Source organism: Phyllobates terribilis, unplaced genomic scaffold (assembly GCF_046119375.1).
Source record: "Phyllobates terribilis strain yellow unplaced genomic scaffold, ASM4611937v1 Scaffold_5__5_contigs__length_657084704, whole genome shotgun sequence".
Taxonomy (NCBI): domain Eukaryota; kingdom Metazoa; phylum Chordata; class Amphibia; order Anura; family Dendrobatidae; genus Phyllobates; species Phyllobates terribilis.
Window position 1 is genome coordinate 68,583,044 of NW_027362765.1, and position 60,948 is coordinate 68,643,991.

At 45.6% G+C, this 60,948-nt stretch overlaps 1 protein-coding gene across 3 annotated transcripts; it reads left to right on the forward strand.

The window, feature by feature from the left end:
- Positions 1-3,320: 3,320 nt before the first annotated feature.
- On the forward strand, positions 3,321-60,457 carry LOC141270717 (uncharacterized). Of its 3 annotated transcripts, none has more exons than XM_073680805.1 (8): positions 3,322-3,407; positions 5,571-5,795; positions 19,174-19,323; positions 19,453-19,632; positions 19,715-19,838; positions 19,922-20,019; positions 22,498-22,588; positions 57,560-60,457. In XM_073680805.1, exons 2-8 carry the CDS (start codon positions 5,664-5,666, stop codon positions 59,320-59,322), a joined length of 2,538 nt encoding a protein of 845 aa, XP_073536906.1. In that variant the 5' UTR covers positions 3,322-3,407; positions 5,571-5,663; the 3' UTR covers positions 59,323-60,457. The 3 variants fall into 3 exon arrangements, with proteins under 3 accessions (XP_073536908.1, XP_073536906.1, XP_073536907.1); XM_073680806.1 differs by having other exon boundaries at positions 57,563-60,457; XM_073680807.1 differs by lacking the exon at positions 5,571-5,795 and having other exon boundaries at positions 3,321-3,407; positions 57,560-60,456.
- The last annotated feature ends 491 nt before the right edge of the window (positions 60,458-60,948 follow it).

A 60,948-nucleotide genomic window follows, 5' to 3' on the forward strand; every position in this document is an offset into this window, starting at 1 on the left:
AATATATACCTGACAGGAGCCCATAGATTCTGCTGCCTCCAATAATATATACCTGACAGGAGCCCATAGATTCTGCTGCCTCCAATAATATATACCTGACAGGAGCCCATAGATTCTGCTGCCTCCAATAATATATACCTGACAGGAGCCCATAGATTCTGCTGCCTCCAATAATATATACCTGACAGGAGCCCATAGATTCTGCTGCCTCCAATAATATATACCTGACAGGAGCCCATAGATTCTCCTACCTCCAATAATATATACCTGAGAGGAGCCCATAGATTCTGCTGCCTCCAATAATATATACCTGACAGGAGCCCATATATTCTCCTACCTCCAATAATATATACCTGAGAGGAGCCCATAGATTCTGCTGCCTCCAATAATATATACCTGACAGGGGCCCATACATTATCCTACCTCCAATAATATATACCTGACAGGAGCCCATACATTATCCTACCTCCAATAATATATACCTGACAGGAGCCCATACATTCTCCTGCCTCCAATAATATATACCTGACAGGAGCCCATACATTCTGTTGCCTCCAATAATATATACCTGACAGGAGCCCATACATTCTGTTGCCTCCAATAATATATACCTGACAGGAGCCCATACATTCTCCTGCCTCCAATAATATATACCTGACAGGAGCCCATACATTCTCCTGCCTCTAATAATATATACCTGACAGGAGCCCATACATTCTGCTGCCTCCAATAATATATACCTGACAGGAGCCCATACATTCTGCTGCCTCCAATAATATATACCTGACAGGAGCCCATACATTCTCCTGCCTCCAATAATATATACCTGACAGGAGCCCATACATTCACTTGCCTCCAATAATATATACCTGACAGGAGCCCATACATTCTGCTGCCTCCAATAATATATACCTGACAGGAGCCCATACATTCTGCTGTCTCCAATAATATATACCTGACAGGAACCCATAGATTCTGCTGCCTCCAATAATATATACCTGACAGGAGCCCATACATTCTCCTGCCTCCAATAATATATACCTGACAGGAGCCCATACATTCTCCTGCCTCCAATAATATATACCTGACAGGAGCCCATACATTCTGCTGCCTCCAATAATATATACCTGACAGGAGCCCATACATTCTGCTGCCTCCAATAATATATACCTGACAGGAGCCCATACAGTCTGCTGCCTCCAATAATATATAGCTGACAGGAGCCCATACATTCTCCTGCCTCCAATAATATATACCTGACAGGAGCCCATAGATTCTGCTGTCTCCAATAATATATACCTGACAGGAGCCCATAGATTCTGCTGCCTCCAATAATATATACCTGACAGGAGCCCATAGATTCTGCTGCCTCCAATAATATATACCTGACAGGAGCCCATAGATTCTGCTGCCTCCAATAATATATACCTGACAGGAGCCCATAGATTCTGCTGCCTCCAATAATATATACCTGACAGGAGCCCATAGATTCTGCTGCCTCCAATAATATATACCTGACAGGAGCCCATAGATTCTCCTACCTCCAATAATATATACCTGAGAGGAGCCCATAGATTCTGCTGCCTCCAATAATATATACCTGACAGGAGCCCATATATTCTCCTACCTCCAATAATATATACCTGAGAGGAGCCCATAGATTCTGCTGCCTCCAATAATATATACCTGACAGGGGCCCATACATTATCCTACCTCCAATAATATATACCTGACAGGAGCCCATACATTCACTTGCCTCCAATAATATATACCTGACAGGAGCCCATACATTCTCCTACCTCCAATAATATATACCTGACAGGAGCCCATACATTCTGCTGCCTCCAATAATATATACCTGACAGGAGCCCATACATTCTGCTGTCTCCAATAATATATACCTGACAGGAACCCATAGATTCTGCTGCCTCCAATAATATATACCTGACAGGAGCCCATACATTCTCCTGCCTCCAATAATATATACCTGACAGGAGCCCATACATTCTCCTGCCTCTAATAATATATACCTGACAGGAGCCCATACATTCTGCTGCCTCCAATAATATATACCTGACAGGAGCCCATAGATTCTCCTGTCTCCAATAATATATACCTGACAGGAGCCCATACATTCTCCTGCCTCCAATAATATATACCTGACAGGAACCCATATATTCTCCTGGCTCCAGTAATATATACCTGACAGGAGCCCATAGATTCTGCTGCCTCCAATAATATATACCTGACAGGAGCCCATAGATTCTGCTGCCTCCAATAATATATACCTGACAGGAGCCCATACATTCTCCTGCCTCGAATAATATATACCTGACAGGAGCCCATACATTCTCCTGCCTCCAATAATATATACCTGACAGGAGCCCATACATTCTGCTGCCTCCAATAATATATACCTGACAGGAGCCCATACATTCTGCTGCCTCCAATAATATATACCTGACAGGAGCCCATACAGTCTGCTGCCTCCAATAATATATAGCTGACAGGAGCCCATACATTCTCCTGCCTCCAATAATATATACCTGACAGGAGCCCATAGATTCTGCTGTCTCCAATAATATATACCTGACAGGAGCCCATAGATTCTGCTGCCTCCAATAATATATACCTGACAGGAGCCCATAGATTCTGCTGCCTCCAATAATATATACCTGACAGGAGCCCATAGATTCTGCTGCCTCCAATAATATATACCTGACAGGAGCCCATAGATTCTGCTGCCTCCAATAATATATACCTGACAGGAGCCCATAGATTCTGCTGCCTCCAATAATATATACCTGACAGGAGCCCATAGATTCTCCTACCTCCAATAATATATACCTGAGAGGAGCCCATAGATTCTGCTGCCTCCAATAATATATACCTGACAGGAGCCCATATATTCTCCTACCTCCAATAATATATACCTGAGAGGAGCCCATAGATTCTGCTGCCTCCAATAATATATACCTGACAGGGGCCCATACATTATCCTACCTCCAATAATATATACCTGACAGGAGCCCATACATTATCCTACCTCCAATAATATATACCTGACAGGAGCCCATACATTCTCCTGCCTCCAATAATATATACCTGACAGGAGCCCATACATTCTGTTGCCTCCAATAATATATACCTGACAGGAGCCCATACATTCTGTTGCCTCCAATAATATATACCTGACAGGAGCCCATAGATTCTCCTGCCCCCAATAATATATACCTGACAGGAGCCCATACATTCTAGGCTCAACCCTCTTTCTATTCTGTGAACCTTTGCATTTCTGCTTCCAGGACCTGTGATGATGTCACAGTCATGTGATCAGTCACATGGGGGGAGGAGCAGGATGGGGCTTGTAGGAAGTAAAGGGTTTTCTGTGTAGGAAGCGGCCACAGGTAAGAGCTGAAGCTGAGGAGAAGTCTACACTGGGGACCGGTAATGAGGGAGCAGGGACTGTGTGATAGAGGGGACAGGACTCAGTTCTGGGGGAAGCACCGGGACTCTACACTGGGGACCGGTAATGAGGGAGCAGGGACTGTGTGATAGAGGGGACAGGACTCAGTCCTGGGGGAAGCACCGGGACTCTGCACTGGGGACCGGTAATGAGGAAGCAGGAACTGTGTGATAGAGGGGACAGGACTCAGTCCTGGGGGAAGCACCGGGACTCTACACTGGGGACCGGTAATGAGGGAGCAGGGACTGTGTGATAGAGGGGACAGGACTCAGTCCTGGGGGAAGCACCGGGACTCTGCACTGGGGAACGGTAATAAGGGAGCAGGGACTGTGTGATAGAGGGGACAGGACTCAGTCCTGGGGGAAGCACCGGTACTCTACACTGGGGACCGGTAATGAGGGAGCAGGGACTGTGTGATAGAGGGGACAGGACTCAGTCCTGGGGGAAGCACCGGGACTCTGCACTGGGGACCGGTAATGAGGGAGCAGGGACTGTGTGATAGAGAGGACAGGACTCAGTCCTGGGGGAAGCATCGGGACTCTACACTGGGGACCGGTAATGAGGGAGCAGGAACTGTGTGATAGAGGGGACAGGACTCAGTCCTGGAGGAAGCACCGGGACTCTACACTGGGGACTGGTAATGAGGGAGCAGGGACTGTGTGATAGAGGGGACAGGACTCAGTCCTGGAGGAAGCACCGGGACTCTACACTGGGGACCAGTAATGAGGAAGCAGGGACTGTGTGATAGAGGGGACAGGACTCAGTCCTGGGGGAAGCATCGGGACTCTACACTGGGGACCGGTAATGAGGGAGCAGGAACTGTGTGATAGAGGGGACAGGACTCAGTCCTGGAGGAAACACCGGGACTCTGCACTGGGGACCGGTAATGAGGGAGCAGGGACTGTGTGATAGAGGGGACAGGACTCAGTCCTGGGGGAAGCACCGGGACTCTGCACTGGGGACCGGTAATGAGGGAGCAGGGACTGTGTGATAGAGGGGACAGGACTCAGTCCTGGAGGAAGCACCGGGACTCTGCACTGGGGACCGGTAATGAGGGAGCAGGGACTGTGTGATAGAGGGGACAGGACTCAGTCCTGGAGGAAGCACCGGGACTCTACACTGGGGACCGGTAATGAGGGAGCAGGGACTGTGTGATAGAGGGGACAGGACTCAGTCCTGGAGGAAGCACCGGGACTCTGCACTGGGGACCGGTAATGAGGGAGCAGGGACTGTGTGATAGAGGGGACAGGACTCAGTCCTGGGGGAAGCATCGGGACTCTGCACTGGGGACCGGTAATGAGGGAGCAGGGACTGTGTGATAGAGGGGACAGGACTCAGTCCTGTGAGAAGCGCCGGGACTCTGCACTGGTGACCGGTAATGAGGGAGCAGGGACTGTGTGATAGAGGGGACAGGACTCAGTCCTGGAGGAAGCACCGGGACTCTGCACTGGGGACCGGTAATGAGGGAGCAGGGACTGTGTGATAGAGGCTCAACCCTCTTTCTGTTCTGACGCGTTAGCGATCCACTGCCTGCAGTATGTGACCATTCCCAGGAAAGCTTGGAGTTGTTTGACAGTTTTCGGGTACGGGATGTCACGGATGGCAGTTTTCTGCTCTTCAGTGAGATGCTTGGTACCTTGGGATATGCAATAACTCAAAAACACAACTTTGGTGCAACACCATTGTAGCTTTCGCAGAGTAACTTTGCATCCGATGGTGGCCAGAAATTGGAGCAAAGAATAGCTGAACCTTTGGACATATTGTATCAATGTGACTTCAGGGTTCTCACTCTTCCAGGGTTGGAGAAAGGTAGTTAAGGCCAGTGTGAAGTGATGAGGGGAGTTCTGAGCTCCTTGTGGCATAACGGTCCAGGTGTACTGTACTCCTCTGTGTGTAAAAGCAAAAAGATACTGACAGTCTGGATGCAGAGGCTCACTGAAGAAGGCGTTTGCCAAGTCGATTACTGTAGAATGTATTGCCTCAGGGGGAATTTCACTGAGTAATGTATATGGATTTGGCACCACTGGGGTCTCCAGGATTGTAACTACATTCACAGCTCTCAGATCTTGCACCATCCTGAATTTATCCGGTTCTCCTCTTGCAGTTTTCTTCTTCACTGGAAACTATGGAGTATTAGCAGGAGAAACACAGGGAATTAATGCTCCTTTCTTGAGTAATTCTTGGATCTGGGCATCTAATGACGCGTCCTGGGCTGCTTTCAGTGGGCTGTGTGGGAGTCTGGGAAACCGTGCACCTTCTTTCGGGAAAACTTGGACTGGTGGGACAGGCAGCCGGCCTATATCATCAGGACCTTGAGACCAGAGTTCAGGTGGTATGCCGTCAAGATAATGCTGTGATATGGCTGTTGTTGCAAATTGGATGACACACAATGGGAGGGCATGTACCTTTGTTTGTTCCTCTAATGATAACGGAGTAGAGACAACTAGATGCATTCCATTCTCATCATATCATAGCTGAGCATTTAACTTCTGGAGTAGATCTGCTCCCAACAAATTAAGCCGGCAGGTGTCTGAAATGAGCAATCTGGCCAGCAGCTTCTGTTCTTTCCCAATAGGCAATGGAAATGTGTGTTGTTTTCCATCCACTCCCACACATGAAAGGAAATCATCAGATATAAGCGATTCATAGGGTAAATCTCTTGACCGTATAACTGATCTGGCTGCATCCGTGTCTACTAGAAAAGGTAAAGTTCTGCCCTCTACTTCAATTTTGACAGTAGAAATCAGTCCAGATTTAGTGGGGACGTTTTCAGCTGGGGTCAAGGTGAGCACGGGTTTGCCACTGTCCTATGTGGGGTAATTCTGGTCTTCCCCCGCAAACCGGCGTGGTGGGTCCCTGTTATTTTGGTACATCTGTTGCGGTGGCCGGTCTCTGTAATTCTGCACATGTTCTCTTGGCATTGTCTCATACTCTCTCTGTGGTGGCTGCTGTGATTGCTTCCAATACTCTTGGCAGGAGTACCATGGATTCCCTTGGTAGCATGAAGAATCTCTTCTTTCAAATTGTGGGTTGTAGGAGAGTGGCATCGAGCCATAGAAAGGATCCCCTCTATTCTCTGGACATTCTCTTCTGAAATGACCTGGTTGGTTACAATGGTTCCCTTAGTCTTAAACTCTGTTCTCTGTACATTTGTTGAGGACCCATCCATCGTGGGGGTGAGCGGTATAGTACTTGTGGGTATCCTGGGGGATATGGCAACTGTTCTTGTTGATTATCTGCAGGTTGATAGACTGCTAGAGCAGCTGGAGCAGGAACAGGAGTCAGTGCAGGTACTGGAGTAGGCTCTGGAGCAGGCCTTGGTACAGCATTCAATTGTTTCTCTATAGCTTTAGCAATGAGGAGTACCTTTTGCGGGGGCACGTCCACATATACTGGTCTGGAGTCTGTAAGCTTTGCTAAGATTTCCTCTCTGAGTCCCCTAACAAATGAAGTGACTAGCAGATTCTGTTGGATCCTCTGACCTTCGTTGAACCCATGATCCTTGAACAGAGTATAGATTCTGGTGTAAAATTTTTTGACATTCTCCCGTGATTCTTGAGTACAGTCCCAATACACTGGTAGATGAGTCTGTGAGCCGCTCCTTGGCCCATTGCTGAAGTTGTTGACAAAAAGCTCCTCCTGATTGGTAAGTCTCCTTGTCTGTCACTTGGCTGTCATTCAGAGCTACTTGAATTATTGGCTAGAAGGCATCTCTCGCTTTAATGCTAGTGATTTCATGAAGATCTTTCCAAGAGGCTGAATAAGTTTGTTGAAATTGTCTGATTCTTCTGTAGAATGCCATAGGGTGTCTGTCTGGGTCAGGTAGTTGACTAATCACTTGATTAACTTGCGAGGGTGTGAATGCCACATATCTATTATGGTGATCTGGCACTGGAGATTCTGACTGAGAAGATGTTGAGGGAGATACCGGTAACAGGAAGTGGACTTGTTTGTCCAGGAAATAGTTCATTTGGGTTATCTTCTGAGGTCATCTGGCGGCTGAGTGGGTCTGATCTAGCTGTGGCACTTTCCACAGCTCGGGTGAGAATTTGAGATTTATGATAGTCATTGCTGATTAGTCTTATCTCCCCCAACATAGTTAATCCTTTATACTCCCGTATAGCTTGGACTATTGCTTTGGCACAGGCTTGCATAGGAAATCCATACATTCCAGAACTTATAGCTGGAAGAGCAATATAAGTAAGGTTCCTTGTTCCAACATAGTTCAGAATATTGTTGATTGTAGCTCTAAGTTGTGTCACACACTGATCATGATGATATTCATCATACACGTTCCGGGTGTAGTGTGTATTGCGGCCTGTATTCCGGGTGCACCAAGATGGCCGCCACCAAAGGGACATCTGGTCAGAGGTTGGAGGTGATGCAATGGGTGTAGCAAGGTTGGAACTTTGGGCGGACATAGGTATAACAGATGAGGTTGGGGCACTAGGAGTGGCTTGGGTAGTAACAAGGGGTGGGCCTCCTGGATGGGGCTCGTGACATGCAACACAATAATCTGTTGACAATGGATTCTGCTGGCCACAATTAGAACACACCCAACAGTTCATTGCGCCGCCATTATAGGGCGGTGGCGGAGGCATGGTGGGGAGAGGAGGAACAGTGTGAGGTCTGGCACGTGGTGCCCCACATGCAAGACAAGTATCTCTATTATGAGGATTCTGCTGACTGCAATTTGTACAGGTCCATCCCCCCCATCCACCATTATCGGGCGGTGGCTGGAGAGCGGTATCTTTGTAATACACATAACATGGCGTCTTTCCCTTATTGTCTGTATTTTCTTCCTCCACCCTCCCTTCTTTTGACATTCTCTGCTGTTCTATACCAAGCCAAAGCTGTTTGTAACAATCCTTTATCTTCTAGCTTGCCCTTTTTCTTCTTCATAATTTGTTGCCATTCTAGCGGTTGTAACCGGCCTTTATCTGGTGGCCTTTATCTGGTAGCTCGCATATTTTAGTTAACTGTTTGTTTCTGCACATACTTTTTCCCTTCTTTCGATAAACTCAGCGCAACCTTTTTCCACATGTATGCACTTTGGAAAAACCCATTATCTTCCAGTTTTCACAAATTGCTGCATTCAACATCTCGTACTGTAATCTACCCCCTGGGTACAACCCACACAATGACATTACTCTTTTGGTTTTCTCTATATATTTCCTTCCTTCTCTTCTAGCCACTATATCTTTGGGGTCCTGTCACTCCTGATCAAGCGACCCCTGCGACACAAACAATGTCTTTAGTTTTTCCATGATTTTGGCTCCAGGTGTCCCCTTAGTCTTATGATCAGACCAGGCAGCTGATACACAATTAGAATTGTAACATGTCCCTACACTCCCTACCAAGCACAGAATTGATTCTTTTACGACTTAATGAAGCACTGAACGCACCCACGTCCTAGTGACGTCTTAATATACGGCTTAACGATGCAGTTGGCTCCCCGCGTATCCCACGTCTTACTAGAGGATTGGTTAACCCTGCGTGCCCGTGTCCTAATAACGTCTTAATACATGACATCAGTAAGTTCACTCCCCGCGTGTCCCATGACTTATTACACGACTTAATAGAGGATTGGTTTGCCTTGCCCGCCCGCGTTCTAATGACGTCTTAATACACGGCTTATCAACAACAACGTCACTCCCCGCGTGCCCGCATTATAAACAAATTTTCCTAAATTCTCAAGTGTATACTTGTACACCCCTGCATACAAAGATCGTTCTAATGGGACGAAACACCTCAGAAACCGCAGAACAGCAGTTAGCCAGGAGCGACTACACACCAGAGTTCTTGGAATCACACAGTGGGGACCCGCCCAGTCGCACGGGGCTGTCCCTAAGGGCCAATCTAGACACCACAAACTCACCAGAGACCGCTCAAAATACGAGTAAGCACTACAAATTCATTAAATCTGCAGACTTACCGTATTCAGTGATGAGAGTTGATCAGGCTCTCGCTTTGAGCAGTCCCGGCTCGTCCGTAGCTTGTCCGGTGATGGGCACCCCAAGACCTAGACTCCCCTCGAGTGTGATCCGAGTCACGGCACCAGTTGTGGAGGTTTCACCAATTTAACATACACTAGGTAACTGCTCTCTTCCAAATTAAAGATGTCCGAGTGCATGCAGAGAAGCTAATTAACCAAATCTGCTAATCTGGTTGAAAAACTTCACTCAGAGACTGAACCACCAAAATGGCATACTTTATTATGTAGACATGGGGTTAAATAGTATTCTCCTTCTAGGTGGGATTAGTAAAATTCCTTGCTTTTTCTGATAACTCAGCACACTGCAATTTGTTCATCCATGTATCTTTTGGCCTTAGTAACGCCTTAGGAATTCTGATGGGAGGGGGTGAGTTTGTCTCTCAGCGCCATCTTTGCCAACTCGACATAAATCGCTCTGTTATCAGCCATGCACATGCATGCGTCATTCCCAGGAAATCATTTCTACAATAAGTATAGAAACTGTTAGTTATATATTCATTAACTATTAACATAATCCATGTGCATATACACAGTTGCATACATACATACACATAGATTATTCCATCATCCCTATATTAATTCACACTGATTAGGTAATCTATTAAAATAAACTAATTGATTTTCTATAATATATATACTTTACCTTGACCACACCACTTATCTAATCTAATTAAGGATTCAGTCTTGTTATGCCACCTCTTTACTCTTTTTGTGCATATACAGTTGTACTCAAAAGTTTACTTACCCCGGCAGAATTTTTGCTTTCTTGGCCTTGTTTCAGAGAATATGAATGATAACAAAAAAACTTTTTCTCCACTCATGATTATTGATTGGGTGAAGCCATTTATTGTCAAACTACTGTGTTTTCTCTTTTTGAATATTAATGACAACCAAAAACATCCAAATGACCCTGATCAAAAGTTCACATACCCCAGTTATTAATACTGTGCATTGCCCGCTCTAACATCAATGATAGCTTGAAGTCTTTTGTGGTAGTTGTGGATGAGGTTCTTTATTTTCTGTGATGGTAAAGCTGCCCAATCTTCTTGCCAAAAAAGGCTCCAGTTCCTGTAAATTCCTGGGCTGTCTAGCATGAACTGTGCTCTTGAGATCTCCCCAGAGTGGCTTAATGATATTGAGGTCAGGAGACAGAGATGGCCATTCCAGAACCTTCACTTTGTTCTGCTGTAGCCAATGACAGGTCGACTTGGCCTTGTGTTTTGGATCGTTGTCATGTTGGAACGTCCAAGCACCTCCCATGCGCAGCTTCCGGGCTGATGAGTGCAAATTTGCCTCCAGTATTTGCTGATAACGTGCTGCATTCATCTTTCCTTCAACTTTTACCAAGTTTCCTGTGCCTTTGTAGCTCACACATCCCCAAAACATCAGCCATCCACCTCTGTGCTTTACTGTAGGAATGGTGTTCCTTTCATCATAGGCCTTGTTGACCTCTCTCCAAATGTAACGTTTATGGTTGTGGCCAAAAAGTTCAATTTTGGTCTCATGACTCCACATTACCTTGTTCCAGAAGTTTTGAGGCTTGTCTCTGTGCTGTTTGGCATATTGTAGGCGAGATACTTTGTGGCATTTGCGCAGTAATGGCTTCCTTCTGGCGACTCGACCATGCAGCCCATTTCTCTTCAAGTGCCTCCTTATTGTGCATCTTGAAACAGCCACACTGCTAGTTTTTAGGGAGTCCTGAATTTCAGCTGATGTTATTTGTGGGTTTTTCTTTGCGTCCCGAACAATTTTTCTGGCAGTTGCGGTCCAAATTTTTGTTGGTCTACCTGACCGTGGTTTGGTTTTTATAGAGCGCCTGATTTTCCATTTGTTAATCACCGTTTGAAAGCTGCTGACTGGCATTATCAATTCCTTGGATATCTTTTTGTATTCCTTTCCTGTGTTATACAGTTCAACTACCTTTTCCCGTAGATCTGTTCGGTTGACAATTCTTTTGCTTTCCCCATGACTCACAATCCAGAAACGTCAGTGGCTGGATGAAAGATGCAAGAGTCTGTCTGGATCCCAGAAACTCACTCAGCTTTTATGCACACAAACTGATTACAAGCAAACAGGTCACAGGTGAGACGCGCTATCCTTTAATCCACAGCAGCTCCTTCACACTCCTGACTAATATGTCCCAAGGTAATGTCTTTCAGGATCAGATCTGTACACATTGAACTATGTTAAAATTTCTTGTACATACTCTGAAAGATCGTTTCTGAATGCCCTTGCGGCTTTTGAGCTTTATGCATATAGCTCTGGTGTCTCTCTTATAAGCAGGACACAGGTTATATTGTGCATGTCCGAATATATATCCGGGCATATCTAGTGTGGATCACTCTGCAGTTGGTGAAATGGTCACTTTTTCCTTTGGGTTATTCCATCTCATCCCTAGCTTGGCCCCTCACCTCAGTCGCTAACAATACGTTTTTACTTCTTGTTCATTACATAAAATAACATGCATAATAAAATTTATTTATTCTTCTCATTAATAGCTATATCTCTGGCTGTTTTTGTTTGAGAGTGGTGTCCTCCAGATATATCTTAATATATTAGTGGATCTTGGTTACAGTCCTCTTTCCTTTTTTGGTGTAGATTATGGTATGAAGCTATTGTTATAGGTTTAAAAGAGGATGTTACCTTTAGTAGCCATTCAAACCCATTTGTGTCAAATTCTGTGCATGTTATCAGGCAAAAATCACCAGGGTATGTGAACTTTTGATCAGGGTCATTTGGATGTTTTTGGTTGTCATTAAGATTTAAAAAGAGAAAACACCGTAGTTTGACAATAAATGGCTTCACCCAACCGATAACCATGAGTGGAGAAAAAGTTTTTTTGTTATCATTCATATTCTCTGAAACAAGGCCAAGAAAGCAAAAATTCTGCCGGGTTATGTAAACTTTGAGCACAACTGTATTTGTGTTTCTTCAAATATAGGGAACTTTGGTGCTGTAAAATGGTCGTAGTAAGGGTTAGGGGGCTGCAAAAGGAAGCAAAATGGAAGTGAGAGTATGACCATTGCTCTGCAAATAAATGGATAGGAAAAAATTCATGAAATAACAAAAGAGTAATTAAAAAATAATAATCTTAAACAAGGCGGTAAAGTCCAAGTGGAGGAGGAGGTGAAGATGGACATGGCGTTGCAGGTGGAAGAGGAGGAGGTAGCTAATACTGTTTTTGTTTTCTTTTTATAAATTTGGGGAGGTCCCAAAACATTTAGAATGGCAAATAGATCGATCAAACTGCGGTGGAATATAACAATGGATGGTTGCAGATGGTCTACTTCTCTAGTCAGCCAAAAGTACAGACAAGTGCTGTGGGATCCACGCCTGGTTCATTTTATTGAATGTGAGCTTGCCCACATTGGATGTGGACAGGTGGATGCACCTGTCTGTGAGAACACCTCCTACCGCGCTAAACACGCGTTCCTACAGTACACTTGCTACAGGGCAGGCCAGCATCTCCAAGGCGTTCAGGGCAAGCTCAGGCCATGTGTCCAATTTGGAGACCCAGAAGTTAAATGGGGCAGATCCATCACATGTTGTAGAAATGCTGCCTCCTACTAATATAGACTGTATCAAATGATGGTGCCGGATGTTGTGGCGGGCTAATGAAGGTTTTCCACATTCGGGCCATGTTAACCCTCCCTTACAAGGTTTTGCCGGTGCACCAGCTGTATTGATGACTTCCTTCTCTTCCTCTGCCTTGTTTTTCCACTGATCCCCCGCTGTCAGGTGGGATCGCCGTCAGTAGTGCGTCTACCAGCAGGCACTTGTAATCCCGCATTTTCCGATCCTGCTCCAGTGATGGAAGTTAAGATGGTGCATTCTCCCTATAGTTGGGATCTAGCAGGGTGGCCACCCAGTAATCAGCACTTTTAATGATCCGGGCAACTTGGCGGTCATTGTGCAGGCACAGTAACATGTATTGACTAGTGATCATAATATTATCGACTTCAAAATGCCCTTCAGTAGGGTTATCAATAAGGGAACAACAAAAACATTAAACTTTAGGAGGGCGAAGTTTGATCAGCTGATAGAAAACCTTCAACTTATTGACTGGGACAAAGTTCTTAATCAAAGGAATACGAATAGTAAATGGGAAACCTTCAAAAGAATTCTGAATACTCAGTGCGAGAGGTATATACCGTATGGGAATAAAAGGGCCAGAAATAAGAGGAAACCAATATGGTTGAACAAGAACGTAAAAGGGGCGTTAAATAGCAAAAAAGAGGCATTCAAGAGATTAAAACAGGAAAACAGTAAGGAGGCACTAATGTGTTACAAGGAAAAAACGAGAACCTGTAAAAAACAAATAAAAATAGCGAAGGAGGAAATAGAGAAACGTATTGCTAGGGAAAGTAGATCAAATCCCAAACTGTTCTTTACGTATATAAATAGTGAAAGGATTAAATCGGATAATATTGGACCGATAAAAAGTGAGGAAGGCAAAATCATAGAGAAAGATGAGGATAAAGCTAATCTATTAAATAATTTTTTTTCGACAACTTTCACAAAGGAAATAGAACTAACAGGAGAAATGAGAAGTGACAAGCTTAATCCTCCACTAAGTATGACTAATCTAACCCAAGCTGGGGTACAGAAACGCCTCAGTAACATTAAAATAAACAAATCACCAGGACCTGATGGCATACACCCACGGGTACTAAGGGAACTAAGTAATGTGATAGACAGACCGTTATATCTTATATTTAAGGACTCTGTTGAGACTGGGTCTGTACCACTTGATTGGCGACAGGCGAATGTAGTGCCAATATTCAAAAAGGGAGCAAAAAGTGACGCCGGAAACTATCGGCCGGTGAGTCTGACGTCCGTTGTGGGCAAAATTTTTGAAAGCTTCATTAAAGAGGCAATTACGGAGCATCTTGATGCTAATAATCTTTTAATCCCGAACCAACATGGATTGATGAGGAATCGCTCCTGCCAAACAAACCTGATTGACTTCTACGAGGAGGTTAGCTCTCGAGTAGATCAGGGGGAACCAGTGGATGTCGTGTATCTCGACTTCTCAAAAGCGTTCGATAGCGTGCCACATAATAGGTTGGTATACAAAATGAGAATGATGGGGCTGGGGGAAAATGTTTGCAAGTGGGTAGCAAACTGGCTAAGGGATAGAAGGCAGAGGGTGGTTATAAATGGAATATACTCAGATTGGGTAAGCGTCACTAGTGGGGTACCACAGGGGTCTGTACTAGGCCCAATGTTATTTAATATCTTTAGCATTCACTAAGACTGGAAGAGAAAAGGTTTCAGCACCAGCATAGGAAGGGGTTCTTTACGGTAAGAGCAGTGAGAATATGGAATTCACTGAGTGAGGAGACGGTAACGTCGGATTCACTACACCAGTTCAAGCGGGGACTGGATGCATTTCTAGATACCAGGCAGATTTCAGCGTATACTTAAAAATAAAATAGTAGGTTGATACAGGGATTTATTCTGACTGCTGGTTTCAGAGTCGGGAGGGAGTTTTTCCTCAGGTGAAGATTGGCCAAATCATTTGGGGTTTTTGCCCTCCTCTGGATCAACTTTAGCAATTACAGAACTAACAGGTCGAACTTGATGGACGCAAGTCTTTATTCGGCTTTACAAACTATGTTAGTGTTGAGCGATTATGTTCTGTTAACCCTTTCGCCGAGTACGCTTGGGCCGAGCTCCGAGTATTTATAGCTGCTCGGTGATATGGTTGAATGGCTCCCGTGTGCATAATTTGCAACTGTTTGACAGTTTTATTACATTTGAGGAATGTCTATTTCTTACACATTCCTCACATGTAATAAAGCTGTCAAACAGTTGCAAATCATGCACACGGGAGCGATTTAACCTCATCACCGAGCAGCTGTAAATACTCGGAGCTCGGCCCGAGCATACTCGGGCAGAACATACTCGCTCAACCCTAGTATTGACACATGTGTGCCAGGCTGCCCAGAGGCAACGACAAGCTGTCCTCAGTTGGAGTTGTATAGTCTGGGTCCTCTGTATCCTCACAACCAAGCTACAGTGATGCATATGAGCTTCTTTCAGTGCCACCCTGCTGTGAACCCGGTTTCTCCTCCTCACCATCCTCCAAAACTGACTCTGGCTCGACATTTGTGTACCTTGCCTCTGTTGGTACAGGAACCCACCTTCCGAGCCATGTGTAGACGACTTGCCAGATAATGGTTTGAATGTTCTCTGTCTTTCCTCTTCCAATTGTGCTACCACCTCATCAATCATTGTCTGAAGCATTTTTTCAAGCAGGTATAGAAGTGGGAGAATAACGCTGATGATGGCGTCATCAGCGCTGGCTATGTTGGTGGAGTACTTGAAACAGTGCAACATGGTACACACGTCCCATGTGGAGGCCCATTCGTTGGTGATGAAGTGGTGTTCAGCAGTGCGACTCACCCGTGCATGCTGTAGCCGAAACTCCACTACTGCCAGCTGTTGCTCGTGCAGTCTCTCCAGCATATGCAAAGTGGAGTTCCAGCTTGTGGGTACGTCGCATACAGGCAAACAGCAGCAGGGTGGGAATGCCAAAAGTGACCCCCTGAACTAAACTACCGCAATCCAGACTGTTTAATATTTCTGGCCCTGAGAGACAAGCCATGAAGGATTTCATTGCGGAAAGTCTGGAGAAGGGACATATCAGACCCTCATCTTCGCCTGTGGCGGCAGGGTTTTTCTTTATGAAGAAAAAAGATGGCGATCTACGTCCCTGTTTAGATTTCCAGGAATTAAATCAAATTACCATCCGTGATCCATACCCTCTTCCTCTGATTCCTGATTTGTTCAGCCAGGTTGTAGGAGCTAAGGTATTCTCCAAATTGGATTTAAGGGGAGCCTACAATCTGGTTAGAATCAGAGAAGGGGGCGAATGACAAACAGCGTTGAATATCCCGAAGGACTTTTTCGAGAGTCTAGTTATGCCTCTTTGTTTGACCAATGCACCGGTGGTATTCCAGCATTTCATAAATGACATCTTCTTAGAGGCTGTCTCTAGAACCCAGCGGCTACCTCCCTCTGGCTAATTAACACCCTGCCTGGGTGTATAAATAACTGCTGTGTTTCAGAGGGAGGTGCCGGTGATATTCATTACTACCTGCGAAAGCTTTAGCAAGAGCAGTACTTCGTCCTCTCTGGAGCTTGAGGACGTGTGCGCATTTGTCTGGAGTTTGTCTAAAGCTAAGCAATTTTACCCTGTTTGTCCACCCCTGTTGTCTATAGTGTTTAGGGGAGATCTACACTCGGTGCAGTGATGCGGTGCAATGACACATGATGCCCGGCGCCCAATCAGTTCTGGTGTCACTGTCCTTGCCTTCGGACAAACTGAACATGAAGAGGAAGCCAGGGCTGTAGCTGATCCCGGAACCGCGAGTGCCGACACCGCTTGAACGGAGAAGGAGTTATCCTAGTAATGGACAACCACTTTAATTAAAAGCACCAATGTTGAGCATTTAACAGAAAATAATAGTTGGCTATGGAACACCTGATATACAAAGAACCTACAAGAATTGGTACAAAATTACTATGTTTGATTAAATAAAAATAGTACATAAAAAAAGAAATAGTTTAATAAATAGGGGAAAACTTTTACAAGTACATAGAAGTGAAGGAAAAGCAGCACTCACCAACTTCCTAAAACCAGTCCTATATTGCAAATTGCGGGACATGTGAGCAGTGTGCGGGGGAATCAGTGGACGACGGCCATTTCGCGTCTTCACTGGTGTTTCCACAGGTCCCGGACTGTTCTTAGGAAGTTGGTTAGTGCTGCTTTATTTTCACTTCTATTTACTTGGACAAGTTTATTTCTTATTATGCTCTGCACCGCGTGAATCCACTTTTTGTTACTGCAGTTGCTCAAATTAGAGGTTTTTTTTTTCTCAAGCTATGGTTGAGGGCCCGAGGACAATTTTCAACTTCATGAAAAAAAGGGGAAACACCAGAGGCCAACAAACACAGTAGGAGGGGAAGCTAGTACATTATAATGATGTATAAGAACAATGTATACAAATAAGTATATAATGGGAGAAAGATGTCATTCAAACAATAACATAAAATTCAAGTAATAGTGGTATATAGCGAGGTAAAGCTGGAGTTTGTGAATAAGGGCTGCATAGCTGACGAGAAAAAGTAAAGGACTAATATTTACCCATATGTTCCTCCTGCTGGGATAGTGCCAGGCCCAACGTGCATTTCGACGTCAAACCAGTGGAGAGAACTATTTAACCTCCTGTGAGCCAATGAGAACTGCTCTGTCAAAAAGTATCATCTCCGTAAGCGGCACAGTCACTGTTCACCATCAGAAGGTGGGTACACCCAGCACTGTATCATCGGAGGTGGGGCGGGTCACATGACGGCAAACCCGGTTTCATCAATGACGAGGGCAGGAAGGGCGAGACACGAGCCTTACTATGCCCGGATATAGATGTGGCAGAAAATGTGCTGGCCATGAAAAATGCCCAAGCAAGAGGAATGCGGCAAGAAAGCAGATTGAAACCCGAGATGAAGAATCAGGGCTGGGAAAGGATAACTAAAAACATCTTATATACATGTGACAGATTGTGTGAATGTGTGCACTGATGATGATCACATGTTTGGATTACTTTTTACATAGAGACCAAATTGTCTCTTCAGAGAGGAAAAGGATTAGAACTCTAGTGCCATCTATAGGAAGTAGCAATCCTAAAAGTCAATATCGACTCTCTAACGAGCCTTGTCACATGACTTAGGATAAAAGCTAGGACCAGAATCTCAATTTGCAGACACTGTGTTTCTGGGTACTGCCCTTTGTATAGGTGGTACTCGAATTCTAGTTCTCTTCCTCTCTGAAGAGACAATTTTCATATTTCCCAAATGAGCATTGCGGCTTAAGTCTCCTCACCTTGACGTGCTTAACATATCACTCTCCACAAGGAGAAACCTCACCCCTTGGATACATACAGACCACAATGATTTTAATTTGTATGTTATTTGCAGATCGCGTTATGTTTAACCCTTTATTAATTCTATCTGTCTTTGTATGGTCTTTTCAATATCTCCCACACCCCCACGCCACCTTTTTGTTTTTGTTTTTCTCCTTCTTTCCTCCCCGTCCCACTCTACTACCTGTACTGGACTAACTCCTATACATGGGATTAATATCCTCCACATCCGCCCTCTTTTCTGTACATCCTGATATCTGTGACCGCAGTGTCAGTTACATTGGCCGCTCTGCGTGCACAGTTTAATACTGTTGTGGTGATAATTTTTTAGTAATTAGTATCAGTATTTCTGCCCAGACACACATCCCCTTTTTTTTTTTTCGATTTATGCAGCGCCTTTCTGGGACAGTCACATTTACTGGGATTACAATTTTCTGTAGCTTATATTAATGTTCTATCATTATCTGTTATTGTTTTCCCCGGTTCTGCCATCCTGATCTCTGTGGATGTTCCCGGCACTTTATAACTTTGTCTTGTTTTCATAGAATATTTAACAAAGATTCATATCATTTAGATTTTTATTTTTGTACTTGTTTTGTGTTTTTGGTGCTGGATTGGAGATATTCTGTGATAAATCTCTGTATGTGACTTTAATGTGATTGTGTGTTATACCGGGGGCAGGACGGGGCCATGACTGGATGTAGTGATCACGTGAAGCCGGTAACAGCTCCGGAGATTTCTTACATGGGATCTTTATGATGTTACATTGTCATCTTCTCCCCATTCAGGTCCCTACAATATCTGATCCTCTCAGTGGAGATCTAATATATCAGAGAATTTTCCTGATTGACCCATCGAGGATGGATATGGATAAGGACAAGATGGCGGAGAGGATATTACACCTGACCCTAGAGATCCTCTTCCGGCTTACTGGAGAGGTGAGAGATTCTGATGACGTCACATTACATCATTTTTATCTATGGGAATAACAGATGGACAGAACTGGAGAGGTGAGGACTCTGGAAATGTCTGTAGTGAGATTTATTAATGTGGCTCTCCATAACCAGGATTACACAGTAGTGAAGAAGACCCCTAGTGAGCGCTGTCAGGACCCTGTGTCTGAGGGATGGGGAAGACCCCTGAGCTCAACCATGGTGCCTCCACCTCACCCCCTGATACATGAGGCCATCAATGACCAGAAGATCCTAGAGCTCACCTACAAGATGATTGAGCTTCTGACTGGAGAGGTGACACTGCTGGGAATGCTGGGACATTATACAGTAATGTTATGAAGGGATTGGGGGATGACTGTATCATTGTATGTGTCAGGTTCCTATAAGGTGTCAGGATGTCACCATCTATTTCTCCATGGAGGAGTGGGAGTATTTAGAAGAACACAAAGATCTGTACAAGGACGTCATGATGGAGGTTCCCCAGACCCTCACATCTCCAGGTAATAGACAGGACTAAATACACACTGCCTATAATTATCTGTATGTAAAGAATTAATTAATTCCCTGTATGTGTTTCCTCCAGTTCTATTCAGTAAGAGGACAACAGCAGAGAGATGTCCCCGTCCTCTTCTTCTATTGGACTGTAAACAAGAAGATCCCAATGTTCCTAAGGATCATCAGGTAGATGGAGAGAAGGTGTCATGAGATCTTCCCTATAATGTGTAGACGGCTGTCAAGGTCTTATATTCAGTTTTGTTTAATCCACCAGTATAAGGTGTGAAGATGTGCGGTTGTGGATTTTAATAATCACCTAGGCAGCGTAACGATGCAACAATATTTTATTCCTCATATCCATGGTAATACAGCAATTCCAGGTAAATGTCCAAAACACAATTGTCTCAATCCACAAGATCCCCTTCCAGGGACGGTAGTTCCACTGCCTTTGTGCCAGATTAGTCTGTAGTCTCAGTCCTCGATCCTCCAGACGACAGGTAAAACAATGGAAGCACAGGTATCCAGTAGCAACAATCCTTTAAGAAAGTTTAAATCCCAACGACATCCCACAACTGTAGCATGTTTATCCATCCTTCCAGTTCCTCATCTCAATCCTCTTTCTGCGATGTCCTTCCACACAACTGCTTGACTAAACATCTGGCTGCTCTTTTCTCCCTCCCTGGGATCAGCCCCCTCCCCCTTTAGACATTTGCTTTTAGCTGTAAGAATGAAAAATCTTTCAGACCCCCATCACTGGTGACTGCAGGTGAGATCCTCTGTGGTGATGGCTCCACTCAGAGAAGAGTAATTTAAGGCTCCTGAGATAAGATCACTGCATGGAAGCATTAATACCTAAGGTTGAACTAATGAGCAAACAAATCACTAATAAAACACAGCAAGCAAATTTCTAACAAAACACAATAAAATCGACGAAAACGGGTGCTCCGTACTGGAAAAGTCTTTAGTAAATGGGCAGCTCCTCACATAATGAAAGAGTTAGACGGCCATATAACTCGGACGGGTATTTCATCACAGTGCTCAAACTGGCCAGCGGCTCTCCCGGCCCGAGCATGACACCATGTAATTTTATTTTCTTAAAATTTGGGGTAGCCCCAAAACTTTGGGAATGGCAAATAGAATGAACAAACTGCGGTGGAATATAACAATGGCTGTGTCTACTTCTCTAGTCAGCCAAAGGTACGGACAAGTCCTGTGGGATCCACCACCCTTGGTTAATTTTAATGAATTGCCCACGTTGGATGCGGACGTGCTAATTACGCGTTTCGACAGTACACTTGCTGCAGTGCCGTCCAGCACCTCCAAGGCATAAAGGTCAGCCTCAGGCGATGTGTGTATTTTGGAGACCCAAAAGGTAAATGGGGCAGACCCATCTGTTAGTACGTGAAGACATGTGGACACGTACTCTTAGACCATGTTCAAATGTGCCCCTGCTAATATGGACAGTATCAGTTGGTAGTGCAAGTTGTTGTGGCGTACTGAGGAAAGTTTTCCACATTTCGGCCATGCTAAACCTCCCTTCCGAGGTGGTTCCGTTGACCCAGTCTGTTGTTGCTCGCACAGTCTCTTCACCATAACCAAGGTGGTGTTCCACTTTGTGGGTACGTCGCATATGAGGCGGTGAGCGGGAAGGCAGAAGCGACGCTGCAGTGCAGGCAGGCGAGCAGCAGCAGGGTGAGGACGCTAAAAGTGCACACAGACAGCCTGCACTTTTAACACATTTCGTCAAACTGGTTAGGCTCAGAGCTGCTTCAAGATTTTGCCCGTTACACTTCAAGGCTTAGCTTGAGGTTCAGCGGCACCAACCACTCATCGTTCTGTTGTTTGGGAGAAGATACAGATTAGAGATTAGTAAAAAACATTTTGACAGCGGGGTGATTAATGAGTGGAACAGGATGCCACGAGAGGTGGTGAGTTCTCTTTCAATGGAAGTCTTCAAACAGAGGCTGGACAGACATCTGTCTGAGATGATTTAGTGAATTCTACATTGATACTGCAATCCACCATAAACCAGATGACCCTGGAGGTCCCTTCCAATTTTACCTTTCTATGATTCTATGTTTGATTTCCCCTACACACCTCCTACGCTGTGTGGGATCTTTCGCACAAATAGATGAGTTTCAGAACAGACTGCTGTCGTTTCCCCTTAGCTGTGCTGAAGTTGGTGGTGCAGGTGTTAGGCTGACCGGGTGAGGAGGAGGCAACCTGGATTGAGAATTGTCCAGCAATTCTTGGTGGTGGTAGGACATGCACCAGAACACCTTCTGCCTGAGGCCTAGTAGCTATTACATTTACCCAGTGCGTAGTTCGGGAGATATAACCCTATAAAGCATCTCTGGGACAGAGGTGGGTTGTTCCGAGCATCTCAGGATCTTCACTTAATTTGTGGCACCTGCAAGAAACTATCCTGTTGGTGGCATGGGCCTGTATTCCTGGGGAACAATCTCAACACCTTGTGCAATCTATGACACGATTAATTGCTGAGGTTCTGAAGGGGAAAGAAGATCCTATGTGCTACTAGATGGGTTTCTATAATAATGTGGCCATTCAGTACAGTATATGTTTTATATCTGGTGGAGATGACAGGATAAAGCTGATCATAGATGTTAGATGTTGTCTGGATCTTCTCAAACGTCTTTCTTTCAGGATAAAGATCTGCCCCATATTAATACTTCAGAGACATATGTGAGGGGTGATGAGCGGTGTAAAGAGGAGATTCCTTCAGATAACCGCACAGGTGAGTAGTGACCACTAAATGCAAAGAAGTTCCAAGTTCTACTTAGTCACTGACTTGCAGAGTAACATTAGATGTTCGGGGGTTTTTCAGGTGTGTTCACATGAAACTTTAATAATAATAATTAAGTTATTTATATAACGCCAACATCTTCCGCAGCACTTTACAATTAAGCGGGGACATGTACAGACAATAAATTCAATACAAGGTAAGACAGTTTAAGCAATTATGACTCGCCCCCTGGGCCGTGGGGCACGCGGATCCGGGCGATAGGGGAACGATGGGGGCAGCAGTGGCGGCCCGGTCCCGCGGCCCAGGGTGGTCAGACCAATGGTAGTCTGCTACTGTACTTTAGATAATGTCCGACCATTCCACCCGTGGATTGCGGCTATTAGGAACCGCCGCTGCATGCAGACCGCTGGGGCTGATGATGGGCGCAGCTGAGGTGGCGCGACTCCCCACGGGAAGAGCGCGGCCCCAGGGCAGCGCAGCGGACGGTGGGAGCGATGGTGGTGAGAGTCCCAGCACCGGTAGCGCTGGAGGAGCGAAAGAGCACACAGACAACGTACTGCAGTCCAATGTCTTTTACTCACAGTTCAGGTACTCCAGGTCACTTCTGTACAGGTAGTGACCGCCCGAGCCGTGCTGCGTCCACCAGGTGTTGGGCTCGGTCAACTCCCAGGCAGTTCAGAAGCATGGCTCAGGACCCCCTTTTGTCCTTTCTCTGGCCTGCCTCACCAGTGACCCACTTTTGTCCAGCTGCCGCGGACTTGTGCGGTTAAACGTGGGCCCCGTCCTCCGCTGTCCTATATGGTGCCTTCCTAGCAGGTTTGATGAGGTGTCGCACCAATAAATGATCACGACGACCGGTCTTTGGCTGAGGGTAGTTTCTCCTCCACCAACTTGGGTTCCGGTACCCTTAATCTGCCTGACCCTTCACCCTGGATTCTCGTGGGTTCTTAGGGTCCCTTCCACCTTCTTGTTCCTGAGCCCTTCTGTTTCTCTGTCTCTCCTTCTCTTTCTCTGTTCCTTTCTGTTCCTTTCTCGTGGAGCTGGGATGAGACTTAATCACAGCTCCCTTTTACCTCCTCTCTCTCTCTTCTCCGGCCTCTCTCTAGGCCCGCTCCTGAGTGGAGCTCCTACAGAGCCTCCGCTCCCGGTCTTCTCCTCTGACTGAACGAACCTAGATCTAAGATGGTGCCCACCTTTTATACCTCCCTCTGACCATGAGCCCAGGTGACCAGCAACCAATGGGCTCATACCTACTCTCAGGAACCAACCCCTATCTGCCCCTACAGCACTGGGTGTTCCACCCCCCTCCCCACTCCAGGCAGGGACATAGTCGGTCGTGCCTGCACTTCTGTCTAGTGGGAGCACCGTTGAGCTGTCCCTCGGAAATGGGGTGTGTGTGCTGTATGCAGCTAACTGAGCCCTGGTCCTTACTCCATCCTTACCTGGGAGTGGAATATCACACCACTGGTCCGAGGTGCAATACCCCTGTAGCGGCCGAACACTCGGGGCGCTACATTCCCCCCTGGTAAAGCACAGCACGTCCTCGGGCTGGAAAAGTGCAAAAACAGTTAATTACAGGACATGCAAACTTTTTAAAACTTTTCACTTCAGAAAACAGGCAACATGGTTCAATTCCCTTTATGGGAAACGCTTTTCTTTTCTTGTCACACTATTATAAAACGCTTACTAATACTTCTGGAACTCTTTTGACATATAAACACTATTAGAAAACATTCAGATTACTATCTAGCAGCATATAAAAACTTTTCATATAAAACATTTGCAGGAAAACATTTTTACAACACATTCTTGGATCCTGGCGGCGGTGCAACTTGCGACCAGGTGTGCACTCTTCTTGTAAGTGCAGGAACTTTGGCAAACTTGTAAACACGAGGGACTTGCTGTCCCGAGATAGACGTGGTAGTCTTTTTATAAAACCAGTAGGGGGCGCTTTAGGAAGCGCAACTATATACAAGGGATTGACCGCTCTCAGTCCTCGGCCAGTTTTGGGAAGGGAATGGCTGCTCACAGTCCTCAGCCTGGTAGGGGATGAGGGGCACTCAGGTAACAGTCTCTTAACAGTAATCAGTTCTCTGTACCCTGACGGGTAACTATGTACACAGGTACTTTGCTACTTACTAGTAGCGGTGTCCTCCATATGCTCCTTCTTCCTCCTCATATGGTTCTTCAGACCCGTCCGGGTCCTCTTGGCTCTCCTCATAGCCGCGGTGTTGTAGCTCCTCCTCAGTGAGCCGATGAACATGTAGGGCGTACGGTCCTTTTGCGCCTACGTGGCGGGTAAAGGTGACCACATCACCAGGGTACAAGTCACGGCCACGGTGTCCCTCAGGTAGATGACTCTCAACGTCCCTGCGGGTCACAAAGACGTCGCCTGCGGTTTCTGGGCCCCTGATGAAACCCCAGCCGTTTTCCATGTGAAATTTGACTATGGTCCCGGTGATTCGGGGACCACGGGCTGCTTGGGGGTCTTGGCGGGCCTTACGTTTTTGTTCAGCACTCTGGGCCTGGAGCCGTTCCTCTCTGACGCGCCTCTCTCGTCGCTCCCGCTCAAAGGTCGCCAGTTGCTGATGACAGGCCTCCAGGCGACGGACCGCGTCTGCCCGGGTCTCTTGAGAGAACCCCATCAAGTTCTCGCTGGTGGGGTCCCACGCAAATTGGACGTCCTCCAGTGGGGGTAGGGTGACCTCTATGGGTTCTGGAGCTGGTATCAGAGGTTTGCGCGGGGGCTGGGCCTTCCATGGCTGACTGCCGGTCACTTCCGCCGGCCACTCCAGCGGTAGTCCATCCGGACCGGTATGATGTGCCAATAGGTCCACGCCCAGCGATGGTATAGTGGGGGGACCTGATCTGGGAGCAGCGCCCGGGGGCACTCGGCCTTGTGACCAGGCCGGGGGTCTTTTGGCTGCGCTAAGTGGCAGTCCCATCCGGGACAGGGGCGCAGGCTTAGCAATGGCGCCCGGGTCATCCAGGCCTTGCGACCGGGCCGATGATGCTTCTTGCTTTATGGCGCCCGGGGTCAAGGGGCGTGGGGCGGGGCGTGGCCGCGGCGCTCGCCGCTTGAGGCCTAGCTGGGAGCAGTGGCGGCGCGGCAACAGGTGCGGTGAGTAGGGCTTCGGGTGCTGCGACGGGAGGCTGGGGCAGGCTTGCGGTTGCTGGGCTTGGGGTGGTGACGTCCCCTTCACTTGCTTCAGTCCTCTTGGCTCCCTCCGCGGCGTCGCCTCCGGTCCTCTCTCCTCCTGCGCCGTCCTCAGAGGCAGGCAAACCCCGGGGTGCGGTTGAGGCCTGTCGCTGGTGGGTCTCGGCCTGCCGGGCCAGTTCCTCTCTCCACTCAGTGAGTGCACCCCGCTGCGCCCGGACCATCCTCCGCTCCAGGTCCTCCAGTGCAGCTTGCGCACGCTCCGGGTCTCTGGGGAGCTGCGCTAGGACTTCTGCTAGGCTGCAGAGCGGTTCGGCCTGCAGCAGGCTTCGTGCCAGGAGGCTGGTGCTGCTGAGTGCGTCCATCCCCGGGTGCGGTCTGTCTGGACTGATCCAGACCACCCCCTGCCCCGCAGTTTTCTTCTCTTTCCGCCCCCATGGGGGGTGGTCCTGGGGCATTCTGCTGACAATCACTCTCAGGGGCAGCCCCCCCCACATTGACGGACATTTCCACAGCCATGCTCATGGTTGTTGGGGGCGGGCTTCCTCTTTGGCGCCATTCTGGGACCCGGCCCACGATGGGAGGCGGCCTCCTGTGGTCTTTTGGCGCGCACATTATGGCGCTCATTCTTCTAGGGCGGGCGCCATCTTTAGTACAATGAAACAGTCTCTTTTCAGGCGCGCAGTACCCGTTGTTAGCGGGCACGAAATCCTGCCGACTACGCCAAAGCTGACTCGCCCCCTGGGCCGTGGGGCACGATAGGGCGATAGGGGAACGATGGGGGCAGCAGTGGCGGCCCGGTCCCACGGCCCAGGGCGGTCAGACCAATGGTAGTCTGCTACTGTACTTTAGATAATGTCCGACCACGCCACCCGTGGATTGCGGCTATTAGGAACCGCCGCTGCATGCAGACCGCTGGGGCTGATGATGGGCGCAGCTGAGGCGGCGCGACTCCCCACGGGAAGAGCGCGGCCCCAGGGCAGCGCAGCGGACGGTGGGAGCGATGGTGGTGAGAGTCCCAGCACCGGTAGCGCTGGAGGAGCGAAAGAGCACACAGACAACGTACTGCAGTCCAATGTCTTTTACTCACAGTTCAGGTACTCCAGGTCACTTCTGTACAGGTAGTGACCGCCCGAGCCGAGCTGCGTCCACCAGGTGTTGGGCTCGGTCAACTCCCAGGCAGTTCAGAAGCATGGCTCAGGACCCCCTTTTGTCCTTTCTCTGGCCTGCCTCACCAGTGACCCACTTTTGTCCAGCTGCCGCGGACTTGTGCGGTTAAACGTGGGCCCCGTCCTCCGCTGTCCTATATGGTGCCTTCCTAGCAGGTTTGATGAGGTATCGCACCAATAAATGATCACGACGACCGGTCTTTGGCTGAGGGTAGTTTCTCCTCCACCAACTTGGGTTCCGGTACCCTTAATCTGCCTGACCCTTCACCCTGGATTCTCGTGGGTTCTTAGGGTCCCTTCCACCTTCTTGTTCCTGAGCCCTTCTGTTTCTCTGTCTCTCCTTCTCTTTCTCTGTTCCTTTCTGTTCCTTTTTCGTGGAGCTGGGATGAGACTTAATCACAGCTCCCTTTTACCTCCTCTCTCTCTCTTCTCCGGCCTCTCTCTAGGCCCGCTCCTGAGTGGAGCTCCTACAGAGCCTCCGCTCCCGGTCTTCTCCTCTGACTGAACGAACCTAGATCTAAGATGGTGCCCACCTTTTATACCTCCCTCTGACCATGAGCCCAGGTGACCAGCAACCAATGGGCTCCTACCTACGCTCAGGAACCAACCCCTATCTGCCCCTACAGCACTGGGTGTTCCACCCCCCTCCCCACTCCAGGCAGGGACATAGTCGGTCGTGCCTGCACTTCTGTCTAGTGGGAGCACCGTTGAGCTGTCCCTCGGAAATCGGGTGTGTGTGCTGTATGCAGCTAACTGAGCCCTGGTCCATACTCCATCCTTACCTGGGAGTGGAATATCACACCTCTGGTCTGAGGTGCAATACCCCTGTAGCGGCCGAACCCTCGGGGCGCTACAATTACATTAGGAGTGAAGTCCCTGCTCGCAAGCTTACAATCGTTGTGAATGTAGGAGCTGATTCATTATGGAGTTACCCGGGACTATTCTTTTTTTTATTTTTACAATGTGCTAAGAACTGTCACACAGGTAGTTGCTTCCTACCTTCCTTTTGTGCCTGCTGCCGATCTCTACCGACCCGGAGAGTTCACACACCACTCTTAGTGGTGATTCAGCTCCTCTTTCAGTCTCCTCTATTGACAGGGCGTGTCTGCCGATGTCATGCTGATTGATAGTTTAAGTGTTGGAAGCTGGCTTTCAATCACCAAAAGTTTTGCCTTGTCGGCAGAGATGCCCGGAAGAAGAAAAGCTGTTCGACGACATGGATAAAGAACACATACACACGCATGAAAATGAACTCAGAAAAAAATATACACATTGGAAAAAGAATGAGACTAAAGAAAGTCCCTATTTATGTAACCACAAAAAGGTGTTATGTATACAACCCCTGGCAAAAACTATGGAATCACCGGGCTCAGAGGATGTTCATTCAGTTGTTTAATGTTGTTGAAAAAAAGCAGATCACAGACATGGCACAAAAGTAAAATCATTTCAAATGGCAACTTTAGGGCTTTAAGAAACACTAAAAGAAATTAAGATTAAAAATGTGGTACTCAGTAAGGGTAATTTTTTTCAGACCAAGCAGAGGGAAAAAATTATGGAATCACTCAATTCCAAGGAAAAAATTATGGACTCACCCTGTAAATGTACATTTCCAAAACTAACACCTGCATCAAATTAGATCTGCTAATTAGTCTGCATCTAAAAAGGAGTGATCACACCTTGGAGAGCTGTTGCACCAAGTGGACTGACATGAATCATGGCTCCAACACGAGAGATGTCAATTGAAACAAAGGAGAGGATTATCAAACTCTTAAAAGAAGGTAAATCATCACGCAATGTTGCAAAAGATGTTGGTTGTTCACAGTCAGCTGTGTCTAAAATCTGGACCAAATACAAACAACATGGGAAGGTTGTTAAATGCAAACATACTGTTAGACCAAGGAAGACATCAAAGCGTGAAGACCGGAAACTTAAAGCAATATGTCTCCAAAACAGGAAATGCACAACAAAACAAATGAGGAACGAATGGGAGGAAACTGGAGTCTGTCTGTGACCGAACTGTAAGAAACCACCTAAAGGAAATGGGATTTACATACAGAAAAGCTAAACATAAGCCATCATTAACACCTAAACAGAAAAAAAGAAGGTTACAATGGGCTAAGGAAACGCAATCGTGGACTGTGGATGACTGGATGAAAGTCATATTCAGTGATGAATCGCGAATCTGCATTGGGCAAGGTGATGATGCTGGAACTTTTGTTTGGTGCCGTTCCAATGAGTTTTATAAAGATGACTGCATGAAGAGTACATGCAAATTTCCACAGTCATTGATGATATGGGGCTGCATGTCAGGTAAAGGCACTGGGGAGATGGCTGTCATTACATCTTCAATAAATGCCCAAGTTTACATTGATATTTTGGACAGTTTTCTTATCCCATCAATTGAAAGGATGTTTGGGGATGATGACATCATTTTTCAAGATGATAATGCATCCTGCCATAGAGCAAAAACTGTGAAAACATTCCTTGAAAGAAGACACATAAGGTCAATGTCATGGCCTGCAAACAGTCCGGATCTCAATCTAATTGAAAATCTTTGGTGGAAGTTGAAGAAAATGGTCCATGACAAGGCTCCAACCTGCAAAGCTGATCTGGCAACAGCAATCAGAGAAAGTTGGAGCCAGATTGATGAAGAGTACTGTTTGTCACTCATTAAGTCCATGCCTCAGAGACTGCAAGCTGTTATTAAAGCCAGAGGTGGTGCAACAAAATACTAGTGATGTATTGGAGTGTTATTTTGTGTGTTTGTTTTTCATGATCCCATATTTTTTTCTTCAGAATTGAGTGATTCCATAATTTTTTCCCTCAGTTTGGTCTGAAAAAAATGACCCTTACTGAGTACCACATTTTTAATCTTGATTTCTTTTAGTGTTTCTTAAAACCCTAAAGTTGCTATTTGAAATGACTTTAGTTTTATGCCATATCTGTGATCTGCTTTTTTTCAACAACATTAAACAACTGAATGAACATCCTCCGAGCCCCGTGATTCCATAATTTTTGCCAGGGGTTGTAGTTAACAAATGGGTGAACATACATCATTTGTCTTAAGTTCCCATTAAACCACATATGGATAGCCGTAGTCCATCAAAAATAACGCTCTGGGTCTGAAGACATGACCAGTGACAGGAGATTATGGGCTGGATGCCTGGGTAGAGTCCCTCCAGTCCTTGGAGTCTCCCCTGAGGAATCTTGATAAGAGGAAAAGCGTAGGGAGTATCGTACCTCTATCTCTTCTAAAGTTACCAGGTTGTGGAACCTATGAGTCTGGCACTACACCAGTATGGAGAAAGCTACATTTCACCGCAGTACTTGGTGAGGCTGTTTCAATTTGTATATTACAATGAGAGTCCGATGCATTAGGCTAAGTGCCCACAATGCAGAAATGCTGCGGAGCGTTTCTGCATCTCCCTGGCAGAAAAAACGCATGCAGATTTTACATGCATTTTTTCTGCCAGGTAGAAGCGTTTGTGAAGCATTTTGAACATGCGATTTCGCATGCGGGTTGTCAAGCGCTTTTCCAAGCAATTTTAGCATCTCTTGGAAAAGTGCTTGACAACGTGGTCACACTACATAAATCCATGCAACCGGCATGGATTTATGTTGTGTGACCAAGTTACGATGCTGCAAATGCAGCATCAATAGTAAAAAAAAAAAAAAAAAAAATGGTGAAAAGTAAAAAAAAAAAACATTATACTCACCTTCCGATGGCCCCCGGTCTCCACTACGGTGCATCCAGTGTCTTGGGCGGCTCGCGGTGCTCTAAAAAGGACATTCCATGATGTCATTTAGTCATGTGACAGTAGGCGGTCACGTGACCTGTCACATGACTAAATGACGTCATGTAAGGTCCTTTTACCACCGCAAGCAGCCAAAGAGCCAGCAGCACCACCGGGAGCAGACAGGGGGCCATCAGAAGGTGAGTATGTTTTTTTTTTTTTTTTTTATTATTTTATTTCTATTTTAACTACAGGTACTATAGTACCCGGGTCTGGAGGAGAATCTCCTCTTCTCCAAACCCGGGTACCATCCGCGCATTTAATCGCATGATATCCGCATGTGTACGTGTAGTCATGCGGATGTTATGCGGTCCAATGCAAGTCAATGGCGGCGATTTTTCCGCGATTCCGCAAATGGACATGCTGTGAATTTTTCTGCAATAATAATCCGCAGCGGAAATTTTCTCAGCATGTGCACAGCACATTCGGATTATCATTGGGAAACATGGCAGACAACTTAACATGTGTTTTTAATGCGTTTTCGCGGCGGAAATGCAGCCGCGGAAACGCATTAAATCCGCATCGTGGGCACGCAGCCTTACAGTGCTATATAGACCCTTTGCTCTAGGATCAATGCTTTGGCACCTTATCTGTGTATGCACTGTTTTGTTTTATTATATGAGCCTCTTATCTTGGTAGTAAATACCTTTGCTCAATGTGTGTCCATACTATTCTAGCATACACCTTTTTGATTGCCTACGACAATCCATGTGGTTTAATGGGCATTGAAGACGATTGATGTATGTCCACTCATTTGTTAACTATACATAACACCTTTTTGTGGTTACCTAAATAGGGACTTTATTTAGTTTCATACTTTTTCCAGTGTGTATATTTTTTCTGAGTTAATTTTCATGTGTGTGTATGTGTTCTTTATGTAAACTACCAGCCTGACCACCACCAGCATGCTAAGGCATATTACAGCAAAGCAGCCGACTAATTGGGCCGAACGCCAGGGTCCAGAATCAGCGTCTGCATGTTCCACTGCTGTGCATGCATGCAAATCTCCTGTCCATGGCACAGGCGAAGATGCCTCCCTGCACCTATTATTGCATACTTGCAACCAGGGCCGGCTCCAGGTTTTTCTGGGCCCCGGGCGAAAGAGTCTCAGTGGGCCCCTTTAACACATACCACGATTCATGATGCAGAGATACGGCGGAGAAATATATATATATATATTAGTACAATGCAAAGATTTCACTTCTTACATTACATGAGTGATATCTATTGTAAATTCCACAATAGCTCAGAAACCGGTGAATCGCTCCACACAGAATTCTGGCCCCCATATAAGGCTCCATACGGAATACTGGCCACCATATAACGCTTCATACGGAATACTGGCCCCCATATAAGGCCCCATACGGAATACTGGCCCCCATATAAGGCCCCATACGGAATACTGGCCCCCATATAAGGCTCCATGCGGAATACTGACCCCCATATAAGGCTCCATGTGGAATACTGGCCCCCATATAAGGCTCCATGTGGAATACTGGCCCCCATATAAGGCTCCATACGGAATACTGGCCCCCATATAAGGCTCCATACGGAATACTGGCCCCCATATAAGGCTCCATACGGAATACTGGCCCCCATATAAGGCTCCATACGGAATACTGGCCCCCATATAAGGCCCCATACGGAATACTGGCCCCCATATAAGGCCCCATACGGAATACTGGCCCCCATATAAGGCCCCATACGGAATACTGGCCCCCATATAAGGCTCCATACGGAATACTGGCCTCCATATAAGGCTCCATACGGAATACTGGCCCCCATATAAGGCTCCATACAGAATACTGGCCCCCATATAACGTTCCATACAGGATACTGGTCCCCTTATAAAGCTCCATACAGGATACTGGCCCCCATATAACGCTCCGTACAGGATACTGGTCCCCTTATAAAACTCCATACAGGATACTGGCCCCCATATAACGCTCCATACAGGATACCGGTCCCCTTATAACGCTCCATACAGGATACTGGCCCCCATATAATGCTGCATGCAGGCTGTTACCCCCCACATAATGCCCCATACAGGCCTCCCCCCTTTTAATGCTCCATGCAGGCTGTTACCCCCCACATAATGCCCCATACAGGCTGCCCCCCCCCCCTTATAATGCTCCATGCAGGCTGTTCCCCCCCACATAATGCACTATGCAGGCTGCCCCCCCCCTTTATAATGCCCCATGCAGGCTGTTCCCCACCTTATAATGCCCCATGCAGGATGTCACCCCCCCCTCTTTATAATGCCCCATGCAGGATGTCCCCCCCTCTTTATAATGCCCCATGCAGGATGTCCCCCCCCCTCTTTATAATGCCCCATGCAGGATGCCCCCCCCCTCTTTATAATGCCCCATGCAGGGTGTCCCCCCTCTCTTTATAATGCCCCATGCAGGATGTCCCCCCCCTCTCTTTATAATGCCCCATGCCTCCATACATTAAAAAAAAAAATCAAATACTCACCTCCCTTCTCCTCACCTGCTGCCCGCTGCTCGGGTCCGAACTCCAGCGTTGTCGGCGTCTTCCCGTTCAGCGCTCCCTGTGACGGCTCAGGGGAGGGCGCGGTGTAAAGACGTCACCGCGCCCTTTGACCTGAGACGTCACAGGGAGCGCAGAGCAGGAAGACAGCTGATCTGCGGAGGCACGGGGAGAGGTAAGTATCCAGCTGCCGGGGCCCTGAGCAAGCGGCGGAGAAGGGCGGGCGCTGACACCGCTATCCTCCGCCCATAGCCCAGCGGAGTGCGCGACCGCCAGTGGGCCCCTCTGCCTGCTCAGGGCCCCGGCATTTGCCCGGGTGCGCCGGGTGCTGACGCCGGCCCTGCTTGCAACCACCACCATCAGCAAGCACGTCCACGTCTTTGTACCAACGCAGCATACAGTTGTCCCTACTTCAGTCCTTTGAACGCAAGCGCAAATATGCAGCTAACGCCCCACAGGCCACACTACTAAGCTCCCACATTTCAAGAATGCTTGCCCTTGAAATGTTGCCTTTTAGGCTCGTGGAGACGGAATCTTTCCGCAACCTGATGGCGGCTAGCGTCCCTCAGTACTCGGTCCCCAGCCGCCACTATTTCTCCCGGTGTGCCGCCCCCGCCTTACACAAGCACGTATCCCAGGACATTACCCATGCCCTCAACAACGCAGTTACTGGGAAGGTTCACCTAACCGCGGACACATGGCTAATATAGTGGAAGTCGGGACCCAGTCGTACCCTGGGACGGAACACGTCCTTCCGACGCAGAGGATTGCGGGCCCTGGGTCAATCAGGGTTGCCCCCTCATTCTACAGCTGCTGCACCACCTCCTCCTATTCAGCCTCCATCTCCGAAATGACCACATCAGTCGCAAGCTGGAAGCACTGCAGCACTGCCTTGGCCAAGCGACAACAGGCTGTGCTGAAGCTAATATGCTTAGGGGACAAACTGCACACTGCTGCAGAATTGTTGACAGCTGTAAAAGATCAGGCAGATGTGTGGCTGTCACCGCTGAACCTACAGCCAGGCATTCTCTTGTGTGACAATGGCCGGAACCTGGAGGCGGCTCTGAAGCTGGCGAGATCTCACACTTACCATGTCTGGCCCATGTGCTCAACCTAGTGGTTCAGAGGTTTCTCAAAACCTACCCGGATTTGCTGAGGTGCTTGTCAAAGTGCTCTGTGTGTCTGCCCATTTTAGAAAGTCAGCTACAGTTTCCAACGCCCTTGCCGTGCTTCAGCAGCGTTTGCAGCTTCCAGCTCACCGACTGGTGTGCGATATCATCACGCGTTGGAACTCAACGTCGCATATGTTGGGGAGGATTTGTGAGCAGCAGAGGGCAGTTGTTGAATACCAGCTTCGACATGCTTGTCGGTATTCAGGTCAGCCTCTGCACATAAGAGCTGATGAGTGGGCATGGATGTCTGACATCTGTGCTATCCTCCAAAACTTTGAGGACTCCACCAAGATGGTGAGCGGCGATAATGCCATAATTAGCATCACCATCCTGCGTATCTGTCTACTGAAACGCTTTCTCCTCACAATTAAAGAGGAGGCATTGCAGGCGGAGCATGATGAGATGGAGCAAGGAACCATACAGGGTGATGCCACACAGCCCAGCCTCATCTCATCCCAATGCGGATTGGGTGACAATGAGGAGGAGGAGAAACAGGAGCTAGTTTCCTGCGCTATAAACTGTATTACCCACACAACTGTCATATCGTCTGTTCAGCGTGCATGGCCTGAGAAGAGTGAAAACTAGGAGGATGAGGAGGAGAGCAGTCGTCCTCTTTCTCAGGACAGGGAAGTCTTGCCTGTTGGCAGTCTGGCACACAAGGCTGACTATATGTTCCCCTGCCTTTCCTGTGACCCTCGTGTTTTACACATTTTGTGGGACAGTCATTACTGATTGGTCACACTTATAGACCTATGCTACAAGGAGAGCTTTGTATTACAGAAACCTGGATCCAGCAGTCAGACACCACTGCCGCTGCTGCTCTCTCGTTTGGTGGGCTGAAATTTTCACGTACAGCTAGACCTGAGAACAAACAGGGTGGAGATGTTGGTTTGCTCCTTTCATGACAATGTGCTTTCCAGGTCATCCCCCCGGTTCCCTCACTTATGTTTCCTTCCTTTGAAGTTCACATTGTCAGACTCTTCAAACCCTTCTCCCTGCGAGTGCCGGTTGTGTATCGCCCTCCGGGCTTCTCCCGCCAGTTCCTGGATCACTTTGCCACCTGGCTTCCTCACTTTCTATCCTGTGACAGCCCCACCCTCATCATGGGAGACTCCCCATCGATGATCCCCTCTCCCAATCTGCCTCTCATCTACTTTCTCTACCTCCTCATTCGGCCTCTCACAGTTTACTAACTCTCCTATTCCTGAAGACGGGGATACTCTGGACCTGGTCTTCTCCCGTCTTTGCTCACTGCATGACTTTACTAACTCCCCTCTCCCGCTCTCGGACCGCAACCTTATTTCCTTCTCTGTCAAGAACTGCCTCCTCACCTGGGACACCCATACTTCCCATACTTATAGGAATACACGTACCATTAATACCCAGCAGCTTATGGATAATCGACACACATCTTTAGCTCCCACCTCCTCCGTCTCCTGTCCAGACTTAGAATTCTCACACTACAATAATACACTGAAGAGTGCCCTAGATGAAGCCGCACCTTCTACAAACAGAAAGACCCGACAGAGACAATGGCAACCTTGGCATACAATGCAAACATGTTTTCTTCAGCGTTGCTCAACGTGTGCTGAGCGTCAGTGGAGAAAATCACTTTTAGCAGAAGACTTCATCCACTATAAATTCATGCTCAAAACCTATAACTTTGCCCTTCATCTGGCCAAACAATCCTACTTCACCACCCTCATCACTTCACTGTCCAACAATCCAAAATGACTTTTGAAACCTTAAACTCCCTCCTGAACCCTAAAGCACAGGTCCCCATCACCAACCTCAGCGGTGAGAATCTGGCCACTTATTTCCAAAAAAAATCAACCCAATCCATCAGGACATCTCAGCCCAATCTCCCCAGTGCCTGGATCCCCTTCCCTGCCGCACTTCAAGCTCACTTGCCTTCTTTGAGCCTGTCACAGAAGAAGAAGTTACCCAGCTCCTCACTTATTTTCGGCCTACAACCTGTAACAGTGACCCCATTCCCTCACATCTCCTGCAGTCTCTCTCACCAGTGGTCTCCACTCACCTGACTTAAATATTTAACCTCTGTCTTTCTTCAGGTAACTTTCCCTCCTCGTTTAAACATGCCATCATAACCCCTTTACTTAAAAAGCCATCCCTGGACCAGAACTGCACTGCCTACTATAGACCTGTCTCTAATATTCCATTTAGCTCTAAACTCCTGGAACGCTTGGTCCACTCCCGTGTAATCCACTATCTCTCCGATAACTCTCTCCTCGACCCTCTACAATCTGGTTTCTGCTCTTTACACTCCACTGAAACTGCCTTCACTAATGTTTCTAATTATCTACTAATAGCTAAATACACTGCTCAAAAAAATAAAGGGAACACTCAAATAACACATCCTAGATCTGAATGAATGAAATATTCTCATTGAAAACTTTGTTCAAAGTTGAATGTGCTGACAACAAAATCACACAAAAATCATCAATGGAAATCAAATTTATTAACCAATGGAGGCCTGGATTTGGAGTCACCCCCAAAATTAAATTGGAAAAACACACTACAGGCTGATCCAACTTTGATGTAATGTCCTTAAAACAAGTCAAAATGAGGCTCAGTATTGTGTGTGGCCTCCACGTGCCTGTATGACCTCCCTACAATGCCTGGGCATGCTCCTGAAGAGGTTGCGGATGGTCTCCTGTGGGATCTCCTCCCAGACCTGGACTAAAGCATCCGCCAACTCCTGGACAGTCTGTGGTGCAAACGTGACATTGGTGGATAAAGAGAGACATGATGTCCCAGATGTGCTCAATCGGACTCAGGTCTGGGGAATGGGCGGGCCAGTCCATAGCTTCAATGCCTTCATCTTACAGGAACTGCTGACATACTCCGGCCACATGAGGTCCGGCATTGTCCTGCATTAGGAGGAACCCAGGGCCAAGAGCACCAGGATATGGTCTCACAAGGGGTCTGAGGATCTCATCTCTGTACCTATTGGCAGTCAGGCTACCTCTGGAGAGCACATGGAGGGCTGTTCGGCCCTCCAAAGAGATGCCACCCCACACCATTACTGACCCACTGCCAAACCGGTCATGCTGAAGGATGTTGCAGGCAGCAGATCGCGCTCCACGGCGTCTCCAGACTCTGTCACTTCTGTCACATGTGCTCAGTGTGAACCTGCTTTCATCTGTGAAGAGCACAGGGTGCCAGTGGCGACTTGCCAATCCTGGTGTTCTGTGGCAAATGCCAAGCGTCCTGTATGGTCTTGGGCTGTGAGCACAACCCCCAGCTGTGGATGTCGAGCCCTCATACCACCCTCATGGAGTCGGTTTCTAACCATTTGTGCAGACACATGCACATTTGTGGCCTGCTGGAGGTCATTTTGCAGGGCTCTGGCAGTGCTCCTCCTATTCCTCCTTGCAAAAAGGCAGAGGTAGCGGTCCTGCTGCTGGGTTGTTGCCCTCCTATGGCCCCCTCCACATCTTCTGGTGTACTGGCCTGTCTCCTGGTAGCGCCTCCAGCCTTTGGACACTATGCTGACAGACACAGCAAACCTTCTTGCCACAGCTCGCATTGATGTGCCATCCTGGATGAGCTGCAGTACCTGAGCAACTTCTGTGGGTTGTAGAGTCCGTCTCATGCTACCACGAGTGTGAAAGCACAAGCAACATTCAAAAGTGACCAAAACATCAGCCAGAAAGCATTGGTACTAAGATGTGGTCTGTGGTCCCCACCTGCAGAACCACTCCTTTATTGAGTGTGTCTTGATAATTGCCAATAATTTCCATCTATTGTCTATTCCATTTGCACAACAGCATGTGAAATTGATTGTCAATCAGTGTTGCTTCCTAAGTAGACAGTTTGATTTCACAGAAGTTTGATTTACTTGGAGTTATATTCTGTTGTTTAAGTGTTCCCTTTATTTTTTTGAGCAGTGTATAATGGTCACTACTCCCTGCTGATTCTTCTGGATCTCTCTGCCGCATTTGACACTGTGGATCACCAGCTCCTCCTCACTATGATCTACTCTGTCGGCCTCAAAGACACCGTTCTCTCCTGGTTCTCCTCCTACCTCTCTGACTGCTCCTTCGCTGTATTTTTTGCCGGCTCCTCTTCCTCTCCTCGTCCCCTTACTATTTGGGTTCCACAGGGCTCAGTCCTAGGCCCCCTCCTCTTCTCTCTATACACTGCCCCTATTGGACAAACAATCAGCAGATTTGGGTTCCAGTATCATCTCTATGCTGACGATACCCAATTATACACTTCTTCTCCTAACATCACCCCTACCCTAATGCAAAATACCAAGGATTGTCTGTCTGCTGTATCTGACATCATGTCCTCCCTCTATCTTAAACTGAATCTCTCCAAAACTGAACTTCATGTGTTTCTCCCCTCTACTAACCTAACTCTACCTAAAATTGAAATTACATTGGAGGGTTCAACCATAACTCCCAAGCAGCACTCTCGCTGCCTTGGGGTCATATTCGACACTAAACTTTCCTTTACTCCCTATATCCAATCACTCATCCACTCTTGTCACCTGCATCTTAAAAACATCTCTAGAATCCGACCTTTTCTCACCTTTGAAACTGCTAAAACTCTTACTGTCGCTCTTATTCACTCTCATCTGGACTACTGCAACTCTCTTCTGATCGGTCTCCCTCTCACCAAACTTTCTCCTCTCCAATCTGTCCTGAATGCGGCAGCCAGGGTCGTTTTTCTGTCCAGCTGCTTCACCGATGCCTCCATCTTGTGCCAGTCATTACAGGGTCCAATATAAACTCATTGCTCTCACCCACAAAGCTCTCCACAGTTCTGCACCAACTTATATCTCCTGTCTCATCTCTGTCTATCGCCCTACACGTGCCCTCCGTTCTACAAATGGCCTAAGACTAACATCCCCCATAATCCGAACCTCGCACCTCCGTCTCCAAGACTTCTCTCGTGCTGCGCCAGTTCTCTGGAATGCAGTACCCCAGACAATCTGACTGATGCCTAGCCCCCACATCTTCAAGCGCGTTTTAAAACACCATCTCTTTAAACAAGCCTACCACTTCAACTCCGTAAACTAACTTTCTCCTGTTCCCTCCTTCTTAATATTATTCAGAATCTGTTCCCTACTATTCATCTGTCTCCACACCCTCCATGCACACGATAACTGCACTCAATACTTGATTATTGCACTTAAACATACTGGCTGATGACCGGATCATGCAGCCTTCTATGAAAATCCCTATTAATTATAATTGCTATACCTGAAATATCAAGCACTTCTCACCTATTGTGTCCCCCCTTTTTCTTGTAGATTGTAAGCTTGCAAGCAGAACCCTCACTCCTAATGTAACTGTTTAAACTGTCTTACCTTGTATTGAATTTATTGTCTGTATATGTCCCTGCTTAATTGTAAAGTGCTGCGGAATATGTTAGCGCTATATAAATAAAAATTATTATTATTATTATAAGGGTGTTTATGATGTCCGTAGGAATTTTTTTTTTAGATGCCTACCTCTAGCATTTTGTATGTTATACTGTATGGTCATGTATACTCCCCAGGGGTAAATGTTTTTCAGCACATGCACTTAGTGCATGGGAATTAACAGTATAGGAGAGCCACTCCTTAACAATGGTAAAAATTTTTTGAATGAGGACCTCCTCTACATCTCTTCAAAGGGGTATTGGAGTGCGTCCAATTTTTGGCAGCCCTTGCAGTCACTGCATGGGCATTACCATTATAGGAGACCCTCTCCTTTATACTGGAAACAATTTTTTTTACTGAGGCCCTCCTCTATGTCTCTTTAAAGGGGTATTGTGGTGCGTCCAAATTTTTGGCAGCCCTTGCATTCAGTACATAGTGTGATGTAGCAGACATCCCTTTAATGGTTCAGTGTGTTTTGAATGACCATGTACCTTCCCCTTTAACTGACTGGTCACATGACCGTGACATCACACAGGTCCTTATGCACACAGAGGGTCTGGACACATGACTGTGACATCAGTCAAGGTCCTATCTGTGGGTGTGTGTGTGTGCTGCAGTATATATAAACCCTGTGTGTTCCTGTGGGGGTGTGTTCCGGTGTGTAGGAGTTCCTGTGTGTTGGGAGCTTCTGTGTGGGCACCGTGTGAGAGGCACGAGGCTGTTCCCTGTGTGTGGGGGGAACACCGCTCGTGTGAGGCCTGTTGGACTCCTGGGAGGTGAAGCCTGGATCCCTGTGTGAGAGTGTGGGGGGATGCCAGTAAGCCTTGGAGTGCCACACAAGCGTCCTGAAGGGTGAAGCCTGGGTATGATATGTGTAATATGCCAGTAAGCCTTAAAGGGAGTGACGGCTGGAGACCACGTGTGGTAAGCCGTAGAGCCACAGTGGTGGCGTATGAAAAGGACTATAACAGCTGAAGTCGGCAAAGGTAATACTCTTGTGTTATGGACATTTACATGGACATTGTTTTAGTATTACCTCTCGGAAGGCTGTAATTAGAGCCAAGTGGGCCGGTCTGCCACTTGGGCTCATGGACTTTATCAGTGTGTCGGCGGGCCACGGAGTTGGACCCGGAAAGAAGCTGTTTATGAAGTGTAATAAACTGCTGAGCTTTGTTGAAAAATGGAAAGCTTATCATATGTGAGTTGATTGACGCAGCGAAGTGAGTATCCCCCAGGATAATGACAAGTGCTGCCTCTCAATAGGCAATAACAGTATAGGAGACCACTTCCTAATAATTGGAATATTTTTTTAACTGAGGCCCTCCTCTATGTCTCTTCAAAGGGGTATTGGAGTGCATCCAAATTTTTGGCAGCCCTGCCACTCACTGCGTACACAATAACAGTATAGGAGACCATCTCCTTTGTTATGGAACTATTTTTTGAAATTAGGCCCTCCTCTATGTGTCTTCCAATTGGTATTGGGGTCTTTCCAAAATTTGGCCAGCCCTTTCAGTCACTGCATACACAATAACAGTATAGGAGACCCGCTCCTTTTATAATGGGAACATTTTTTGAAATTAGGCCCTCTTCTATGTGTCTTCAAATTGGTATTGGGGTTTTTCCAAAATTTGGCCAGCCCTTACAGTCACTGCTTACGCAATAATAGTCTAGGAGACCCACTCCTTTTGTATTGGGAACATTTTTTTTTACTGAGGCACTCCTCTATGTCTCTTCAAAGTAGTATTGGAGTGCATCCAAATTTTTGGAAGCCCTTGCAGTTGGTGATGAGCGAGCACACAACTCGTTACTCGCCAGAGCATCTCACTGCTCGCGATGCTCGGCGAGTATTTCCGGGATGCACCTGCGGAAGCTCAGGTCCCCTCCCCGCATGTTTGCCACTCTTTAGAAAGCCAATGGATTGCCTGCCACTCACTGTAATGCCGCAGCCATGTTGGTTGTGGCATTACAGTGATTGACGCTATGCGGCCAGCCATCGGGTCTATATAAGACCCAGTGACCCTATACTAGTCACAGTGTACCCTTCAGATAGGCAGAGTAGGGAGAGGTGCTGCTGAGTGAGGGACAGGATTGGCGGTTTAATAGTTAGATGTAGGTATTCCACAAGTATGTAAGTATATACACTGCTCAAAAAAATAAAGGGAACACTCAAATAACACATCCTAGATCTGATTGAATGAAATATTCTCAATGAATACTTTGTTCTGTACAAAGTTGAATGTGCTGACAACAAAATCACACAAAAATCATCACTGGAAATCAAATCTATTAACCAATGGAGGCCTGGATTTGGAGTCACACCCAAAATTAAAGTGGAAAAACACACTACAGGCTGATCCAACTTTGATGTAATGTCCTTAAAACAAGTCAAAATGAGGCTCAGTATTGTGTGTGGCCTCCACGTGCCTGTATGACCTCCCTACAATGCCTGGGCATGCTCCTGATGAGGTTGCGGATGGTCTCCTGTGGGATCTCCTCCCAGACATGGACTAAAGCATCTGCCAACTCCTGGACAGTCTGTGGTGCGACGTGACGTTGGTGGATGGAGCGAGACATGATGTCCCAGATGTACTCAATCGAATTCAGGTCTGGGGAACAGGCGGGCCAGTCCATAGCTTCAATGCCCTTCATCTTGCAGGAACTGCTGACACACTCCAGCCACATGAGGTCTGGCATTGTCCTGCATTAGGAGTTACCCAGGGCCAACCGCATCAGCATATTGTCTCACAAGGGGTCTGAGGATCTCATCTCAGTACCTAATGGCAGTCAGGCTACCTCTGGCGAGCACATGGAGGGCTGTTCGGCCCTCCAAAGAAATGCCACCCCACACCATTACTGACCCACTGCCAAACCAGTCATGCTGAAGGGATGTTGCAGGCAGCAGATCGCTCTCCACGGCTTCTCCAGACTCTGTCATGTCTGTCACATGTGCTCTGTGTGAACCTGCTTTCATCTGTGAAGAGCACAGGGTGCCAGTGGCAATTTTGCCAATCCCTGTGTTCTGTGGCAAATGCAAAGCGTACTGCACGGTGTTGGGCTGTGAGCACAACCCCAATCTGTGGACGTCGGGCCCTCATACCAACCTCATGGAGTCGGTTTCTAACAGTTTGTGCAGACACATGCACATTTGTGGCCTGCTGAAGGTCATTTTGCAGGGCTCTAGCAGTGCTCCTCCTGTTCCTCCTTGCACAGAGGTGGAGGTAGCGGTCCTGCTGCTGGGTTGTTACCCTCCTACGGGCCCCTCCACATCTCCTGGTGTACTGGCCTGTCTCCTGGTAGCGCCTCCAGCCTCTGCACACTACGCTGACATACACAGCAAACCTTCTTGCCACAGCTCGCATTGATGTGCCATCCTGGATGAGCTGCACTACCTGAGCAACTTCTGTGGGTTGTAGAGTCCGTCTAATGCTACCATGTGTGAAAGCACAACCAACATTCAAAAGTGACCAAAACATCAGCAAGAAAGCATTGGTACTGAGATGTGGTCTGTGGTCCCCACCTGCAGAACCACTCCTTTATTGAGTTTGTTTTGATAATTGCCTATAATTTCCATCTATTGTCTATTCCATTTGCACAACGGCATGTGAAATTGCTTGTCAATCAGTGTTATTTCCTAAGTGGACAGTTTGATTTCACAGAAGTTTGATATACTTGGAGTTATATTCTGTTAAGTGTTCCCTTTATTTTTTTGAGCAGTGTATATATCCATCTGCAGTAATAGTCCTTCTGAGGACTAATACATCTGCATATATTACTGGTGATAGCAGGAGTGAGGCAGAGATTGTGGACACTGTATTTAGCACGATAGGGTCCATTGTACGTTCTGTCTGCTGCTGCTGTTATGTATCTACATAGCCCTAGATATCAGGGCTAATTTTTTTTTTTTTGCTCTTGATCCTGATTATTGGCTTAAAAAGCAATATAGTACACCATTTTACTGCTCCATTTGCTTGTTAGGAGAATATAGCCATTTTTTTTTTATTTTATTCACATTGCTGTATTGTAGAAGCAGAGAAAATTTTCCATCATCACATGTTATCCTATATTACTGCGGTAAGAATAGAGACATTTTGTGGAGCCTCTGGCTTAGGGGCAAAGTTAGCCAGCTGTGTGTTCTTGAACCTATTCATACTTGGTCGCTGACCAATACTATAGTACAAGGCCACCACCTAAAACCGTGATCGTCACACGTGATCCCATATTTCTGCGGTAATAATCCTGAACTTTTTGGGAGCGTAGCAGATATTACACTCCCTTTAAACTCTGGCAGATGTATGTTGCAAGCAATGCAAAAGTGCAAAAAACGCATGAAAAACGCTACATGCGAACATAGCCCAAGTTGTGGAGGAGCGTGTCTTTTTTTTGCCTTATATACAAGCCATTACCCTGGAAAGAATGTTCCTTAACATTTTTTCCAGGAAAATCCATTTTACTTTTGATTTTGTATGTTTAATTGTGAGTTCGTAAAAGTGGCGTAATACTCTGACAACATTGTTCACAGCAGTGACCTGGGAGTCAGAGATGCTTCCAGGGATCTTCCCCGTGCTGTTCCTATGTCATTTGAGCACTGTTCCCATTGATTTCGGCAATTTTTAGGCCCCCTGGAGACCTCCAGTGGGGGCTGCCGGAAAAATGCTCGAGTTTCCCATTAACTTACATTGGACTCTTTACTCATGTCGAGCACCTAAGCATTACAATTTGCTAGACCTGAGCCATGAGCAACCGAGCATTTTAGTGCTCGCTCATCACTAATTAATAGTACATGTAAATTACATAGGATACTTTATTGACACTATTAACCCCTTCACGCCCAAGCCTGTTTTCACCTTCATGACCAGGCCAAATTTTACAATTCTGACCAGTGTCACTTTATGTGGTAATAACTCTGGAACGCTTTAATGCAGAGGTCCCCAACCGCCGGTCCGCGGACCAGGACCGGGCCGTTGGGGTTTTTCAGCCGGTCCGCGGGGAGAGGGGGCCCCTCCAGCCTCCAGCAGGGCCGCCATCAGGGCATGACTGCCCTGACTCCAGTATGGGGCCCGGCCGGTAGGAGCCCCCTCGGAGCCCCCCTCTTGTGCGTCTCTCTCCTCATGGGGCCCCCGGCCGCATGCTAAGCGCCGGGTCCGGGACATCTTAGCGCTGCGCTGCTGCGGCAGCACCTTCATGATTCCCCTGACTTCCGGTCATGTGACGGCGCCGTCACATGGCCGGAAGTCAGGAGAACCTGGTGTCAGCGATTTGGACGAGCGCCAGGATTCTGCAGGGATCGCATGGGGGTAAGTTTAACAAGTTTTATTTTTTTTTAAATACAATTAACTAGGAGTGGGGGGAATGGGAGATGCACATGGGGGGAGGGGAGAGATGAGAGATGCACATGGGGGAGGGGAGAGATGAGAGATGCACATGGGGGGGAGGGGAGAGATGAGAGATGCACATGGGGGAGGGGAGAGATGAGAGATGCACATGGGGGAGGGGAGAGATGAGAGATCCACATGGGGGGGAGGGGAGAGATGAGAGATGCACATGGGGGGGAGGGGAGAGATGAGAGATGCACATGGGGGAGGGGAGAGATGAGAGATCCACATGGGGGGGAGGGGAGAAATGAGAGATACACATGGGAGGGAGGGGAGAGATGAGAGATGCACATGGGAGGGAGGGGAGAGATGAGAGATGCACGGGGGGGTGAGAGATGCACGGGGGGGTGAGAGATGCACGGGGGGGTTGAAAGATGCACGGGGGGGATGAGAGATGCACGGGGGGGATGAGAGATGCACGGGGGGGATGAGAGATGCACGGGGGGGATGAGAGATGCACGGGGGGGTGAGAGATGCACGGGGGGGGATGAGAGATGCACGGGGGGGATGAGAGATGCACGGGGGGGGATGAGAGATGCACGGGGGGGATGAGAGATGCACGGGGGGGATGAGAGATGCACGGAGGGGATGAGAGATGCACGGGGGGTGGATGAGAGATGCACGGGGGGTGGATGAGAGATGCACGGGGGGTGGATGAGAGATGCACGGGGGGTGGATGAGAGATGCACGGGGGGTGGATGAGAGATGCACGGGGGGTGGATGAGAGATGCACGGAGGGGGATGAGAGATGCACGGGGGTGAGCTGCACATGGGGGGGTGAGAGATGCACATGGGGGGGTTATGTTTACATAACTTTGTTGCCTTATGAAGGGCGGGGGGGGCCCCCAAAAATTTCTTGCACAGGGGCCCACTACAGTCTGTGTCCGCCCCTGGGATGAAGTAAATGCAGCTGAACAGCAGCTGTCAGGACAGCTGCCCTGTCCTGCTGCAGGGCGTGATGGGGCCTCAGTGATGCGGCTCCTGGCACAGCACATTATGTGGGGCTCCTGGCATAGCTCCTGGCGGGGACCTGGTCTACACTATATGATAAGTATGCACTAAACTCCAAATCCCTCCATTACCCCGCCCCCATATGACCAAAGCCCCGCCCACCCCACCCCCTCCTTGCTGGGCCATGGAAAAATGATCTTGCTTCAAGCCGGTCCCTGGTGCAAAAAAGGTTGGGGACCACTGCTTTAATGGATCCCACTGATTCTGAGATTGCTTTCTCGTGACATATTGTACTTCATGATTCGTGGTAAAATTTGTTCGATATGACATGCGTTTATTTGTGAAAATACCGGAAATTTGGTGACATTTTTGAAAATTTCACAAAATTCTTATGCCCTTCAACAAGAGAGTTATGTTACACATAATAGTTAATAACATTTATTACATATCTACTTTACCTCTGCATCATTTTTGAAACATATTATTTTGTTAGGAAGTTAGAAGGGTTGATCAGCAGCTTCTCATTTTTACAAGAAAATTTCCAAAACCATTTTTTAAGGGACAACATCACATTTGAAGTGACTTTGGGGGACCTATTTACAAAGAATACACAAAAGTGACACCATTCTAAAAACTGCACCCCTCAAGGTGCTCAAAACCACATTCGAGAAATTCATTAAGCCTCCAGGTGCTTCACAGGAATTAATGAAACGCGGAAGGGAAAAATGAACATTTTTTGTTCACAAAAATTTTACTTTAACCACAAATTGTTTACTTTCAGAAGGTTAGCAGGAAAAAATAGACCACAATATTTGTTGTGTATTTTCTCCTGAGTACGCAGATACCCCATTTGTGGGGGAAAACTACTGTTTGGGCACATGGCAGGGCTCGGAAGGGAAGCAGCACCGTTTGACTTTTTGAATGCAAAAATAGCTGGGATCCAGAGCGGACGCTACGTCGCATTTGGAGAGCCACTGATGAGCCTAAATAGTGCAACCTTCCACAAGTGACCACATTTTGGAAAATAGACCCCTCAAGGAATGTATTTAGATGTGTGGTGAGCACCTTGAACTCCTAGGTGCTTCACAGAAGTGTATAACGCAGAGCTGTGAAAATAGAAAATCACATTTTTCTCACAAAAAATGTTCTTTTATCCCCAAATTTTTATTTTCACAAGGGTAACAGGAGAATGTGCACGATACAATTTGTTGTGCAATTTCTCCTGAGTACACCTATACCCCATATGTGGAGAAAAACTGCTGTTTGGGTGCATGGCAGGGCTTGGAAGGGAAGGAGGGATTGCCATTTGACTTTTGGAGCGCAAAATTTGCTGGAATCATTAGCGGACGCCATATTACATTTGGAGAGCCCCTGATGTGCCTAAACAGTGTAAACACCCTACAAGTGATACCATTTTGGAAACTAGACCCCTCAAGGAACTTATCTATATGTGTGGTGAATACATTTAACTCTCAGGTGCTTCTAAGAAGTTTATAACACAAGGGTAACAGAAGAAATTGCACAACAAATTTTGGGTTCCATTTTCTCCTGAGTACGCAGATACCCCATATGTGGGGGAGAACTACTGTTTGGGCGCATGGCAGGGCTCAGAAAGGAAGGAGTGACATTTTGTAACGCAGACTTTGATGGAATGTTTTGCGTGTGTCTTGTCGCATTTGGAGAGCCCCTGATGTGCCAAAACAGTGGAATCCCCCTACAACTGACCCCTTTATGGAAACTAGACCCCTCAAAGAATTTATGTAGACATGTGGTGATCCTGTTTTACAAACTACATCTCTCAATGAATTTATCTAGGGGTGCAGTGATCATATTGACACCACAGGTGTGTCTCAGAACGTTATACTATTGGGCAGTGAAGAAAAAATAATTACATTTTTATCACCAAAATTTAGTTGTAGCCCCAGAATTTCCTTTTTTACATGGGGAAATTGTTAAAGATGACTTTAAAAATTTGTCACACAATGTCTGCTTAATGTGGAAATACCTCATATGTGGCTGTACAGTACTGCTTAGCCAAACGGCGAGACTCGGGAGGAATTGAGCTCTATTTGCCTCCTGGAGCGCAGATTTTCCTAGAATAGTTTGCAGACTCCATATACAGAGCCCCTAAGTGCTAGAAGAGCAGAATCCCCCTCAAGCGACCCCATTTTGGAAATGATACCCCTTTGGGAATTTATCTACAAGTGTATTGACGATTTTGATTACATCAGTTTTTTCCAGAAACAAACAGCAGTGGATGTTGCTGAGTGAAAATTTCAAACTGCCAGTGTAGTGCCCAGTACATTGTAGTGTCCGTACATTATGCCCAGCTCGTGCTTCTGGAGACATGCACACGCAAATTAAGCGGACTCGCATCGCTACAAAAATGTTGACTCTAAATGTGGTTGAGGCATGTGGCATTTGGATTTGGGAACGCAGAATTTGCTGAATTTCTTTTGGGGGGCAGGGAGCCATTTCACTTTTCCAGAGCCTTTGTACTACTAGTAATGTGGAAGCCACCTATATTTCCATTAACAGATGACGGACCTGAATGGAGACTTGTTTATTTGTGTGGATTGATTTGAAGCTTTTGTTGGAAACATTTTCCATAACATTTGTATCATATTTATCCGGAGTTCTATGCTGAGGACTTATTTTGGGGTTTCCACCTAAATCTCAGGGTGATGTGATTCAGATGAAACCACCGAGGGATCCATTCACTATAATGAGGCAGCAGAGTTACACTGGACTCCATCTGGCCTCTGTTCAGCGGTGCCCTTCTTTTCATAAGTGCACAAAAGATGAAGACCGTCGGTCCACAGAACTGACGGCGTCCACAGTGTCTCCATCTGCCACATTATAGAGAACCTTTCGCTGGGGATTCTGTCTGAATCACATATTTTAGAGATTTATATTGAAACCCCATTGTAAGCGCCCAGCGCAGAGCGCAGGGTAGATGTGAGCCGAGCCTTACTGCGATCTTTGCGAGGCAGAATGAACAAATTAACAGCAGGTGAAGAATTGGTTTTATTTATTTTTTACACCGTTCCTCGTGCTGTATAAGTGATTAGATGACTTTATTCTTCGGGTCAGTGCGATTACAGCGATACCAGATTTATATGGGGTTTTTATGTTTGGCTGCTGTCTCACACTAACAAACACTTTCTACTGCGCATCCCCATATTTTAAGAGCCCCATATTTCTGCCGACAGCATCATGTGAGGGCTTGTTTTTTGCTGGACGAGTTGACGTTTTTATTAGTACAATTTTCGGCACATGACATTTTTTGATCGCTTTCTATTCTGATTTTTGGGAGGCTGAATGAACAAAAACCAGCAATTCAAGAATTGTTTTTTTTTTTTTTATTCCGTTCTGCGTGTGGTAAAATTAATAAGGCAGCTTTTTTCTTCAGGTCAGTATGATTACAACGATAACAAATTTTATATTTTATTATGTTTTGATGCTCTTACACAATAAAAAACTATTTTATAGAAAAATGAATTATTTTTGCATTGCTTTATTCTGAGAGCTATAACTTTTTATTTTTCTGCTGATAGAACTGTATAGCGGCTTGTTTTTTTCGGGACAAGATGATGGTTTTTAACAATACCATTTTTTCAGATTTTTCTCTTTATAGGTATATTTTTGAGTAAAATGTACATTGTTGTTTTATTCTATAAACTACTGACAACATGTCTCCGAAATTCAAAGCTAAAAATTTTGCATTTATTTGCAACAAATGAGAAATCGTCAAAATAATAAAAAGAAACAGTGCTTTCGGACCTCAAATAATGCAAAGAAAACAAGTTCTTATTCATTTAGAAACAACAATACTCATGTTTTAACTCAGGAAGAGTTCAGAAATCAATATTTGGTGGAATAACCATGATTTTTAATCACAGCTTTCATGCGTCTTGGCATGCTTTTCACCAGTCTTTCACACTGATTTTGGGTGACCTTATGCCACTCCTGGAACAAAAAATTAAGCAGTTCTTCTTTGTTTGATGGCTTGTGACTATCCATCTTCCTCTTGATTACATTCCAGAGGTTTTGAATGGGGTTCAGGTCTGGAGATTGGGCTGGCCATGACAGGGTCTTGATGTGGTGCTTCTTAATCCACACATTGATTGACCTAGGTGTGTGGCATGGGGCATTGTCCTGCTTGAAAAAACAGTCCTCAGAGTTGGGGAACATTGCCTGAGTAGAAGGAAGCAAGTGTTTTTCAAGGATAAACTTATATGCGGCTTGATTCATACGTCCTTCGCAAGCATTAACCTGCCCAATTCCAGCCTTGCTGAAGCATCCCCAGATCATCACCGATCCTCCACCAAATTTCTCAGTGGGTGCAAGACACTGTGACTTGTTATTCCGGTCAGTGGAAAGTTGCTTTTGCCCTCTGCCCGTCTGTAGCTTTGTTGTCCCCAATGTCTGCTTCTTGACCTTTTTGTAATGGACTGCCGTCTTCGAAATTTTAAGGATGGGGGCAACATGACGCTCACTGTATCCCTCTGCTAGTAGAGCCAGAATTGAGCCCTTTTTTTCCACACTCAAGACTTTTCTTTTCAACTCCTTTGGCGTGGTTAAAAGTTATTTTTTCATTCAGATTACTTTTGGGCTATTCCTAGCATTTGTTTTGCCATCTAACTTGTCCTATTGCAAGAGGATTGGTTCAAAATTAAACGTATCGAGGTGTTAGAATGGCCAAGTCAAAGTCCAGACCTGAATCTAGTCAAGAATCTGTGGAAAGATCTGAAAACTGCTGTTCACGAACGCCCTCCATCCCACCTCAATGAGCTCGAGCTGTTTTGCAAGGAAGAATAGGCAAGAATTTCAGCCTCTTGATATGCAAAACTGATAGAGACATACCACAAGCGACTTGCAGGTGTAAGATGGCGCTACTTTTCAGTTTTGAATTTGTTAAAAAAGTTTAAATAATATAATAAATTTCGTTCCACTTCACGATTGTGTCCCACTTGTTGTTGATTCTTCCCCAAAAAATTAGAATTTTATATCTTTGTTTGAAGCCAGAAATGTGGCAAAAGGTAGAAAAGTTCAAGGGGGCCAAATACTTTCACAATGCATATATATATGTGTGTGTATGTACAGTACAGACCAAAAGTTTGGACACACGTTCTCATTTAAATATTTTTCTGTATTTTCATGACTATGAGAATTGTACATTCACACTGAAGGCAACAAAACTATGAATTAACACATGTGGAATTATATACTTAACAAAAAAGTGTGAAACAACTGAAAATATGTCTTATATTCTAGGTTCTTCAAAGTAGCCACCTTTTGCTTTGATGACTGCTTTGCACACTCTTGGCATTCTCTTGATGAGCTTCAAGAGGTAGTCACCGGAAATGGTTTTCACTTCACAGGTGTGCTCTGTCAGGTTTAATAAGTGGGATTTCTTGCCTTATAAATGGGGTTGGGACCATCAGTTGTGTTGTGCAGAAGTCTGGTGGATACACAGCTGATAGTCCTACTGAATAGACTGTTAGAATTTGTATTATGGCAAGAAAACAGCAACTAAGTAAAGAAAAACGAGTGTCCATCATCACTTTAAGAAATTAAGGTCAGTCAGTCCAAAAAATTGGGAAAACATTGAAAGTGTTCCCAAGTGCAGTTGCAAAAAACATCAACCACTACAAAGAAACTGGCTCACATGAGGACCGCCCCAGGAAAGGAAGACCAAGAGTCACCTCTGCTTTTGAGGATAAGTTTATCCGAGTCACCAGCCTCAGAAATGGCAGGTTAACAGCAGCTCAGAATAGAGACCAAGTCAATGCCACACAGAGTTCTAGCAGCAGACATATCTCTACAACAACTGTTAAGAGGAGTCTTTGTGCAGCAGGCCTTCATGGTAAAATAGCTGCTAGGAAACCACTGCTAAGGACAGGCAACAAGCAGAAGAGACTTGTTTGGGCTAAAGAACACAAGGAATGGACATTAGACCAGTGGAAATCTGTGCTTTGGTCTGATGAGTCCAAATTTGAGATCTTTGGTTCCAACCACCGTGTCTTTGTGCGACGCAGAAAAGGTGAACGGATGGACTCTACATGCCTGGTTCCCACCGTGAAGCATGGAGGAGGTGTGATGGTGTGGGGGTGCTTTGCTGGTGACACTGTTGGGGATTTATTCAAAATTGAAGGCATACTGAACCAGCATGGCTACCACAGCATCTTGCAGCGGCATGCTATTCCATCCGGTTTGCGTTTAGTTGGACCATCATTTATTTTTCAACAGGACAATGACCCCAAACACATCTCCAGGCTGTGTAAGAGCTATTTGACCAAGAAAGAGAGTGATGGGGTGCTATGCCAGATGACCTGGCCTCCACAGTCACCAGACCTGAACCCAATCGAGATGGTTTGGGGTGAGCTGGACCTCAGAGTGAAGGCAAAAGGGCCAACAAGTGCTAAGCATCTCTGGGAACTCCTTCAAGATTGTTGGAAGACCATTTCCGGTGACTACCTCTTGAAGCTCATCAAGAGAATGCCAAGAGTGTGCAAAGCAGTATTCAAAGCAAAAGGTGGCTACTTTGAAGAACCTAGAATATAAGACATATATTCAGTTGTTTCACACTTTTTTGTTAAGTATATAATTCCACATGTGTTAATTCATAGTTTTGATGCCTTCAGTGTGAATGTACAATTTTCATAGTCAAGAAAATACAGAAAAATCTTTAAATGAGAAGGTGTGTCCAAACTTTTGGTCTGTACTGTATGTGTATACTATTTATATAGTGTATAAATATGTGTATGTATATATATAATATATATATGTGTGTGTGTGTGTGTGTATATATATATATATATATATATATATATATATATATATATATATAATATAAATATATATATATACGTTCAAAAGTTTGGGGTCATTTACTAATTTCATTATTTTTTTGAAAGAAAAGCAAATTTTTTTCAATGAAGCTAACATTAAATGAATCAGAAATACACTCTATACATTGTTAATGTGTTAAATGACTATTCTAGCTGTAAACATCTTGTTTTTATTGCAATATCTACATAGGTGTATAGAGGCCCATTTCCAATAACCACCACTCCAGTGTTTTAATGGTACATTGTGTTTGCTAACTGTATAAGAAGGCTAATGGATGTTTAGAAAACCCTTGCACAAGTATGTTAGCTGAGCTGAAAACGGTTTGGCTGATTTGAGAAGCTATAAAATTGACCTTCCTTTGAGCTAGTTGAGAATCTGGAGCAATACATTTGTTTGTTCTATGAAACTCTCAAAATGGCCAGAAAAAGAGAACTTTCATGTGAAACTCGACAGTCTATTCTTGTTCTTAGAAACGAAGGCTATTCCATGCGAGAAATTGCCAAGAAACTGTAGATTTCCTACAACGGTGTGTACTACTCCCTTCAGAGGAGAGCACAAACAGGGTTTAACCAGGCTTTAACCAGAGTAGAAAGAGAAGTGGGAGGCCCCGCTGCACAACTGAGCAACAAGACAAGTACATTAGAGTCTGTAGTTTGAGAAATCGACGCCTCACAGCTCCTCAACTGGCTGCTTCATTAAATAGTGCACGCAAAACGCCAGTGTCAACATCTACAGTGAAGAGGCGACTCCGGGATGCTGGCCTTCAGGGCAAAGAAAAAGCCATATCTGAGACTGGCTAATAAAAGAAAAAGATTAATATGGGCAAAAGAACAAAGACATTGGACAGAGGAAGATTGGAAAAAAGTTGTATGGACAGATTAATCAAAGTTTGAGGTGTTTGGATCACACAGAAGAACATTTGTGAGACACAGAACAACTGAAACGATGCTGGAAAAGTGCCTGACGCGATCTGTTTAGCATGGTGGAGGTAATGTGATGGTCTGGGGTTGCTTTGGTGCTGGTAAAGTGGGAGATTTGTACAAGGTAAATGGGATTTTGAATAAGGAAGGCTATCACTCCATTTTGCAGCGCCATGCCATACCCTGTGGACAGTGCTTGATTGGAGCCAATTTCATCCTACAACAGGACAATGACCCAAAGCACACCTCCAAATTATGCATGAACTATTTAGGGAAGAAGCAGGCAGCTAGTATTCTATCTGTAATGGAGTGGCCAGCGCAGTCACCAGATCTCAACCCCATTGAGCTGTTGTGGGAGCAGCTTGACCGTATGGTAGCCAAAAAGTGCCCATCAAGCCAATCCAACTTGTGGGAGGGGCTTCAGGAAGCATGGGGGGAAATTTCTCAAGATAACCTCAGCAAATTAACAGCTAGAATGCCAAAGGTCTGCAATGCTGGAATTGCTGCAAAGGGAGCATTCTTTGACGAAAGCAAAGTTTGAAGGAGAAAATTATTCTTTCAAATAAAAATCATTGTTTCTAACCTTGTCAATGTCTGGACTATATTCGTTTTGCAACTCATTTGATAAATAAAAGTATGAGTTTTCATGGAAAACACAAAATTGTCTGGGTGACCCCAAACTTTTGAACGGTAGTGTGTGTATGTATATATATGTGTGTATATATATATATATATATATATATATATATATATATATATATATATATATATATATATATATATATATATATATATATATATATGTATATGTATGTGTGTATATTTACATTTACAATCTTTTTAAAACTTTCTTACACTTTATTACTTTGTCCCTCTATGGGACTTTCACTTTTTACAATGTGATCACATTTATAAAGTGCTGGTGCTTTACAACTGTCAATTCTTCACTGACTCAAGTCCCTTAGACCATGCTATGCGCATGGTCTAAGGGGCTTGCCATAGCCTGGTGACCCAGATGTCATTAGGACGACCTTGGGTCGCCATGGCTCCCTCCCTCTCCCTGCCTTCGATATCGATTGCAGCATTTAGAGCCAGGTGTGTCAGCTATGATGTTAACAGAACACCCAGCTGCAATCGCGCGTGCACCACTCCTGTGCGCCCAAAATCTCTGACGTACCAGTACATCATAAATTGGGAAGTCCTTCCCTTCTACGGTGTACTGTGTATGTCAAAGGTCGGGAAGGGGTTAAGACATTATCATTAGTATAAAGTGTTCTCTCCAGAAAACAAAGTAAACAGCCACCCTGGTAGTAAAATAGTAGAAAATAATCAGACATGGACCTAGGGGAGGACTGACCTCATAGTGTTACCTTACTGACCTGGTAGTACAGATAGATGTCTCTCTTTATAATAATATTTTTTATTTATATAGCACCAACATATTCTACAGCACTTTACAATTAAGTAGGGACAATATAAATAATACAATGTATCACATTTCAACAGTTACATGAGAAGCGATGGCCCTGCTGGCAAGCTTACAATCTATATCGAAATGGGTGGACACAATAGGTAGAACATGGTCATCAGCCAGTATCTGTCTAAGGGCAGTTACCGTCTGCTATTTGGTGCATGGAGGATCTGGAGACAGATGAATAGGTTGGGGTAGATTAAAATTAACATTTAGGAGGGAACAGGAGAGAGTTAGGATGGTGAGTTGAGATGATTGGCTAGTCTAAACAGATGTGTTTTTAAAGCGCGTTTGAAGACATGGGGGTTAGATATTAGTCGGATAGTTTGGGGCAGTGCATTCCAGAAAACTGGTGCAGCACGAGAGAACTCTTGCAGACGGAGGTGTGAGGTTCGGATTATGGAGGATGTTAGTCTTAGATCAGTTGCAGAATGGAGGGCACGAGAGGGGTGATAGACAGAAATGAGGGATGAGATATAGGGCAGTGCAGAACTGTGGAGAGATTTGTGGGTGAGAGAGATGAGTTTGTATTGTATTCTGTGGTGAATGGGTAACCAGTGCAATAACTGGCACAGGGTAGAGGCGTCGGTGAAGCGGCCTGATAGAAATACGCCCTGGCTGCCGCATTCAGGACATATTGGAGAGGAGAAAGTTTAGTAAGAGGGAGACCGATTAGAAGAGAGTTGCAGTAGTCCAGACGAGAGTGAATAAGAGCGACGGTAAGAGTTTTTGCATTATCAAAGATGAGAAAAGGTCGGATTCTGGAGATGTTTTTAAGGTGCAGGTGACATGAGCGAGTGAGTGCTTGTATATGGGGAATAAAGGAAAGTTGTGTGTCAAATATGACTCCAAGACAGCGAGCTTTCTGCTTGGGGGTTATGGTGGCGCCACCCAAGGAATTTGAAAAGTCAGATATAGGTAGGTTAGTAGAGGGAGGAATAACAAGTAGTTCAGTTTTGGAGAGATTCAGTTTCAGATAGAGGGAGGACATGATGTTAGAGACAGGGGACAGGCAATCCCTTTTATTTTGTATTGGAGTGGGGATGATGTCAGGTGAAAAGGTGTATAGTTGGGTGTCATCAGCATAGAGATGATACTGGAAACCAAACCTGCTGATGGTTTGTCCAATAGAGGCAGTATACAAGGAGAAGAGGAGGGGACCTACGACTGATTCTTGCAGAACCCTGATAGTAAGGGGAAGATTAGAGGAAGAAGAGCCTGCAAAAGATACCGTGAAGGAGCGGCCAGAGAGATAGGAGGAGAACCAGGAAAAAGCTGTGTCCTTGAGGCCTATAGGGCGAAGCATAGTGAGGAGGAGCTGGTGATCCACAGTGTCAAAATCGACAGAGAGATCTAGGAGTAACAGCAGGGAGTAGTGGCCATTAGATTTAGCTGTTAGTAGATCATTAGAGACTTTAGTGAGGGCAGTTTCAGTAGAGTGTGAGGTGCAGAAACCGGATTGTAAAGGGTTGAGAGTTATCTGAGAGATAGCGGATTAGACGGGAGAGTACCAGGCGTTCCAGCAGTTTAGAGATGAAGGGAAGATTAGAGACCGGTCTGTAGTTAGCAGTGCAGTTCTGGTCCAGGGATGTCTTTTTCAGTAAAGGGATTATGATGGCATGTTTGAATGAAGAGGGAAAGGTACCTGAAGAAAGACGGAGGTTAAATATTTTAGTTAGGTGGCTAGTGACAGCTGGGTAAAGAAACTGAAGGAGGTGTGAGGGAATAGGGTCACTGTTGCAGGTTGTAGGGCGGGAAGAAGCGAGGAGTCTGGTCACTTCTTCTTCTGTGACCGTCTCGAAGATGGAAAGTGAACTTGAGGGTCGGGTGGGAAGGGGATCCAGACTCTGAGGGGATTGTATAAAATTGTCTTGACGGATATGATTGATTTTTCGTAGGAAATAAGTGGCCAGATCATCAACGCTTAGGTTGGTGACGGGGGTCTGTACTTTACTGCTCAGGAGGGTTGTGGAAGGTTTCAAAGAGTCGTTTAGAATTGTTGGCTAGAGATGTGATGAGAGTGGTAAAGTAGGCTTGTGAACTTATGAACACTAACACTGTAGTCTCAGTCCCTCTTTGTGGTCTATTATCTTAGTCTGTCAATAACTGAATTGTATTGCAGTTTGCACAGAAATGCTATAAAGTATATAATAATATAAATAGTAATATAATTCCAGGGCAGTGTTACTGAAAAATATTAAAATTATTTTTATTCTTAGCAGATGACTGTACGAGGAGCTCAGAGGGACGTCTGATACTCTCAGATTTTTCACCAGATAATCTTGGTATCACACCCGATACATGTGAAGAACATATCATTATATCAGATGCACCTCAAGATGTTATCAGAAAAAATCTGTCATCTGATCCTTTTCAACAGGTCCTTTCTTCTGCTTTAACAAAGACACATATGCAAAACAAAAGGCACAGAAGGGCTGTGGAACATGAAATGGCTCACGTAGGGAGAAAACCATTTTCATGTTCAGAATGTGGAAAATGTTTTACAGACAAATCATGTCTTGTAAGACATCAGATAGCACACACAGGGGAGAAGCCATTTTCATGTTCAAAATGTGGGAAATGTTTTACAACAAAATCACATCTTGTTAGGCATCAGATAATACACACAGGGGAGAAGCCATTTTCATGTTCAGAATGTGGGAAATGTTTTACAATCAAATCATGTTTTTTAAGACATCAGATTATACACACAGGGGAGAAACCATTTTCATGTTCAAAATGTGGGAAAGGTTTTACAACAAAAACACATCTTGTCAGACATCAGATAATACACACAGGGGAGAAGCCATTTTCATGTTCAGAATGTGGGAAATGTTTTACATTGAAACACCACCTCGTTGCACATCAGATAATACACACAGGGGAGAAACCATTTTTATGTTCAGAATGTGGGAAATGTTTTAATCGGAAAACACATCTTGATGTACATCTGAAAATTCACACAGTGGAGAAGTCATTTTCATGTTCAGAAAGTGGGAAATGTTTTATAGACAAATCATGTCTTGTAGTGCATCAGATAATACACAGAGGGGAGAAAGCATTTTCATGTTCAGAATGTGGGAAATGTTTTTCAATGAAACACCACCTCGTTGTACATCAGAAAATACACAAAAAGGATAAATCCTTTTCATGTTCAGAATGTGGGAAATGTTTTAGAATGAAATCTTGGCTTGTAAAACATCAGATAATTCACACAGGGGAGAAACCATTTTCATGTTCAGAATGTGGGAAATGTTTTGCAATGAAACACCACCTCGTTGTTCATCAGAAAATACACACAGGGGAGAAACCATTTTCATGTTCAGAATGTGGGAAATGTTTTACAATGAAATCATGTCTTGTAAAACATCAGAGAATTCACACAGGGGAGAAACCATTTTCATGTTCAGAATGTGGGAAATGTTTTAATCGGAAAGCACATCTTGTTGCACATCTGAAAATTCACACAGGGGAGAAGCCATTTTCATGTTCAGAATGTGGAAAGCTTTATAGTGAGAAATCTGCACTTGTTCAACATTGCAGAATTCACACAGGGGAGAAACCATTTTCATGTTCAGAATGTGGGAAATGTTTTACAATGAAACACCACCTCGTTGCACATCAGATAATACACACAGGGGAGAAGCCATTTTCATGTTCAGAATGTGGGAAATGTTTTAAAATGAAATCATGTCTTGTAAAACATCAGAGAATTCACACAGGGGAGAAGCCATTTTCATGTTCAGAATGTGGGAAATGTTTTAATCGGAAAGCACATCTTGTTGCACATCTGAAAACTCACACAGGGGAGAAGCCATTTTCATGTTCAGAATGTGGAAAACTTTATCGTGAGAAATCCTCACTTGTTGCACATCAGAGAATTCACACAGGGGAGAAGCCATTTTCTTGTTCAGAATGCGGGAAATGTTTTAATCGGAAAAGAAGTCTTGTTACACATCTAAAATCTCACCCCGGAAAGTAGCCATTTTCTTTTCTTTTTTAATTCAAAGTTTTATTGATTTTGTAACAACACAATATAACAATAAACAAAAAATCAAAAGGGATATATAAACTTGACTACAGAAAGTATCAAAGCATATGAATAAAGCGGGATAATCATGGTATAAATATCATGAAACCGATGTAGTATATGGATAAGCAAGGATGGGAAGCAAGGAGAAGAAAAAGAAAAATCAAGGGGATCCATGGGTATTCATCCCTTTATAGATTGGATTACAATCAGGGTGCAAGGACGTCAATTGGCGGGAAAGTTTCCAACAATTTGTTGGTCTATGGGAGTGCAAAGAAGGGACAAAGTATAAGGCACCTTAGGATAGTTAGGTAGAGTGGAAAATAGGGGAAGGTTTCCCAGTGGAACCATTTAGTAGTGGTTGTAATAGTGTCTTCTTGTGTTTGGGTTATCAGCTTTTCCATAGCATGGGTTCTAGTTATCTCTATGAAGCATTCTTCTAAAGAAGGGGGGTCTACTGAATTCCATTTATGAAAACAAACACATGGGCCATGCACATGGTGAACAAGTCTGTAGAACAGTGTTCGCACCACCAAAAGACTGGAAAACACAAGGACACCGTAAAACAAACTTATAAAAATACTCTGTTGTAAAAAAGTAACAGTAAACAGCAAGTGCTAGTAGAAAGGTGATAAAAAACACTGTATTTAGTTGACACGTTTTTTTGCAAAAAATGTATACTAAGCCGCTCTACCAACATCAAGGTAACCCACATCAGAGCAGTCCCTAACTGATGTATTTAAAAACTGATCATGTGTATAGTACCTATATGAGCAGATCTGACAGGTAATGTCCATGTGGACATGCTGCAGAGGACAGCATTTATGTGCATGGCCCACAAGGGAGGGGTGGAGACCTCCCTAATCTTGCAAAAGCAAGAAACAAATTGAAAACAAACACATGGGCCATGCACACGGTGAACAAGTCTGTAGGACAGTGTTCACACCACCAAAATACTGGAAAACATAAGGACTTTATTTATGTGGTATTATTCTTTTGGCTGCCTAAAGTAGATGCTCTTAAAGGGGTTTTCCCACGAAGAAAAGTTCATTTTAAAAATTGTGTGTGTCTGACCGTGTACAGAACATACCGCAGCTCCTGGGCAGGGGGGGGGAGCAAAAGACATTACAGCAGGGGATCGCAGAGGATTCATTTTGTGAGGTAAAACATTGTTTAAAAACAGGGAGTGAAATGTTTTACCTCACAAAATGAATCCTCTGTGATCCCCGTCTGTATTGTCTTTTGTTTCCTCCCCTTCCCAGGAGATGTGGTATGTTCTGTACATGGTCAGACACAGACAATTATTAAAATGAACTTTTGTTTGTGGGAAAACCCCTTTAATAGTGATTTTCATACACATGTTTTCTATGCCCAAACAGGTTTATAACAGTGTAGCCTCTGGTGTCCTAAGTACTGATACTTCTGTTACCTCCTCAATAACTCTGATGACCCCATCCCAGAAAGCTCCTTGAGCTGGGCAAGACCACCATATATGTGACATCGTCTTCACACGCACCCCGCAATGCCAACATAGACTAGATACCTCAGGGAACTATTTATGCAAAACGGTGGGGACCT

What these genes read in the sequence shown, in the direction of transcription:
- LOC141270717 (XM_073680805.1), top strand. Translation starts at nt 5,664, where the DNA reads ATGACGCGTCCTGGGCTGCTTTCAGTGGGCTGTGTGGGAGTCTGGGAA. An exon ending in ACCTTGAGACCAGAGTTCAG is followed by an intron (nt 5,796 to 19,173) that starts GTGGTATGCCGT and finishes CTCCCCATTCAG; the next exon opens with GTCCCTACAATATCTGATCC. An exon ending in TCTTCCGGCTTACTGGAGAG is followed by an intron (nt 19,324 to 19,452) that starts GTGAGAGATTCT and finishes CTCCATAACCAG; the next exon opens with GATTACACAGTAGTGAAGAA.